At 39.3% G+C, this 72,089-nt stretch overlaps 3 protein-coding genes across 13 annotated transcripts; all 3 read left to right on the forward strand.

Annotated features, from left to right (window-relative positions):
• Positions 1-5,109: 5,109 nt before the first annotated feature.
• MICOS13 (mitochondrial contact site and cristae organizing system subunit 13) lies at positions 5,110-12,418 on the forward strand. Its single transcript, XM_075206562.1, has 4 exons — positions 5,110-5,214; positions 5,535-5,691; positions 11,284-11,335; positions 12,273-12,418. Exons 1-4 carry the CDS (start codon positions 5,186-5,188, stop codon positions 12,368-12,370), a joined length of 336 nt encoding a protein of 111 aa, XP_075062663.1. The 5' UTR covers positions 5,110-5,185; the 3' UTR covers positions 12,371-12,418.
• A 13,521-nt stretch (positions 12,419-25,939) lies between these two features.
• On the forward strand, positions 25,940-54,577 carry LOC142151201 (survival motor neuron protein 1-like). 11 transcript variants are annotated; one of them, XM_075206598.1, is made up of 10 exons: positions 25,942-26,103; positions 29,772-29,843; positions 30,475-30,708; positions 30,891-31,085; positions 32,066-32,296; positions 32,815-32,997; positions 37,503-37,571; positions 37,658-37,807; positions 41,513-41,602; positions 53,545-53,620. In XM_075206598.1, exons 1-9 carry the CDS (start codon positions 26,056-26,058, stop codon positions 41,540-41,542), a joined length of 1,212 nt encoding a protein of 403 aa, XP_075062699.1. In that variant the 5' UTR covers positions 25,942-26,055; the 3' UTR covers positions 41,543-41,602; positions 53,545-53,620. The 11 variants fall into 11 exon arrangements, with proteins under 11 accessions (XP_075062761.1, XP_075062699.1, XP_075062717.1 ...); XM_075206616.1 differs by having other exon boundaries at positions 41,516-41,602; XM_075206573.1 differs by lacking the exon at positions 41,513-41,602 and adding an exon at positions 54,419-54,577 and having other exon boundaries at positions 25,945-26,103; positions 53,545-53,619.
• Positions 54,578-59,073: 4,496 nt separating this feature from the next.
• On the forward strand, positions 59,074-65,773 carry LOC142107326 (cocaine- and amphetamine-regulated transcript protein-like). The gene is made up of 3 exons (XM_075190695.1): positions 59,074-59,249; positions 61,459-61,542; positions 65,509-65,773. The coding sequence occupies exons 1-3, from the start codon at positions 59,118-59,120 to the stop codon at positions 65,614-65,616; spliced, it is 324 nt and encodes a 107-aa protein (XP_075046796.1). The 5' UTR covers positions 59,074-59,117; the 3' UTR covers positions 65,617-65,773.
• The last annotated feature ends 6,316 nt before the right edge of the window (positions 65,774-72,089 follow it).

The following is a 72,089-nucleotide window of genomic DNA, read 5'->3' on the forward strand; positions in this document are numbered from 1 at the left end:
GAAGCACAATTAAGAGCTGCTGTTTGCACAGTTTCAGCAGCAGTGAAGGTGGATTGAGATAGACCAACAGCTTCTGTATTAGGAGAGACATAATCAGACAGTCTCCTGAGAGGGTCCACAAGTAAAGCAGAAAATCTAGCACGCTGAGAACGTAGCAAGATAATGTCCATCTGTAAAGTTTGTAGCAGTGGCAATTCCAAGATTGGTGAAACAGACATGTTGCAAAAACCAAATGAAAAAACAATTGCAAAATAAGGTCCCAGAATAAATATCTTCCACACGACTCCTAAGCTGTTTTTTCTTTTGGGCTGGTTATACTGTCACGGTTCAAATACAAATGCAGCTCAGGAGCCAGGAATGAAGTGGAAACACACAAAGTTTATTGCTGAATATACAGGAACATGCAGGAATAAATACCGGGTAGATGGCTGATGAAGGTAAGTGGTAATATGGAGAGATCCAGGCAGCATGAAACCATAAGTACAGCAGAGGAAAGGAACAACAGGATGGGACAACAATAACCAGCAATGTGTGCTGGGAGAGACAGGTTTAAGAAGGAACACACCCAGGTGCAAGAAATAATTACAGGGCAGGTTAACCCCTGATACAACCAAGTTAGGCACAATAGCAGCACCTCTGGTGATCAGAGGTACTGCTGCAACATATAAAATGGAATACAAATAATAAAGTCCAAAAGTCCAGGAGGCAGGTCGTTACACCCTCCACTGTACCAGTCACAATCTCCTGCACAGTTTTGTACCAGTTAACAGAAGCTGTACTGGACCACGTTCTCTCCCAGTCCTCTCTCTGCAACTTACTTTGCTAAGATACGTACTTTTTTATTACGTTCGTTTTGCGTTTGGTAATTAATCAAATTCAGTATTATTTAGTGATACCACCTGTAAAACAATAAACTCAACTCAAACTGCAAACTATCAAAAGAAATGAGAGATCTTCTTTTAAAGTCACCAGTTAGTTGCTTAGTAATATTGCTTGTGAATAACAAGTTCAGTCCTAGACGCTACACTTGTTACAATGTATCCTGTGTTAAACCATGGGCCGATTATAATGCAACATAAAATTCATTGAATGTTAGGTAATTTCCTTAGAAGTACTGTTTATATATAATGACTTTAATGAGAATATCAGTCCTACACTGCACGGGACATTGCAATGCATATTATGCGGATCAAACTAATTATCAGCAGAATTTATTCTAGTTTTTAATAATAATAATCATCTAGTTATTAGAGGCACAAATTAATCAAAATAAAAGTTGAAATGCAGACCACTCCTCATTATTATATCTCTCAGTATTTGAGACTTTTTAGAGATTATATTTGTATGTTACTATAGGATCCTTAATAATTCATGGAACTGCTGTTTCTGTCCTAATACTTTAAACTATTTTTTAATTGCTAAATGTATACATATCACATATTTGCCAACTCGGGGAGATCCGGGGGAGGTGGGCATGTGAGGGAGGGGCTCGGCAAATTGCGTCGTTTGGCCCTGCTCCTAAACTGTTGTCCCAATTTGTAGCCTATTACAGCACGATGACGCGTGAATTGCGTCCTCAGCCTTGCCGCTGCACCTAATTAATGAAGTGGCCAAGAACCGGGAGGTTGCCCTGCTCTCCCAGGAGTCCAGGAGGACTCCCAGAAATCCGGGAGTCTCCCGGACGCTCATTGTGTTCAAAGGATAGGCAAGCAAAATACAGATATCTAGCTGTTTAACTACATTTCCCAGAATACCTTGCCACTGTAATCAATGTGGAAGTTCTTGGGAAATGTAGTTGAAGAACTGCTGGAAAACTGTAGGTTGTAGTGGTCCTGTCTGCCAAGATGTACACATATAATAGAACAACATATAGTGTTCTGCTTAGGAAAACAAGTCCTCCACTTTTACGCCTTTCCTCCACTCTAATATCCACCACTGACTCCCCCCATCACGACTTCTCTTGCGCTACTCCCCAAGGGCCCTTTCAAAATCTACCTCTTCACTGTAGCCTAACCCACCACCACCTTGACTTTTCCCTCTACACGCTCTACCAGCCACATTCACTCATGTCTAATCCTCTCCCACTATCTCTGGTTTCCCCCTTTCTCTATAGTGTAAACTCTCAAGAGCAGGGCCCACTCTAACTTTCCCACACCTCTTTATTACCGGTCCCACAGTGGGCTACTTTGGCCTGCATTTATTTTCCTTTAAAATAGGCTGAAATTTGTCAGTCCTCCCCTGCCTGCTATGTTCTTATGTTTAAATGGATTTGTTTGAGTGTTATGTTTTTATTTTTATTTATACTCATGCAATTTTATCTTATTTAGTTGCTACCTGTAATTGTGCTTGTACAATTTGTACTTGTAATTGTATATGATTTTTTGTTTTGTTGAATCTGTATCGATGTGCTTTGAATACTAACTGGTGCAACAGAATTTGTGGCGCCTTAAAAATAAACAATGATGATAATGAGAAACTGTCAATATAGCTGCCTCAGACAGAGATTTCTGTCTTCGTGGTAAGAGAGACGCTGGAAGAACCCATAAGATTCGTTTAATAATCATTGGATTATAATAACCGGATTTGCATGCATTTTAAACTGTACTTCATGTTTTATATACACAGGGAGCATGAGAATAGAAGCTACGTCAGGCAGCGAAGCCACTAATTTATAATGCAAGGCATTTATTAGGAGCAATTTATTTACCAGCATGATACTCCCCACAACGGTCCTTTACTTAGACTCAAACTAACCTGCTTGGAAGATGGCAGTTCAGTGCTGATGAATGAAGGTGAATCATCTGTTATTTATTGACTTGATGAGCTGGTGGCTGGATTGGACTGTGTATTGGATTTAGACAGGTTGTGGCTCTCTGGACTAAGGTCTCTTTGGCTGGTATAGCATGGTGAGACTTGTTGTTTCACAAAAGTAAGAAAGTCCTAAATTACAATCTGTAATCTATAGTGCTACACTAGGGTATATAGAAACGTTTCTATGACAGTGGTGTATAATTTAATGCAAGATGTTAATAAAAGGGAAGATTAATGTTTTTATTGTAATATTATGGTACCTCTTATTCTGGAGAAATCAAGGAGGACTATGGATAATGCTGATTGGAATTGAGATCATTATTATTATTATTATTATTAACAACATTTATTTACATAGTGCCAGCATACTTTATAGTGCTTTACATTTGGGAACAAAACACATTAATAAAAGAAGAAATTCATTGTTTAACCTCTTAATCTTTAGCTTCTGAGCTTTCTACAACAACATAATAGGCCACCTTTGATGGTGCATTAGTAAAAAAAAAAAAAATTACTGTATATTTTGCCCTTACATTTATTTTTAGTTCACATTTACACTGAATTTCTGACATTTTTATGGTAAAAAACATTGCTCATTTATTTAGAGCTGCTGAACTTCTTACCAATTATTGCAGGGAATGACTTTGAGATAATGATGTGGTAAATGAGGGTAGGGAGAGACATGCCCCATGGGTGGCACAATACACGGCTCCTCCACAGCATCTTTCCAACAAAGTTGCAGACATTGGTAGACTTGATGCGATATGTAGTAATCATAGTTGCCAATTCCGCTTATAAAAAGCGGAATTGGGCTTCTCTTTTTGTTAAGTTGCGGGTTTATTTTCACTGCCCCGGGTAGCTTGTTTTTGGGCTTGGACACGTTCTCCAAGTCTTCAGGCTGGATAATGTTTTGGTTTTTTTCCGTCTGTTACCATTTTGTGATTGGTGCATTCAATTTTTTTTGTGGGTGGGTTGTGCAGTGAATTCCTCCAAAGAAGAGGCGCTTTGTTGGTGGGTAGGCGGAGTCAGAGGAGGACGTCGAATAAATCACAGGAAGACGGAGCTGCAACAACCTGCTGAATTAAGTGCTGTCTGTACGATCGCTACATTTATAGCAGGTAACAGAGCTATATAACACCCTCCCCTCCCATTCAGTCAGCTGCTCATGTTAGATTACTGCTTTCAGAGCCCTATCTTATACTGTTATATTATGGGGCTGTGTGGTATAGACATACCAGTGTACTTTTAAACATTATACTCAGTTCACGTATGTTGTGGATCTAGCCTTTTTTACTTGCCGGGGCGATGCTGTGGTGTAATTATGGTTAATTAGAAACTGTATTTCTGGATGATTATTGAATCTGCAGCCATGTCAGTTTCCCCCATTTCAAAAGGGTAATTTACTGCTTTATCGGCTTCATTTGCCATATCAGTGTAGAAATGTGTCCTCTTGTGTTTATAAAGGTTTTCTAAATGGAGATTCATTGTAGAAAATGGTGTCATAGAAAAGGACGGGCCCCTGTAAGTTGGGCTTTATAGGATTAGTTTGGGCTTGCTTTTCACTAAGCGGTTGCTTGTTTTTCCTTTCAGAGTTGGCAACCCTGGTAGTAATACCTCCCTACCATCCCGATTTAGTCGGGACTGTCCCGATTTGAGAACTTGCCATCCCGATCGGGACAGCTTTGTCCCCATTGTTGGCCAATATTCTGTTCATACCGCTGCTCTGCATGGTGCTGAACAGGTGACCAATGTGCACAGCAATGAAGGGGTTTGTATGGGAGGGGAGGAGGGAATATGGCACACTGGCAGCCAAGTGCTGCAAGTGCTTTCAAAAGTAACCATGCCTTTATCTTGATGTGCCACTCCATCATGACATGGCCATCCTGATGCTAACTACCCAAATGTTGGGAAGTATGTGTAGTGGCACAATGCCCTATTAAGTACATTTATTTTGGTGTTTACATTTTCTTATTCACTACCTGTATATAGCATGTTTATTTCATTTCATGTATTGTATTTCTAACATACTGTATGTTCACTCCATTTCCTTGACATAATTTTGTGGTTATTTTGTTCCTTGCGTTTGCTATATCCCGTTTACAAAGACTTTACATGAACGAAGTCAGTTTCAATTCACCCATAACATAACATCATGCACGCAGTGAAGTATACTAATGCATATTTTTCATAATTTACCCATGTGTCAAAATGGAACACTGTAATAAAATGTCATCCTGTGTGGTGTCATCATAACGACCGAGAAAATATGAAAATAAACTACAAGTCCCGAGCTGCACTGCAGCTGCCCTCACACATGTGACCGGAAGTAACTGCGCTCTCAGGCTCAGCAAGGGTGCCCTTGTTGAAAAGAAACATGGCGCCTGCTGTGCTGCGATTCTTGAAGTGAGTCATTGGTTTAATATATTATTCCTAACGATGTTAATAAAGTTGTGCATTGTTTGGTAACGATACATGTACCATCTGTCCTGGAAATTCATCACATGCTGTGCTGATAGCAGTCAGTATTATGGGGGATATACACAGATGACAGTGTTATTAGTTGTAGGATAGTTCAGCTTTAGACTGGTAAATACCATTACCCAGTGGACACTTAGAAGTTATTAAACTACGATCTAAAAAGGTGTACTTCAATGACATTAGGAATTTCCTTCAGTACGAAGAACGTTATAGACACCAAGCTGATGACTGTAACTATCTTGCAGGTTTACCACAAAGACACTGGTGGCAGGAGGCGCAGTCTATGTGGCCTATGACTATGGCCTGCTTGGAAGTGGCGCTGAGGGAGAAGAAGCCCTGAAGAAGACTACAGCAGCTGTACCGCCTGCTCTTCATGAATGGGCAGATTATTTTGGCTTGCAGGTATAAGCAAGGTTCAGCACTTGAATATTTCTAGAAATGTCATTTTTGAAAAGCCTGTAACAGTTATTCTTCAAATCATAATCAAATACTGTGTGTAACATTAAAGAGAACCTGGCACCTTTCTATGTTGATAATAGTGTACTATATATGAAATTATTTGCAGTCATATGTAGTCTTTAGAAGAACTCCCACCTTGTAATTTAATGAGCCAAACTCTCAAAGCTATCTCAAAACAATCCTATGCTTCCCATACTGACCCAGGATCGCACAATATCAAAGCACAACAAATACTCCTCATAATAACAATCATAAAAACAGAAAGCATATTCTGAAGTTGTAGGAATTTGGCACATAATCAATATACATGATGAAAAATGTAAAGATCCAAACATTGGCCAGATGAATGTAAGGAGGGCCCTAATGGTCCTATTCAGTGGGAGGAGGTGGTGAGGGCATATTTAGTAGTGAAAGGGGTAGTGGGTAGGAGAAAGGAACTGATAAGTCATTTAAAAAAATATTTAATATAACATTTAAATAGTAAATCCCTACTAATTGAAGCAACAAATATTACTAAACATGTTTTGCCTTAAGCTAGGTACACACTACACAGTTTTCATCCAATAATTGGCTAAATCAGGCGATATACGACTGCTCGTTCAAAAGTCGGGTCAGTGTGTGCAGTGACACGATGGTCGAAAGTCTGTCCAAATGGACGATTGTCACCTCATTTGGTTGGTCGTACCGTTTAATATTTTCGTTCCAATCTCGTTTCCGTTGTGTAGTGTGTATAAACTTCTGACTGATCCACAACAGTGAGTACGAAATTACAGTCCTTGCTCACGACAACATGGCTGTAAAAAGTCGCTAAAGGGACATCCGCTCTTCCCTTTATCGTCCTAAACAAGGCTAGTGTGTATGCAGTCCATGGACCGAGCGATCGGAACATCGATCGCATGTAAAATCGATCGGCATAAAAAGTTGGAAAATTCTGTAGTGTGTACCCAGCTTCAGCTGTACTAGTTCTCTAGTAACAAATTCTCAGGTCAATAAAGGAACATTCAGCTAAACAATTGAAAATTTCAGATATGAACCATTATTTATTTACTATCCTTTATATAGCACCTACATAACACCCAGCTCTTAACAGAGTATTGACTGATTGCTTCAGTCCCTGTCCCATTCTAGCTTGCAGTGTAATTTCTCATTCACACTAGGGTTAATTTTGTCAAAAGCCAGTTAACCTACCAGTATGTTCTTGAGTGTGGGAGTAAACCCATGCAAACATGGGAAGAACATACAAACTCCACATAGCTAGTGCCCCATCGTTGTGAGTCAACAATGCTAATCACTGTGCCACCAAACCATGAAGGTAAAACACATAGTTCACATTGCTTGTTTTTAATTCTCTTCTTTGTAAAATATACATATACCCTATGGTTGTGTAGGGATTCACTCAAAATTGTATATTGGACCAGTGGGCAGCACGGTGGCTCAGTGATCAGCACTTATGCTTCTCAGTGCTGAGGTGATGAGTTTGATTCCTGACCAAGGTCTTATCTATGTGATGTTTGTATGTTCCCTACGTGTTTGCGTGGGGTTGCTCTGGTTTCCTCCCACACTCCAAAAACTTAATAGTAGATTAATTGGCTGTGAATTTACACTGTAAGCTTCAGTGGGGCAAGGATTGATGTTAGTAACAAATATTATACGTACAGCGCTTGGAAAGTTGTTTGGGTAATATAAAAAATGATGATTGCCTGGAGTTGCTACGATATCACAGTATCTATGAACAACATCAAATATTTGACATTGTGTATAGTGTCAACTACCTTAGTGGTACTGAACTTTTTTTTTCTTTTAGCTGTGTCCCACAGTCTCCATGTGCCATTATTATGGGACCCCAAAACAAGTTATTTAATGAGAATAAATTTCTGATAACCTACTTTGTTGATCACCTTCAATCTACCTCACTGCAGGTTATTGTTGTTTAGTACAAATCATTAAGAATTGGATAGACTTTCTCAAACACCCTTCAGTGGTCTTGCTGAGAGGAAGCCAAATGTGCTTAGGAATAGTGCTTCATTTGTAATTAAAATGAATGTGAAATATCGCAAGCATCTGAAACCCCTTTGCATACTTAATTATGAAATTAAATTATTAATAACTTTTTTTCTTTTTGAGCCATTAAAATTGTTGCAATTGTCTTTTTTTCCTTTTACTAATTCCTAGTAATAGCTATAGTGTAGTCATCTATGATTATTGTTTCCAAAAAGAGATATACCATTTGGGTGTTTCCATTTTAAATTAAGAGGGAGTGATATTCTAGTTCATTGTTTACTTTTAAAACACATTTGTTAGGAAAATATGGTGGCTAGAAAATGTGTGCAATTCCCTGCATTCATTTAAGTGGAGCTTTGAATGGCTCTAGAATAGTAATCAATAAATCATCAAAGTGTTGCTAAAGGTCATTTAAAGTGTGCAAAAGCACAGATTTGTTAGCCTGCTACTTTTGCATTAATACACCTGTTTTTATGGGTAAGTAACTGGATTTGCAGACCAGCACTGTTCTGTAGGGGTGTAAAGGCTTGTACAGTCTGATGGGAGGAGTTTGGCAGATCAGAAGTGTTCTCAGGTGGACACACAGCTCTTTTCTGCTGGACTAATGTGCCAAAGAAAAGAGGACCGCATAAATACATAAGTGAATCCCACAACTGTGAATGTACCTTACAGTGCCGTAACTAGACATTTTAGTGCCCTGGGCGAGACAGGGCACCGGCGCCCCCCAAGTGGGAGTGGCATTTGACAAGTGGGTGTGGCTAGCACTTTACTGAAAGAATATAATGCCCTAATGACCATTTAAATTATGCAAAAAATATATAGCGATAGGTATTCTAATATTTTATGCAAATAAAAACAGCAAAACTGTCTCTGTCTGTATGTTAAGGAATTTAGACTGTAAGCCCCAATGGGGCAGGGAGTGATGTAAAAGAGTTCTCTGTACAGCAGTACGGAAGAAATTCATAAGTTTAGTTGTGATCAAGCCGACCAAATACACAAGATATTGATTGTATCACTGTCAAACAACATCATAGTAACATTTTCAGCCAATGCTCTTTATGTACTATAGTAGAAGGGACAGTTACATAAATACTTAGGTTCAAGTGAGGCACTACCCACCCCCAAAGTGGCACCAATGGGAGAAGTGACTTCTGCGTGTTGTTGATTTTATTTCACAATTCAGGAATGACGTTTACTCAGCTTAGGAGGTCACTTAATATTGGAAACCCAGTATGTTTTTGCAAAATGCCTTTTTTCAACAATCCGGTATCTTTTATACTAAACAATTGATCTATAAGTGATCTGAAATGTATCCATATTAAAGTGCTTGTTTATTAATTTCAGAAATCCGAAAAGTTGATGGATTTAATCGGACAAATGTATTTTTGATAATTGTTTAAGCTAGCTTTTTATTTTATATAGAAAGGAGAATCCTTATGACATACATTACTATTTTAATATAGTACGCTAAAAAGAGGCAAGATGGGAATATTAAGTCAAGTAACAGAACAGATCTTATAGGTCAGAGGGTAGTAAAGAAAATAAATGTACACCATTGTGCCTCCTTTAGCACTCACAAGCGCCCACAAGCAAAAAGGAGATTTAATTTTGCAGAACACGAATATTTTTTTATTTTTTATATTTTAGTTTTTTCTAAAATACATTTGACCTACTAACTTGCTGGATAAGTTAATAAATAAGCACTTTGGGTACATTCCAGATCGCTTATAGTTCAATTGTTTAGTAAAACAGTTACTGGATTGTTGCAAAAGGCATTTTGCAAAAAAATGCTGGGTTTTGAATAGTGAGTGACCTCCTAAGCTGAGTAAAAATACATAGTCTGCTCACACACACATAATATAAATACAATTTTACTTCCCTTTCCATTGCCTTTATCTCTTCTCTTCTCTTCTGTACTGTACTGTTCTTCTTTGCTGCGCTGCCCCTATCTGCCCCAGCAGTGCTCCTCGCTGAATATGACGTCGGGCGTGACGTCCGACATTCAGTGGGAGCGAGGAGACTGCCGGGAGCCGCCGGGAGATCAGGTGACCTTTTTTTTTTTTTTTTTTCCTTCCTTTTTTATTAACTCTATTAACACTGCTGCAATTTATTTTTTTTACTATGCCGGCGGGGAGGGGAAGGTAGCGGGTGGCTGCTGCGCCCTCTTGGGCTTGCGCCCGGGGCGACGGCACTGCCCGCACCACCCTAGTTACGGCTCTGGTACCTTAGCTCAACTTCATCCCTATACTTTTAATGGAGCACATTCTTCGACCAATATAATTACAACATCCATACACACAAGGGACAGATATCTCTACTCTCATGGTTATTTTGAAACATGCATGAAAGTAAATTGAGCAATATTTTAGGTGAAATAATGTTAAAGTTTAAATGTAATGCACAAGGTGCCCCTATAGTGATAGAAGGTTGGACTTTGATGCGACTTTATCACCATGTGCACTTTTCAGAGTATTTGCAAACCTTTTATAGTGTTATTTTCAAAGATTGGGAAGTGGGTGTATGCTTTGAATTGCTCTAGGCAAACAGATACCATTGTGCAGAAACACTTGTCATGTTGATAAAGCCTTTGACAAACAAGTATCAGACCTCAAGCACTCTTTGCTCTATTTTTTTGTTTGGCAGGTGTTAGAATAAAGTACTATCAATGCATTTCTTCATAGTGATCCATGCAAGCTATGTTCGCCATCTGGTGAATACAGCACAGACCAATATATCATGGTCAAATGTAAATCTGTATATGTCTGTACGACATAAAGGGACAGCTGCCTATTGTTTTGCAAAACTAATGCATCGGCCAGTTTGGTCATTTTCAATCATATTTGCTCTAAAACTCTGTGACTTTGGGCCCAAATGCTTAAACTACCTGATCAATAATTCAACCGATAAGTGCATTATCCTGAATGGTGCTATTTGAAATGTGGCTGTTCAGCTCCCCACTGAATGACCAGATGTGTCTGGTTTGGCATTCTTAGTGTGCTAAATGGCCAGATCATAGTTTGTGCCTAGCTTAAACTAATAATTCTTTAAAACTACTTTGGTAAATACTTCAAATCCATTGTCTACATTTATTTCAACAGTAAAATGGTAGGATGTAGACTTTTCTGCAAAATATTATGTACACTGTATAGGTTACAGCTATGGTCCTTTATTTACAATATGAAAACATTTTATACCACACTGTATATTAGTGGGATTAACGTACAAACAAACTATGTACAGTGACATAAAATCGTAAAATAGAAGGCAAAATGAACTCTTGACTAATAGAGATTACAATCTAAAATGAAAAACAACTATTCACCAATTTATGCTGTTTTTATATGCAATTTGAACAGTAGTGGCCTTTTGTATAAATAATAGTGTAGCTACACAGGAACACGTAATTGTATAATTTAGGTTCGATTTGTGCTGTACACACAATACTTTTTACCGATGTAACTATTTTTTTGTGCACATAAAAATAAAAGCCTTTTAAAAAGATATATACATATATTTTTTTCTTTTCTATTACAGCTTCCATCTCCACCTAAATTTGACTTTTCCCTCTGTGAGTCTTGGAACTGGGGTAAATATTTCCTTTTTGATTTTAGGGCTACTTCCTGGATGGACATATATTACTCTAATATATACATATTTTGCATGATTTCATCTTCCTACATTAAGTTATTACATGCTTTTTTTTTACAACCCCAACCTTCGCCAAGTGTCCTACTTTTAATTAATTTCATAGCAATAACAATAACATTTTTAAGCTTCCAAAGAAGCCAGTTAATTCATTGAACACTGAATTGTGCATTTGCCATTTACAGTTGTGCATTTTCAGTGTTTTTCATTAAATACTTTACTCACATGTTTTCCAGAGTATGGCAAGTGCTGAGATTACATTCCAAGTTAAGAATGCTGCACGCTTTTTAGAGCTCATCAGAGTTTTAAAGGGTTTCTGCACTTCCAGTTCAAGTCCTATACAGACAGCCTCGCTGAAACTCATAAGACTGCTACAGAAATGGGGAGACTTATCCGCTACCTGTCTTTTTTAGATTGGAAGCTGTTGGTGTTAGACCTTCTCTTAGTTTTACCTGTCTGTGCTCATATTTAACATGTATTCCCCTTTTGTACAGTATTGAGGTGTGTGTTTTTACTGTAAAGGTAAATTATGATATTTCAGTTATAGGTAAATTAAAAAAAAAATAGATTGCCTTGTGTCATTTTTTACAACCTTGCTATTTTATTTAAGTATAGCCAGGATTTCTTCACTGTTAAGTGGTAAAGATAGACTTGCCAAATGGATTTAAAGTAGGTATTTGTCCAGGAGGTGTATATAAGTTTGAATGAAGCAAGTAAACCAGAAGGCTTTGTCTTTTTCCACCTGGCTATGTTACACTTCTCTTTTAACACATGTCTTATTGACCAAACATCATTTTCTAAGCACAATCCATTATTGCAGTGTCCATAAGCTATTCACAAGCAGTCTCTTTCTTTTTAACTCTGTGCTCTTCTTGTAGGTGTACAGAAGTCAGTGTGTGCTCTCTCCTGTGCCCCAACCAAAGCTTGTGAGTACACGGCGGAGAGCTGGAAATACGTGAAAGATTTGGTGAAATGATTGCAGTGTATGTAAATAATAAAAAAATAAAAATACTTTATTTATGCATTTATTTTTCCTTTGTGTATTTTGTATGCTTTCAGTTGTTGAAACTTACACTGTTATTGTCACATTTTACTTTGTTACAGCATGGGACCATGATAGATTTATTTGAAATGTATTCCCATAGTCAACACAAAGTACTCGATAATGTGGCAAAAAAAAATTAATCTAACCATGTGTCCAAATTAATTGAAAAAAGGTGATTGCATTATTTACCCACTTGCTATTTTCGTACTAGATTTATAACCAACTTTCTTCACATACTTTATTAGAGTCCACCTGTGTGTAGCTAAGGTGTGTTAAATGATTACAGCATAAATACACCTGTCTCTGTGACCTCCCACGGGTGGCTTTCTAAGCTCAGACTACAAAATGAAGACCAAAGAACATTCCAAGTAGACACGGGAAAAGGTCATTGAGAAGTACCAATCAGGAAAACGGTAGTAGAATGTTTTCGAGGTATTTAATATACCCTGAAGCACAGTTAAGTCCATCATACAAAAATTAAGAAAATATGGAAGACTGTGAATCTGCCTAGAATAGGCCGTCCACCAAAACTGAGTGCTGAGTAAGGAAAGCAAATGTTAACTCTAAAGGAACTATATTCTTCCATAACTGAGATGGGAGTAAATGTTCGTGGGAAAACAATAGCATGCACGTTTCATAAATTTTGGATGTATGGAAAGGTGACCAGTAGAAAGCCCTTGTTTAAACCAACTTACATCAAAGCCTGGCTACAATTTGCCCGAATACGTGGGAGATATAACCATGTAGAGGTAGATCCTATGCTCTAATGGGATGAAAAATGTAACTTTCAGGCTCGATTTTAAGCACTGTGCTTAACCTAACACTGAACATCCCATTAAAACACCACCCCTACAGTGAAGCATAATGTTGGCAACATCATGTTATGGGGATGCTTAACTGCAGCAGGGATGGGAAAGCTGATAAAATAGAGAGGAGAATGGACATAGCAAAGTACAGAGCAATCTTGGAGGAAAACCAGATACAGTCTACAAGAGCACTTGGACAAAGATTTATCTTCCAAAGCATAGAGAAAATGCCAGAGTGGAGTGGCTTGCCACCAAAAAGGTTAATGTCCTGGAGTTGCATAGTCAAAGTCCAGATCTCTCAATCCAATTGAGTATATGTGGTAGCATTTAAAAATTTCTGCAAGCAGTCATCATCCAACTTGATGGAGCTTCAGCAATTTTGCCAAGAAGAATAGGCTAAAATCCCGGTGACTAGATGTGCAAAAACCGATACACTTAACTCAGATAGACTCGGGGCTATAACTTCTGTCAAAGGTGGTTCTATCAAGTATTAACTCTGGGCAGGGGGTAAATATGAATGCAATTTTTTTGTTCATAATTTAATTTTGAACAAATGGATTATATTATTTTGACACATTATCGAGTACTTTGTGTTAATTAGTGGGTTTTCACTTTGGTATTTAATTTTCTACTGAGACTTTTTACTTCCTGTAGTATCTACATAATGTATAGTCATGGGAATCTCCTTCACTAGGGGGAAGGATAAACAAACAAAAAATAAAAATATATAATACATTACACCGACATACCGCTACTTCTTGTTGGAAGTGGACAATTGCAAGAGAGATCTTTGGCAAGAGTTCTACTAGAAATTGATACAGCGGTGATTCACTTTGAAACAGGGTAACCAGCTACAGGGATCAGTTCTCAGTACCCCCCATGGAGACATAACATTTTAGCAGACATCAGTCTATGCGTCACATTCCTGAATATTCTTGGCTTGAGACAAGGGACATCTATTTCTATCTCTACTCTCTGCATGTTAACAAACCGTGACACGGAACATCCTATCAGGCTGCAGATCCTGCTATTTCATAAGCAGGACCAAAGTTCTCTTTACTTACTACTACCTCTCTATCACATCTGTATGATTAACAGTTTTTAGGGATGAAACTGGTTCTGCATCGCTATCTGATTACCGGCATAGTATTTTTATGAATGAAAACTTAATGATTGTAGTGCAGAGCTGGGATCTCCCAGGTATAATGTTGGAGGAGGGGATCATCAGTTTGAATAATTTATTATCTATCATGAATGAATGGGCTGTGTGAGTGGTTTCACTTATAAATGACTAGAAAGTAAAACAAAAAAAGGTGAATCTGTGCTGCTTTAATCTTATTTGAAATAATTTAGATTCTGCAGATCCCAGGCAGTTATTCCTATGTAGGAAAAAAAACTTGTTACTTCTGATGTACTGACATAAAACAAGAGGAATATAAAGAAAGAGACAGAACTTGCAGCAAGTAGCCTATTTGAAGCAAAGTAGACAAAAATCTATTGCTACATGTATCAAAACGGAGTTTGTGGTGTATGCTAAAAGCTAAATACAGCTCTAAGAATTGGAAGTGAGAAGTGTATGAATAATAGGAACACAATAAATATTTTCCTTAAGAATTTTGCCTATCTATTTTAAGTGTTTAATATTTTCCTTCAGCTAAGGTTTTAAGGATTTTAAAGTGTTTTATATAGAAAATGGGTACTTTATTGGATTATACATGCCAGTGGGCACTTTACAAAGTTCCCTTTTGATCCCTTACATTTCTATATTGTGTATATTTTGTCAATAGAAATGACCAAATTTCCCCAAAAAAACAAAATGGAATAATATGTATTACTATTATTTACTCATTAGTGTTGTAAGGGTTCTTTTTTTCTGGTCAGATCAGTATTCATACATGTCCGCTTTCCAAGGATAACAGATAACCAGGGCTTTTAAAAAGCTTCAGAAAGACAGTGGCAATCTCCATCTTGTCTGTTGTGGGTAAGAGGGAAAACAGGAGCAGTTGGTGAGGGGATGAGAGAAGCAGGGGGTGAAGCACAGAGGAGACAGAGACACCGGTTGAATATAGGGGAATTTGGGGATAGTGGACAATGTAAACTTATAAGGGAAGGGAGAAGAACACATGGAAGATATAAAGGGAGAAGTGAAGAACTGATCAGCCACAACATTAAAACCACTGAAAAGTGAAGTGAATAACAGTGATTATATCATTACATTGGCACCTGTCAAGGGGTGGGATACAATAGGCAGCAAGGGAACAGTCCGTTCTTAAAGTTAATGTGGTGGAAGCAGGAAAAATGGGCAAGCGTACGAATCTGAGCAACTTTTACAAGGACCAAATTGTAATGGCTAGATGACTGGCTCAGATCATCTCCAAAATGGCAGGTCTTGTGGGGGTGTTCCTGGTATGCAGTGGACAATACGTACCAAAACTGGTCCAAGGAAGGTGATTGGCTAGCCCGTCTGGTCCAATCCCACAGAAGATTTTCTGTAGAACAAATTGCTTAAAAAGTTAATGCTGGCTATGATAGAAAGGTGTCAGAACACACAGTGCATTGCAGCTTGCTGCGTTGTCAAAGACCGGTCTGAGTGCCCAAGCTGACCACTGTCCACCACCCGAAGCGCATATAATGGACACATGCGGGCCACAACTGGACCATGGAGTAGTGCTAGAAGATGGCCTGGCCTGATGAATTACCTTTACTTTTAAATCATGTGGACGGCCGGGTGCGTGTGTGTTGTTTACCTAAAGGAAGAGATGGCACCAGGATGCACTGTGGGAAGAAGGCAAGTCGGCAGAGGCATTGTGATGATCTGGGCAATGTTCTGCTGGGAAACCTTAATGTCACGGGCACTAGGAGTCTTTGCCCAGGATATCACCAGATGATGGACTTACCAGAGTAATATAGCTGGTACTATGGTTCTCTGGTAGCAGGGTGACAACGGAACAGGAGAATCAGCAGATGGTGAGAGAATGCTCAAGGAAAGTCTATGATTAGCAGCAACTGGTAATGAGTAGATGTATGTACACGAGGAACCAGATGGACAAGTAAACGTGAGGAAAGTCAGTGGTCTGCGTATAGCAAGTTGTACCACTGCTATAGTGAGGAGGAATGTCCAGGAGTAGCGAGGAGGTAGTGAGAGTCAGCGGTCTGCGTATAGCAAGTTGTACCGCTGTCTATAGTGAAGGAATGGAGTCCAGGTGAAAGTAGGTAACGGGGAAGAGAGGATACTTGAAACTGGTGTCACAGGGAACAGGAGTCTGGTCTGCGTCAGCAAGTTGTACCACTGCTATATATATGTGAGGAGGGGCACGAGGAGATGAATGTAAAGCAGAGTATACACGGGGCACACAGTACTTGATCCCACGATGATATCCACAATACAACAATAACTGACAAGCGCTGCTTGAAGCATACAAAGTCACAATAGCTATCCAGGCAATAGGAAACAAAGTCAATGGTAATAATAGCTTCAGTGGATAGGAGGTTCCGGAGAAGAACACAACTCAGTCCAGATGGATATGCAATAAAAAAGCAAAGTCAATGGAAAGTATGCATACCGCGGTTCAGGAGAGCAGGCTGTCAGAGAGACGTGCAGGGATACCTGAACGGCTGGAGGCCAGCAGGAGGAGAGACCACTGGAGGGTGGAAGCAGTAATCAGGTTGGTGCAGCGCACGGCAGGTAATCCAGAATCAACGAAGCAATACTCAGGAAGCAGTAGTAAGTGAAACTGGAAACATGATGAACACGGGAGAGTTGAGGCTGTCTGGTATCCAGTAGTAGTGGTGGAGGCAGCGGAGAGAAGGCACGCTGAACACGGGAGAGTAGAGGCGGTCTGGAACCCTGTAGTAGTAACGGAGGCAGCGGAGAGCTGACACAATAAACACAGGAGAGTTGAGACGATCTGGAACACTGTAGTAGTAACGGAGGCGGCGGAGAGCAGACACGCTAAACACAGGAGGGTTGAGACGAACTGGAGTCCGGTGGTAGTAGCAGATAGGAATCAGCTGAGTGCAGGCACGATGAACACAGGGGAGTTGAAACAAACTGGAGTCCGGTCCTAGTAGCAGATAGGAATCAGCTGAGTGCAGGCACGATGAACACGGGAGTTGAAGTGGTCTGGAAACCACAATAGCAGTAAACAGGAATCAGCAGAAGCTGAATACACGAACACAGGAACACCTTCAGAGGCTCATGAGGAATGAGACTCCAAGATCAGGCAACCAGGTAATGATCACAGGTGGTTTAAATAGGGAGGGTTGCCTGATCATCCAATCAATTAAAAGCAACAGGTACTGAAGGTTTGATAAGGGCTGCACATGCGCAGACCCTCAGGATGGCGGACGGCCACGGTTCCTAAACACACGGGAAATGGCACTTACAGTCCGGTGAGTGACACTTAAGTTCTGGCATTCATGTGGATGTTACTTTGACACATACCACCTACCTAAATATTGTTGCAGACCAAGTACACCTCTTCACGGCAATGGTATTCCTTGTTCGCAGTGGCCGCTTTCAGCAGGATAATGCGCCCTGACACAAATTGTTCAGGAATGGTTTGAGGAACATGACAGAGTTCAAGGTGTTGACTCGGCCTCCAAATTTCCAAAATCTCAATGCAACCGAGCAACTGTAGGAAAAACAAGTCCATAGAGGCCCCACCTCGCAACTTACAGGACTTAAAGAATCTTGGTGCCAGATAGCACAGAACACCTTCAGAGGTCTTGTGGGAGTCCATGTTTTGACAGGTCAGAGCTGCTTTGGTTTTACGAGGGGGACTTACACAATATTGGGCAGGTGGTTTTAAGTTGTGGCTGATCACGAGAGAGATGTGGATGGAAACGGTAGAAGCAATTAGACATGAGAGCTGTGAGTCCAAAAGGAATACAACACTATGTAAATCCCTAAAGCTTATAGTCCCTGGTGTTAGGATCCCCTCCAGCCAGCACAACAACACCCGGAATCTACTCCGCAAGTCTGGTGTTCACTGGAGCCCCTAGTGGTGGGGACAGAGGGTCGTGTGATGTGCACCAGCTGTGGAGAACCCAGGAGCAGAGGGTTATGGCAGACAGCGTATCCAGAGAACAGGCCGAGGTCAGGGGTCACTTGCTAGATAGAATCGTCAGAAAACACGCCAGGGGTCGGGGTCACGAGCAAATCAGCAGGATAAGAGGTACAAGCCAGAAGGTCAAGGGTACAGGCAGGGGTCATACATGGCAAACGGAGGTCCAAAGGTTTAACACCAACTGCACTGCAACACAGAAGTCTGGAAGCTATAACCAACAGGGAGGCTAAGCCCTCCCTGCCTTAAATACCAAACATGACCAATCAGAGCCTAGCTCTGAAACTGCCCGCAGCCTATGCCTAATAAATTAAGTAGTAAATAATTAGCCCACAATCTTGTTACTAATCCTGCGCACGCGCCCGGCTGCCTCATAGTGCCGGGACGCGGCGCTGAACAGAATAGCGTCCGACCGTTGCCTTAGCAACGGTCGAGCTGACCCCGGATGTGGCGTCCCGGTCATCATAGCGACGGCCGGGACGGAGGTAGGAGAGTCGCAGCGGCTGGGCACCGCCGCGGCTCGTAACACCTGACCATTCATTTAGACCTGAAGTGTCCAAGTTCAGTCCTCAAGGGCTACCAGTAGTTCATGGTTTCAGGATCTCTGTCTGCAGAAACAGGTAAGATAATTACTGATCCTTCCAAATAGAGTAACTCATGTGTGCATGATTAAAGAAATCCTGAAAAAAATTAACTATTGGAAGCCCTTGAGGAAAACCAGCAATTCCCACTTTGATCACTGTATCTATCTATATATATCTATATATATATATATATATATATATATATATATATATAAATATATATATATGAACAGAGAAAGGAAATAGATAAGGGAAACATACAGGGTAACATGGACGATATAAGGGAGACATGAGGGAGAGGTAATTGGACACAGGAGAGGTGGGGGACACATCATTTAATATGTTTTGTATCATACGATATTGTGTTAAAATGCATCTAAAATTAGTTTTAATCTATTAAAACCCCTATACTTCAGGGGACCTAGGTGGCCCCTGCTCCCATGGAATTCAAAGTCCCATACTAGCACTTCTATACATACAGTATATACACACACACCGATTAAAAACCCTATTGAGCCCAAAAATCAATAGAACATTTGATTATGTAGTTTAAAATCTAAAATAAAGTAATACAAGTATGTTGTGGTATCCTCTGTATCTGTGGTTTGAGGCTTGAGCATTTTCTTGTGGTCAATGTTCTTTTAAGTGTTCACTGCATACAGTAAGCTTTTTCTATCTCCTTTCCTCAAGGACAATATGTGGGATAATTACTTACTTAATTGGATTCACCTGTGTAAAGTAAATAAAGTAACAGCTTAAAGAAAACATTGCATTAAGGAATGTTATTTAACCATATCACTGCTAAGTCATAAGAATAGCCTAAGCAAACCAGAAAGAAATTATTTATATAATCTTGTAATCCTACTTATAATCAAGTACCATATACTTATTTTGGTTGTGGGTGACGGGAGCATTTTGGCCAGTCACTTGACATGCTAAGTATTTGTTGTCCTTCTTTACTCCTGTAAAACTGAGAGTTGCCCTCTGAATTTATTCAGCACCTTCCATCTGTATTTTGTCTATCTACATCCTACAAACACAAGCTAGATAGAAATTGGCAATGTGTTCTTCATCGGCACTCTGAACAGCAACAAAGCAATGTAAAAAACCTTGCCCGGGATGTATTGAAGTGCGGTTTCATCACATTTCCATTTTTCATGTGGTTTGATGTGCTGTTTTTAAGCCATGCAATTTAACAAAGGCAAAATTTCATGCTAAATTGCATGAATTAAAAATGCAAAAGCTCAAACTGCACTTGCAGTTTTAGAAGGTGGCAACATACAAAGTTGTAATGTATCAAACTGCTATTTACAATACCTCCTGGAAAACAGCAAGAAAAAAAATATAATACCTTAGATAGAGATTGGTAAAGTTGTACAACTTGAATGGGGGTTAAGCATGATGCCTATAAAAAAAATGGACAAAAAGGCTGGTCGTATGGATCTGTCAAAATCGCAATGATTGTTTAAATGTGTGGCTTACTAAGTGGCGTATTTATTGAGCTCCTATTATGGCGAAAAGTAAAAATTTGCTATGTGCATGCTCAGAAACGGATCTTAGCCAATGAACACAATTGCATGCAATTCATGTCCAAATGCCACTGACACTTATGACTGCCTACTACTTGAGAGGCAGAACACTTATGCATGACTATATCAATGGTAATGTGGAAGTGCACATCTGTTTATAGATGAGGTTACAATCCTGCATGTTTTGATGACACAACTAAAAACTGCACAATAAAACAACGTTTGAAGTTCATGAGGTTTGGCTTGAATACCAGCGAGATTTTAGATGTTTTCAAATCGCTACACATCAGATGTGATTATCTGCTAGCCACTGGTTAATAAATACCGTGGTTTGTGTTTTCAAACCTCATTCAATTTATGTGTTTAAACACCGCATTCAAAACTGTGCTTTGTAAATCTCACCGCCCTTTGACTCCATTAGCCACCTGGAAATATACCTATATAGCTGGAATAGTTGATCTTGTTGAACACTTAAAAGGATGACCTTATTAATAATATATCATTGGTCATTATGGAGAACTTGTATGCTTTTAAATTTTGCCACCTAAAGTCTATACATCGTAAATGAGAGTTTATGAGAATTGAAGCTTTATTCAGTTAAAGTGATTTAAAAAACAAAAAGCCATCCCAGGGAATGGAATTCATTTTATACATCTGAGAACTGTGATACTTTTACAACCTCAAGTTGTTAAGCATATTTCATCCTTAGGTTAGAAACCCTTGTCCCTGATGGGCTTAAAAGACAAATCGACATTCAGTGGAGTTTATGTTAAATATGCCCCCACCACACGCTCATACACATACAACGGATAGGGGGCTTCCTTTCTGGTCCCCTGTTCCCTGTAGTGGAGAGCCTCAGAAGCTCTCAACATTGAATGTCAGGGACTGTGATATTGAAGTGCTGCAGTTTCTTGGTGTCTCCATGTTCACTCTTGAACCAGGAGGGAATGAGAATTGTCTCCAGATGAATTACTTCAACATCAGAGTCCAGAATGAAAGCATGAAGGCCTCATCATAAAATGTGTACGAGAAAACCAGTCTTGCTTTTAACCTAGGTCAAAATAAAGCCAGTGGTACAGTGGTAAAGTTCGATATAGCAAATAGGTACCGCCTGTAGGGTGTGTTGGAAAATAGCTTAAAACAGCTAGAATGCATATTCTGGACCGCCAGGGAGTGTAAAGAAGTTGGTGGGATCATAAGTGGTGTCTGAAGGCTCTGGATAAGTGGTTCCGTCTAAGTAAAAATACTCAATGGCATACCAATGCTCATGGAAGATGAATGACTGGAAAAATTGTGGCAATTTGTCTAGTAAAGTATGTAGTGGAGGCTTTTAGGCCACCTAGTAATCTAGTAATCTGGGGTTGGTCAATATCTCTTGTTTATTTCTGGTTTTCTTTGAGCCCAGATAAATTTTGGAGTGTAAAATAGGTAAAATGTGTGTCATAAATGTTCTTTTAATCTTGGCACAGCTTCTAAATCATCAAATTACCTAGTCTGTAGCCAGACCACAGCTTGCCATAAAAGGTTTGTAGTTGTGGCCAAACCAAGATTATTACTTGAGAGAAATGATAGATAGTAGGTTATTGTTTAAACAATGCTTAAGATTTGAAACTTTAGATTTTACAGCCTGAGATTTGTTGGATAATAATCACCATCTCCGAAAATTGTTAGCTTTTCCTGGGTCTGCCCGGCTTCTACTCTGCATATATCTGGGTCCTACTTACAAACCCACAAGTGAAGACTCAAATTAAATGGTGAAGAATGGTGGGGTAAGGGGACACGCACCTTTTCTACAGGAAAAACTGGGCACTTGAGAATTGAGCATAATTATTCTCCGATTCATAATTACTCTACAAATCTCCCTGCTGAAAAATGGTAGGACGATTGAAAAGATTGAGGGGTATATTTATTAAACTACGAGTAGAAATAGTGGAGATGCTGCTTGTAGCAACCAATCAGATTCTAGTTACCCCCCCCCCCCCCCACACCCCTGGAGTCTAGACTTCAGTGCAGACCATTCACCCCATGACTTTAAAGTGCTTGACAGAAGGAGATTTATTACAGAAACACACAGGGGACAGCGCAGGACAGCAGAAAGTGTGAGTGCTGGTGCTGCTGGCATGTTCCTTCAGCCAGGGATCCTGTCGCATGTATGAGAGACACACAGATCTGAGGGTAAATCGTGCTAGTGTGTACACAGTAATCGGCATGCTGATCGAGGCTTTTTTTTTTCTGTCATGGAGAAAGTTGGTAAAACTATTGTATTGTTGGAAGTTTCTTGTAGTGTGTACCTAGCCTAAGTTGTAACCTTAAATCTGGCACAGATAAAAGGGAAAATCTGCAGATAACGCCAAACCGCTAAATACATTGAACAAGAAAAGGTAATGCTAGAGGTAGTGAAGCAAAGTGGTGCTGATGCATCCTTATCTAACTTATTAAGAATGCAATTGGTGGCAAACATTTATCAGTTGTGTTCAAAGCAATCTGTGTTTGCACATTCTAGCAATATAGCTTCACAAAATGAATTGACATTAGAGAACCCATTTTCAGAAACTGCTTGTGAAGAAGTATTAGGGTTTCATGATGAAGAGGACATAGTCATGCAACTAGATGCAGCTGCCATTCAGCGGGCACATAAAATGTGTTAAAAAAATTGTCTATGCCACTAATCATATCTTAAGCTGGGTACACACTACAGGGTTTTTGTCCAATAATCAGCTCAACCAGCCGACACATGACCGCTCATTCTAAAGTTGGGTCATTGTGTGTAGTGGCACGATGGTCGAAAGTCTGCCCAAATGGACGATTGTTGCCTCATTTGGTTGGTCGTACCGTTCAATATTTTCATTTCAGTCTCCTTTCCGTTGTGTAGTGTGTATAAATTTCCGACCGATCTGACCGATGTTGCTTCAGTGTGTACGAAATTAAAATCATTGCTCACGACAATATGGCTGTAAAAAGTCGCTAACGAGATGGCTGCTCTTCCCTTTATCGTCCTAAACAAGGCTAGTGTGTATGTAATCCATGGGCCGAGCGATCGGACCGTCGATCGGATGTAAAATCGATCGGCATAAAAAGTTGGTGAAAAATTCTGTAGTGTGTACCTAGCTTTAGAAGCATAACAACCTCCATCCCACCCAACCCAAAATATATTGTGGAGTAAGCTAAGAAAGCAAAAATACAATACCAGTCGGTGCCATGGCTGCAGGTTCTCCATCATTTACAACTAAGCAAAGAAAGTTTTCAGGCGCCAATTTAAGCTGAAAATGGAAAATTTGGAATTTTTTTCAGTGTGTCCAACCAGAATGTTGGGACTATTAGAAGGTAAAGTACAACAGGACAAATCCTAGTGTACTTTCCAGAAAAGTGCAGAAATTATAGCTTTACAAACGAATATACTTTTTACAGCACAAACATTATGCAGTATTTTTCATAGAATGTTTAATCATTCACATTAGTTCCTGATTTAGTGCAGCTTACAGTCTAAATTCTCTAGACACATTCTAGGGTTATTTTCATGAGAAGCCAACTAATCTACCAATATGTTTTGGACTGTGGGAGGAAACCCATGCAAGCAGGGGGAGAACATGCAAACTCCACAAAGACAGTGTCCTTGTAAGAACAGAACTAATGACCCCCCCAGTGCTATGAAAGAACAATGTTGTCCACTGTGCCAAGTTTGTTTAATCTACAGCATTTCAGGAATTGATGGCTTGTGAATAATCAAGATGGCAAGTTCCTAGTTGCTATTATTTTTTATACATAGCTCTACTGGTATTAGGTTTTAATCTATTTAGATTTTTATATTACGTATGAATATTTGTATGTATGTGTCATGTGCAAGCTAATGTTTAGGCATAAATCTGCAAATATATGTTTGTGTATTACTTCCTAGAAATAGTGTGACCTGGTGCTCTTAGAAGCTGTTAGATCAATGGGTTTTGTGGATGTTAAACCACCCAGGGGGGCTGGTAGATAAGGATAGCACCTTATACCATTTATGGCAGGATGGCCAATGTGAATGCCTTTGAGGAGATCTCTTGCAAGACAATGAAATCTCACACATGTTTGGGAGGCCCCAGACAGGCCGACTGCAGAGACTGGGTTGTATGTTAATGACAGATTCAAGCTGAATAAGGGCACAGGAAAAGATCATATCATTTTCTCCAATATCATACATACCAGAGGCATGTGTGGTATGCAGATGAAGGGAAACTTAGGACCTGTTGTGTGAAGGTAAAATCATGTTCGTAAACCATACTGTTGAAAAGTTAGGACGGTGTAAAGAAAACTTGACTTAGAGGTATTCAAACAGCAAAGTCATAAGACCCTAATTTGCATTCTCCCCTCCTGTTGGTTCTGACCTCACAGGGAAGGGGGCTGGGGGGCCCTGTAGCTTGACTTTAAAACTGTATTGAAAATGTAACCCTGGGTTCTTCTTCTGAGGGAGTTTAATTGAAGAGGTTCCATTTTTTCCTGCTCCTCCCGGCACCACAAACTTGATTCTAAGTGAGGTATCAATTCTGTGTTTTATCCTTTTTATTTTATAAGAAACAATTGCACTCTATTTGTATGTCATTTTATTATCTTTTTATCTTAAGCATTGTGGATGTATTTTCCATATTAAATTACACTTAATAAGTTCTAGTCTCTGTGTTCTTATGAATTCACGCGACAGTTTGGTCCAGACGCTACCTAATTGAAACTGTGCAAACCTTGTGGTTTAAGTAAACTCTGATTAAAGTAAATTGTGTTGGATTAATGCTAGGGAGAACCGAAGGCTTCCTAAATAAGAGTGTCAGCTCTTATCCGAAACAACCTTGGTGGTGGTAATTAGTATCGCAAAGCTAGTGTGTGGCATAGATAGGGAAGGATTTAATCATTTTAGACAGACCAGGTGGTTGTCTTTGTGGTTGACCCTGTGTCACATATGCGTCACGCAGACTCAGGTGAGTGCTGTTCGTGACAGTATGTTTTTAAAAAAATTACAAAATTTTCCAAGTTGCAAGCAAACATGCTGACTGGACACAACTTTTACCTGTATCCAATTAGCATCTGATCTGGGGGCATATCTTAAAACATAAAGTCATATGTGTGGTAGTATTTTAAAAAAAATGCTGTGATTTAAACAAGGAATACTTTCATTGACTAATGATTCACCCAATGTTATGACCTATTGGCCCTCAAATAATATAACTCCATCTCCATGATTAGCTGTTCTTAAAAGTCGCAAGGTATGAAATAAAATAGTACCTAGGTGGGAAGAACTAATCCTAGGTTCTATAAAAAATGAATCATCTCACAGTATATTTTAAATTTCTAAAATACTTGCTCCACAAACTAAAACCAGATGTACACCAGTCATACTGTATTAATAATTCAGTCTATTGTAACGCTACTTTATTAGCACAAGGTGGCGCTGCGACGTCTGACAGCTCATCTGGCTTTTGTCTGGTTCGGGGCTTCTACGGAGCAGTGCATTATGGAAGTTGATGTTCGCTGGTGATGCAGTGAGCTAGAGCTAACGAAAACAAGACTACGTTTCCCAGGAAGTCTTGCATACGATACACTGTTTGCAGCGCAATGATGGGGTGCCGGTGGCTGGGATGGGTTTAAGGCACTGACCGGAGGATGGCAGCTTGTGACAGGGAGATAGTGTATCACAAGGACAGCTCCCAGGTGACAAATAGCGAAGTGTACATGTTTGGTATGTGAAAAGGATGTGTATGTATGTGCAGGTAAAATTACGTGTGCTTGCTTTACTGACACTAGACATGATTATTAGCTCTATGTATGTGTATATGTATCTAGTTAGTGTACATTTATATGTCCGCTGGTTTTTACTGCACACCAGTTGACGGGAAGACATTGCACAATTCAATGCAAAAATGGACACGTCTGTATATATGTGGGACGTGGTACATGTTGATGTACTCATACAATATAGGCATTAAATGTTGCAAAATATATAAACGAAAATATTTTGCAGAAACGCGTTACAGAATTACCTAATCTATTTCATGTGTATTCTGTATGTTATCTCACTGGTTACTCCATAGAAACAGATTGTAGAAATTGGCTTCTGTTCTGGAATAAAGGAAACCCATTTTTATCTGCCTAGCAACAACATGGAGGAGATTGAGAGTAAACTAATTCATTGGTTACGAACTCATTTTTATGAAGGGTGGAAAGAATGCAATTTGGGCCAACTTATAGGTCATTAATGTTTAATGTCATCCTCCCTTCCCCACTTTGGGATATTTAAATGATTTTAAATGTATACCACTTTTTAAACAAAATGCTGCATGTTGCTTGGCAATATAAATAACTGGGCGCAGAAATATAATATTCCTCGTTACTATGTAAATGCAACTTACCAATTCAATTACATTTGAAAAATGTTTAATGGAGAAACCTGAAATGTAAATTATAACAATGTACAGTATTTCACATCCACATCATATAGGTTACCGAAAATAATAGTTAATGGTGCTTGTTGCCTAAAACACCCCTATCTAGAGAAATAATTCAATTGCAGAAGCTTTAGTTCCTTTCCTAGTCTATTCTAATTTCAGGTATATTAATTAACCCAAAAAAGTGTATGTAATGTAACCAGATGTGGTCATAGGAACACCTTCACCAATTAAGACCTACATAACAAGGAGATGGGTGGATGTTTTTTTTTTAGCAATCTTTTGTTTATAAACGTAAAGCTTTTTTTCTGATTGAAGAGCAAATGTAATTGCATTGTACATTGGTTTGCGGATAACTCTTTACTATACTGGTGTGTATATTGCAATCACAAATGTTTGCAGCTACAAATACAGGAGAGAAGTACCTGTCATGCAAGTGAAATATGTGCACTACACATTCACTGTGAAAAAATTTCACATGTTTAAATCACTAAATAAATTAAAAGTGTCAAGTGCTATAATTTTGTATAAAATTAGATATTATTATGTGAAAGACCATGTATTGGGATTCAGCACCGTATATGTTGTATTTGGTAATATCTCACTTTATATACAATTCTAGTACTTGTTCTGAGGTTTAGATCACTAAATTAAATGTGACACCTTTGACACTTACACAGTGCTTGTCCTGAAAGTTATTTCACTTGCAGTACAAATGGTCACTAGACTCTAGTGACTAGAGGCAGCCACTTTGCATTCATAATGGTTGATTACAGAACATATAGCTTGCACATAGATAATAAAAGATTGCTTAAAAAAAAACCCTGATGTTCTGATCTGGTTTATGAAGTTTCACCTATTAACCCATTTACCTTTTGATTATGAATGTTACAAAATGCTGTCCATATAGAATTGACATGTTTTTTACATTAAGTAGATATAGGTATAAATATCCGCTGTAATCATAATGTGAATTAGGTGATATGCTTTAGTTTGGACAATATATTGCTTTTAACCTCAATAACATAAAACGAGGCATTGCAAAGAAAATTTAAACTAAAATCCATTTATTGTATAGCATTTTTTTATTAGTTTGCTAAACACTTATTAAACTTGTTGTACTCAGTGACTTGATAAGGGGTGGTATAATTGTACCTATGTGTCAGAAAAGGAAAGGGGGGATATAAATTATATTTTGGAGTACATGTGAGGGCTTTTTTTTAGCGAAAATGGGAGGTCTGAGTGACACGTTGTGTACTTTTGGAGCAAGTGAGGGGCATTTTGAACGAGTTATGTAGGGATGTTGAGGGGCTGTTTTTTTCATTTCTGAAATGAGGGGTAATGTGCGACACTTGACCTATATTGAGTTGCCCATCACTGGTTTAGAACATGATAATGTGCATCTGTTTCATTGCTATGGGTAATAGTTTTTACCTGCGCACCAGTTTTCACAAATATGCCCAGATATATGTGAAATGTACCTATCATATATGGGGACAGACAGAGCAGGTGAGTGCAATAGGAAGTTTATGCATTCAACAGCCACCTGACAATAAAAATGCCCCATTCCACCGTAGCTTTGGTATGTAGCATGACATGAGTTATGTGAATAGATGCATGTGTATTCGGCAGAAGTGAGAGGTACATGTTTGATGATTGTGTGTTAACAGGAGGTGGTATGTGTCCTGATGGTTGTGAATTAGGATGGAAAGGAGAGATATGTGTCCAAATGACTGGGAATTAGGAAGGGGAAGAGGTACATGTCTGATGACTGTATTTTAGGAAGGAGGAGAGAGAGAGGTGTCCTGATAACTGTGAATTAGTTAGGAGGGGAGAGGTAAGTGTCCTGATGCATGTGAATTGGGAGGGGAGATGTAGGTGTCCTGCTGATTGTAAATTCAGAAGGAGGTGGAGGATACATGTCCTGATGACTATGAAGTAGGAAGGAGAGGAGAGGTAGGTGTTCCAATAGCTGAATTAGGATGGAAGATAGAGGTTAATGTCATAATGACTGTGAATTATATAGGAAGGGACAAGTATGTGACTCAATAACTGTGATTTATAAAGGAGGGAAGAGATATGTGTCTTGATGACTTAGGAAGGATGGGAGAGATACGTGTCCTGATGTCTGTGAATTAGGAAGGAAAGGAGAGGTAGGTGTCCCAATGACTGAATTAGGAAGGAGAGGAGAAGTAGGTGTCCCAATCACTGTTAATTAGGAAGACAGGTATAGGTACATGTCCTAATGACTGTGAATTATAAAGGAGATAAGAGGTGTGTGTCCTGTTGATTTATAATTAGGAAGCATGGAAAAGGTAGATATCCTTATGATTGTGAATTAGGAGGTGAGAGGTATGTTTCCTGAATGACTGTGAATTAGGAAGGAGGGAATAGAGAGGTGTTTGAATTAGTTACTAGGGGAAAGGTAGGAGTCTCAATGACTGAATTAGGAAGGAAGGTAGAACTATGTGTTCTAATGACTGTGAATTATAAAGGAGGGAAGAGGTGTGTGTTCTGATGATTTGGAATTAGGAAGGATGGGAGAGGTAGACGCCTTTATGATTGTGAATTAGGAGGGGATAGGTATGCTTCTTGATGACTGTGAATTAGGAAGGAGGGGAGAGATAGACGTGCTGATGTCTGTGAACAAGGAGGGAGGGAATAGGTAGATGTCCTAATGTCTGTGAATTAGGAATGAAGAGAGATAGTTGTCCTGATGACTGTGAATTTGGCAAGAGGGAAGTAGTATTTGTCCTGATGACTGTGAATTAGGAGGACAAAGGAATGTGTCCTGATGATTTTGAATTAGGAAGTAAGGTAGAGGTATGTGTTCTGTTGACTGATTTGGGAAGGAGGTGAGTGGTACATTTCCTGATGACTGTGAATTAGGATGAGAGAAATGTGTCTTGAAATATCTTCTCTCGGGTCTTGCAGAGTGAAGATATTGATGAGTGGGACGATGCCGCTCTTATTAAATCCTATGAAAAGGCTGTCCAGTCTTTCCAGGTATCTACCACATAGCTGTATTGACCCTTTTGATTTAAGGGAATGCATATTTTTAATGTATAGTCCCAAGTGATAAATAATTGTTATACATTATTCCACTTTGTGGTTAAATCAATCACATATAAATGCTGTTTAAACATATACATTTCTGAAACTAGATTTCCAGCTGACCTTTGTCAAGTGAAATTGTGAACAAGCAAGACAGCATTTTCACAACACCATTTCAATTATATACAGTTCTGATTACTTTACTACAACAGTCCTGTTAAGGTAACCAGGTACAAGCTGGAACACAGTAACTCCTAAAATTCAGTGTATTCTATTGTAAAGTGTGGAAGGTCCTGTGTGCAGATCCTTCTCTGTTGCTCACGGCTGCTTTCCTTTACTAGAGTCATTATGTTTCTAGATTTCATAGATGCACTAACTTTAGCAGCAGAAACAGTTTAATGCTGAAGAGTAGTAAAGTGTTGAACAACATTCAGAAGTGTTGTAACATATTTAGGACAAAACACAAACATTAAAGCAAATCATTTGCAAGTCGTTGTATTACTAATTTGTGCTTTTTAATTGAAAAACAAAAAATGGATGAAGATTCAATGAAACATTAACCAGTTTAATCCCTGCCCTTTAGGATATGCTTAGATGCAGTGATAAGAACCGGAGATCAGAAGGAGCCACTGCACCTGGTGATTCCCAAAAAGATTGTCAGCGGGAGGCCCCCCGAGAGTCGGAATGGGAAAGAGATGGCCATAGGGATTACCCAAAGGATGAGGGAGAGAAGTGGAGCAAGAAGAAGAAGGCACAGCCTCCTCCACCTCTCGCCCATCCTTCCGCTCAGCCCACCACTCGCTCCCTTGCTTCAAAAGTGAGTAACACAACCGAAAATCTGCTTTGTTTCTAATGTTTCTAATGCAGTAAATATACTTTATTTCAGTTTGTTTTCTGGCAGAGAACTCTATTTTGTATGGATTGTTTGCTAACAACATTAAGTACACGTGTTCACAATCTTATTTTATATTTTATCGTTATCTCTTTTTTGTTTCTCAGTGGAAGGTGGGAGACCCTTGTAGTGCCGTTTGGTCAGAAGATGGGTGTGTCTACCCCGCTACAGTAAAATCCATTGATAGAGAAACTGGCACATGTGTGGTGCAATATGATGGCTATGGAAACACTGAGAGGCATCAGCTGGATGAAATAGTGTCTGTAGGAAGCAGTGGAGATAGCACCCCACCTGCCGGAAAGGTGACTAAATTATTCCTGTTGGACTAGTGTCATCAACCACCTAACACTTATTGCCTCTCGCTCTTACTCAAAAATGATTTCCTCTCCCACATACCAGCTCCACACTGATGACAATTTCTGTCCCCTCCATATCTATTGTCAAAATAGTTAAGTCTTCATTAACCTTTGACTTTTCTGGTAAACCTTCGAAATTGCCTTGTTGATGAACCTTTCTGTCTCCCTCTATTGCCAGACTGATAAAATGTTCTGTCCTTTCCTTACACATATGTCCACTACAAAGCTCATTACTCCTTCAGAACCATACTCACTGCTACTTTGGTATATCCTTTCTTCGTCTACACTGGCTTATTGATAACCAACTCTTCCCACTGATGATGCCATCTGTCTTCTGACCTCTAGTGCCACACTGGTGGCCTTTTCAATCCTTCCCCACCACTTCCACATTGATTTACACTAATTATGTCCTCACCACTTTAACTGTATGACCTATAACACCTTTACTTCTATTGCTATATTATTATTACCTTGTGTCATGCCTTTCCACTACCATATTGATAACATAATGTCACCACCTCCACTACCACACTGGAGACTCTAGCCCTGCTCTCCATTTCCCTCCAGTTTTTTCAATGACACCTTTCAATTCCTTTCTCCGGTGCCAGTGCTTCTATTCTTACCTCGTTCACACCCCACTACACACTTGTCCGCACCACATCCTTTGCCAGACTGATCGCTCTATTTTATCCCTTTCTACCAGTGTCAGACTCATGACACCTTCACTTCCAGACTGCCTACCACAGAATCTTATACTTTTCAAAGCTATACTATCTAGTGGGTGAAAACTTTTCTCCCCTCCAGGTCACTTTCTCCAGATTGCAGCTCAGCTACTTCTTTGAGTTTTATTTCTTTTTTTTTTAATATCTCTCTTAATTTTATAATATCTACAAGTCCACCATCTCTCATTCTTCTTTCCCATTTAGTGGAAGGTTGGTGACCGTTGTTCAGTGCAGTGGTCTGAGGATGGACAGCTATACTTGGCCGTTATTCGCTCTGTGGATGAGGTGTTGGGCACCTGTGTGGTGGTGTATGAGGGATATAAGAATGAGGAGGAGCAGAACTTGGCTGATCTGATGCCTCCATCCAGTGTCCACGCACGCACTCGCAGCAAGAAGCAGGCGAGTCCTGCACCTCTAGGACTGGACAGCTCAGGGGTACACAGCCTGATATGTGTGGGGCTGAATGTGGTTGGTGCCTGGATCCTTTAGGGTTGGCAGAGAGGTTGAGGATGGAAGAAATTGTTATTTTTCTGCAAGTGCTGGGGGATGGTAGGCCTGACATTTCTAGACTAGAGTACAGGAAGGTGAAGCGTTGTGCTTGGTTTAGTGAGAGACAGAACAAAGACTTCAGGGATAATATGATCATGGCTGACATGAGAAAGGAATTATTGGGGTCTAGTTTTGACGGGAAAAAACAATCACTTTTAACCCTTTTCTTTCCACCAAAATAATCCTAGTTCTGTACTTCCAGCAAGATAATATTGTATTGTGGCTGCATGACCTGGAATTGCCCAGTCACTTGTGGCTCCAAAATTGCCTTTCTGGTGATAAAGGGGTTAAGATTGTTACAAAGGGTGACTAAACTTGCCATCTGTAGAATTGGCATAAGGGAAGACTCAGCATGGTACATCAGAGGCTGGCTGCCTTTTACATTTAACAGCTTTGATTGGCAGGATGAGGAAGACACAGATTGGCTGTACACAAGGAGGAGTTCTACCTCTTCGCCCGACCTATCTCGCCATTGGAGAAAACAGGGGAAGAAATCTGATTGGATGTACACTTTTCCACCTCCACCACCGCCTCCACCTCCCCCTCCACCACCTCCACCTTCATTACCTCCTCCTCCTCCACCCAAGGTGAGTATCTTACACTATCCTACACCTGGTTAGTGCATTACATGTTAGACAAGGCAATGTTTGTTTGTTTGTTTTTGTGAACAGTCTCCTCTATTTTCTGGCAAGATAGGATAGCATGGACTCATGTCTCTGTTCAAGTATAGTCAAAAAAGTAATGATTGAGATAAATTTTGAAATATATTTCAAGGACAGCACCACAGGAGATAATCCCTCCCTTTAACTCTAGTCAGGAACAAGGTAAAAATCCCATTCCCTTTCTCACAACCTCAGTGTATCCCAGTCCCACAGGGATAAAGTTAAGCAAGTTGAGCCAGAGGGCTGAAAATCAGGACCTCTTTGTCTACTATGCTTGTGAGAGAAACCTTGTGCCAGCTCTTGTATTGTGGGGCAGTCAGATACCAGTACAACAGGTAACCATTGTGAGTCTTGGTCACATGCTTCTCTAGGGGTGTAAGAATGGGTTTGGCTAGCTCACTCATGCTTGAGGAAATGACTGCCAAAATCATGAAATTTCTATGTTTGATATTAATGCAACCTTTCATGTTTTTCCACACTTAGGGTGGACATGAATGATGTATTCCCAAGTTTCCTACAGGCTGTAGGAAAATCATGTGGAAAGTAAATCCTGACGCAGCAGAATAGACTTGGCAGGAGGCAGGGCTCTTGAAGGTGCTAAATCTGAAGTGTATTAAAGAGAAGATGACTAGAGATCACGGAGATCATTTTTTTTCAGTTACAATATGGACATTTTAGAGAATACTGCTCCACATCCTTAGTCTATTGAGCCTGCTAGTCCTTCCTTAGTGAGTAGGCATTAGTCAGTGTGTATATATAGAGTCATGGCCAAAAGTTTTGAGAATGACACAAGTATTGGTTTTCACAAAGTTTGCTGCTCCTTTTTGTCAGATGTTGCTATGGTATACTGAAGTAAAATTACAAATATTTCATAAGTGTCAAAGGCGTTTATTAACAATTACATTAAGTTTATGCAAATAGTCAATATTTGCAGTGTTGACCCTTCTTTTTGAAGACCTCTGCAATTCGCCCTGACATGCTGTCTACCAACTTCTGGGCCACATACTAACTGATGGCCGCCCATTGTTGCCTAATTAATGCTTGGAGTTTGTCAGAATTTGTGGGTTTGTTTGCCCACCCGCCTCTTGAGGATTGACCACAAGTTCTCAATGGGATTAAGGTCTGGGGAATTTCTTTGCCATGGACCCAAAATTTTAATGTTTTGATCCCTGAGCCATTTAGTTATCACGTTTGTCTTATGGCAAGGTGCTCCATCATACTGGAAAAGGCATTGTTCGTCACCAAACTGTTCTTGGATGGTTGGGAGAAGTTGCTCTTGGAGAATGTTTTGGTACCATTCTTTATTCATGGCTCTATTCTTAAGCAAAATTGGGAATGAGTCAACTCCCTTGGCTGAGAAGCAACCCCACACATGAATGGTCTCAGGATGCTTTACTGTTGGCATGACACAGGACTGATGGTAGTGTTCACCTTTCCTTCTCAGGGCAAGCGATTTTCCAGATGCCCCAAACAATCTGAAAGGGGTTCATCAGAGAAAATGACTTTACCCCAGTTCTCAGCAGTGAATTCCCTGTACCTTTTGCAGAATATCAGTCTGTCCCTGATGTTTTTCCTGGAGAGAAGTGGCTTCTTTTCTGGCCTTCTTGACACCTGGCCATCCTCCAAAAGTCTTCACCTCCATGTGCGTGCAGATGCACTCACACCCGCCTGCTGCCATTCCTGAGCAAGCTCTGCACTGGTGGTGCCAAGATCCCGCAGCTGAATCAACTTTAGAAGATGGTCCTTGCGCTTGCTAGATATTCTTGGGCGCCCTGAAGCCTTCCTCACAACTATTGAACCTCTCTCCGTGAAGTTCTTGATAATCCAATAAATGGCTAATTTAGATGCAATGTTACTAGCAGCAATATCCGTGCCTGTGAAGCCCTTTTAGTGCAAAGCAATGATGACTGCACATGTTTCCTTGCAGGTAACCAGAAGAAGAACAATGATTTCAAGCACCACCCTTCTTTTAAAGCTTCCAGTCTCTTATTCTAACTCAATCAGCATTACAGAGTGATCTCCAGTCTTGTCCTCGTCAACACTCTCACCTGTGTTAACAAGAGAATCACAGACCTGATGTCAGCTGGTCCTTTTGTGGCAGGGCTGAAATGCAGTGACAATGTTGTTTTTGGTATTTAGTTCATTGTCATTGCAAAGAGGGACTTTGAAATTAATTGCAATTCATCTAATCACTCTTCATGACATTCTGGCATCATAAAAACTGAGGCAGCAGAGTTTGTAAAAAATAATATTTGTGTCATTCTCAAAACTTGGCCATGACTGTAATAGAAATAATGTGACGCCTGCTATAAAATAATGTAAGTGTATTAGAATGCAGCAAGGAGTTCTATGTTCATATAAACGCACAAGGGCACAGGCACAGTTCCCAAGTTACTTAATATTTTACATAAAGGGGGTAAAATATTATTAATTAAACGTCAATCCAAGAAATGAGGGGTAGTTATCAAGTTATCAGAAATTCTGCTTCAGAGGTTTCTACTTCCAAATCTAGAACTAAGGAGCTGTCAAACTCTGAATCTCTGAATACTTTCTGGAGAGGAAAGTATGGAAGGGGAGGAAGTAGGATATTGGGGTAGAGGGGAGAGAGAAGATTCCTGCATGAAAGAAATGAAAGATACATATTATTAAAGGCAATTTATGGACCATGAGGATTGGTAAAGAGGCCTTTGTCAGTGCAAACCAGATGTTTAGTATTTTGTAGGTGAGAAAAGAACTGGTTTTTTTTTTCTATTATACTGCAACATTAAGACCCAAATGAGAGCCAACATCCTGAAAAAAGGATGGAAGAGGACTAGAATAATTGAAGAACAGACAGAATTCTAAATAAGGGATAAAGGGATCCCCTAGTCGGCTCGGAAGCCTGTAATTTGAACTACAAATGCTAAATTTTTACACTGACAATCCCATTTAGAATACCTCCAGTCTAGAGGGATGTGGTAGAAGGGCCATATGTCCATGTCTTCAAATTATTAGGTGCTACTTACACTTAAATAAAATAAAGATCAGAAAGAAGATTGGCAGACAATATCACCACAGTATTTAAACTAATTGGATGGACCCCAAATTCGGGAGACTAGTAGCAAGAATCTTTTGTCTGGACAGAAGTGAATATGCTGTCCATATTCGTGGTTGAAGGTCAGCCTTTTTTTTTTTTAATATGTCTTTGTTTTAAATGGTCAATCAGGAACATAACAGTAAAGCCGTCACAAAATTGTGTCCAGGTGGAATGTAGGACACAGACTTATCAGTTTTTAGTTTTTTTTACAAGCATTTTTGAAAAAGTAGACTGTAGGAATAGAGAGAAATGTGTGTTTATTTGGGTGGCGAGGGCAGTATGCAGGTAGGTCAGAGAGGTAAAAGAGGAGGTTTGTGGGGAGAGAGAGCGTTCACCACACAAGTTATAATGGGAGAGCTAAGGGCCGAGAGGGGAGTGTACTTTTCACGAACAGCCATATAGTGCCCAGACTTGGTTAAGGACATCTCCCCTGTCGTGAAGGTAATAAGTGACCGCTTTCATGGCTGCAACATGCCAAATCTGTTTTTTGAGGGTGGAGAGAGACAATGAGGCAGGCATTGTTTTTCCAGTTGAGAGCTATAAGGAACTTGGCAGCCGTCAATATGTGCATAGTCAGTTTCTTAGAGAATTTGTCAAGGTTTGGAAGAGGGTAACACAGTAGGAATACCCAGGGGTCCTTGAAGGTCAGCCTTTTTTATCATCTAAAGCAAATATTGGACACACATCAATTCATTTACCATATGTGACCATACAAAATATTCGACTTAATCCTCCAGTGGGGGCAGATACATTGATAATGGGATTTTCAGCTGGCCTAAACAACCCCCCACCTTTCTCTCATTGACAGGATAGTCAAAGAAGATCCTGAATTATGAACACAACCCTTCATGAAGGGGTAATTAGCACTGATTGTGCCACCACATTTACAGTTGTAAAATATCAGTAAATTGCAAAATCACTTTGGAACCTAATTCCCTATTAGTAAATAATCTTTATAAAGTATAAACCGTTAACATCCTGCACTCTGGCCCATCACCTTGTTGCACTTATCAAGATGCTATTTCAGAGATTCACAGACTTCAGGAGTTGGCTGCCAGCAAGCAGTGAGCGAGACAATGGCTACCACTGATATGGGCACTTCCCCCTGTACAACTGTACTCTGAATGCTCCCAGTGTTAAAGGGTTTGGAGAGTAGGAGATGTAAGCATCTGCTATTTGTCATGCTTCAGATCTGACAAAGGTTGATATAGATCAGTTAAAGTGTAGGTGCAGAAAATGTTTTGTCCACGATGGTGGCTTAGATTTCCCAATAATGTGGTGCTATCCTGGAGGATTCTTGGAATAAGAGTTACTGATGAGACTTAACGCTCTGTTTTTTTATTTGTTATTTTAGGGCTGCTTTTGGCCACCGCCACCACCGCCTGTGAGGGCTCATCTTCCAACCTGGCACAACTGGCCTCCGGTAGGTGTCTTTTACCTTATACACCCAATATCTGCCCAGTGCTCTTACTGACCCACTTGAAAACTGACTTGCTTTCCTTCTCCCAGTCAGCCCCCCTTCCTCCACCACCTCCACCACCGCCTTTCTTCAGCACAGAGTGGGAGGATTATGATGAAGAGGAACAGGAAGATGAAGATGTATTAGCTTGTATGCTGATGGCTTGGTACATGACTGGATATCACACTGGATTTTACAAGGTAACCACCTTTGCCTGCTAATAACATGGCAGCCCATTTGCGCAGAGAATTGAGATGGCTGGTAGCTTACAAAGGAACAGCTGAATTTTGTAGGACACAAGTTCATCTTAATTTCAGAATTATCATCCATAAACCATGGCCTTAATGAAAGCACTGTGTCAGACATTTGAATGTGCTACCGTATTAAATTTCTCATTATGTACGGTGGGACTAAATAAACATACTCCATTGCTCCTAGTCTGCCTGTCCATAAAGTGTACCACATAGACAAGTAGAATCTGGGATGACCTTAAAGGAGACAACAATTCTTCAATATCCACCCACTTCTTGAGTCCCAGTGGCGAGAGCCAAGAAATGAGATGAGTCATTTGTGTAGCTTGGTAATATTTGTCAAAACAAGGGGAGGCCCAGACCACCATTATATCTAGATTTAGCTAAACAAAGTTTACTACGTCTGGGTCTCTTACCCTGCCATACAAACCCACCGCATATAGATTGAACAGAGTTCAAGAAAGAATCAGGGACTTTGACCGGAAGGGTCTGGAATAGATATGAGCTCCGACTGCTTTTTATGGGCAGAAGCCAGCGACTGACCACTTATATAACCCAATGATGAATGTACCCTTCACGCTAAGATTTTTTTTTTTTTTTTTATTTAAACTTATTTCAGACCCCACGGAAAGACTATTTGTCAAGGGCCAAGGTTTGACATAAAAAAGCAAACTAGCAGGCAGGAGCTAATGACTTTTTTTTTTTTTAATATCTTGAATAAGGAAATATAAGTATATTCATGTAAGTACTATACTCTGTTCCTAGACAGCATTGTTAATTGCTCACACCATTTTCACACTTGTTCCCTGTGCAATTTATACTAGTGCACATTGTAGTTCTTTGTATCACTTAATACACAAAACCCTAGATATAGCACAGATATAGATAGATATATATAGATATATATATATATATATATATATATATATATATATATATATATATATACTGATCGACCAAAACATTAAAACTACTGACAAGTAAGTTAATAATATTGCTTATCTTGTTACAGTGGCACCCGTCAAGGGGTGGGATACATTAGGCAGCAAATGAACAGTCAGTTCTTGAAGTTGATGTGTTGAAAACAGGAAAAATGGGCAAGCGAGGAAGAGTGACTTTGACAAGGGCCAAATTGTGATGGCTAGATGACTGGGTCAAAGCATCCATAATGGCAGCATCTTGTGGGGTCTTCCCGGTATGCAGTGGTTAGTACTAAAAGTGATCCAAAGAAGACAACTGGTGAACCGGTGACAGGATCATGGCTCATTGATGTGCGTAGGTAGCATAGGCTATCTAGTCTGTATAATCTCGCAGAAGAGCTACTATAGCACAAATGGCTGAAAAAGATAATGCTGACTATGATAGAAAGGATAACTCCACCCTGTGAAGTGTCAGGTGGCTTATAATGCATTTGCAAATATGTGTAATTGAGAATTCTACATTCTTATGTACAAGTAGAAAGCAGCCCTTTTACTAGTTCATAGCAGTGTGCTGGTGGATTTTTCTCTATTTTTTTTTTTCTGGATAACCCCACCCTTTCAAGCATCTGCTGTGAACCTATAAATTGATTGAGCAACTTCCATTTCTGTATTATGATAGAAAGGTGTCAGAACACACAGTGCATCACAGCTTGCTGCGTATGGGGCTGAGTAGCTGCAGACCGTGCCCATGCACGTCCAACGGCAAAAGCATCTACAATGGGCATGTGATTGCCAGAACTGACAGACTACCAAGCAATGATAGAAGGTAGCCTTATCTGATGAATCACGTTTTCATGTGGACGGCCGGGTGCGAGTGCGTCATTTACCTGGGGAAGAGATGGCACCAGGATGCACTACGAGAAGAAGACAAGCCGGAGGCATTATGATACTCTGGGCAGTGTTCTGCTGGGAAACCTTGGGCATTCATATGGATGTTACTTTGACATGTACCACCTGCCTAAACATTGTTGCAGACCAAATACACCCCTTCATGGCAATGGTATTCCCTAATGGCAGTGGCCTCTTTCAGCAGCATAATGCGCCCTGCCACATTGCAAAAAATGTTCAGGAATGGTTTGAGGAACATGACAAAGTGTTCAAGGTGTTGACTTGGCCTCCAAATTCCCCAGATCTCAATTTGATTGAGCATCTGTGGTGTGTGCTGTAAAAACAAGTCCAAACCATGGAGGCCCCACCTCGCAACTTACAGGACTTAAACAATCTAATGTCTTGGTGCCAGATACCACAGGACACACACATATACACTATATGGACAAAAGTATTTGGCCACACCTGTTAATTATTAAATTGAGGTGTATAAAATCAAGCACCTAGCCATGCAGTCTCCATTTGCAAACATTTGTGATACAAAATTGGTCGTTCTGAAGAGCTCAGTGACTTAAAGCGTGGTACTGTGATAGGATACTACCTTTGCAATAAGATGGATTGTGAATGTTCATCCCTGCTGGATATTCCATGTCAACTGTAAGTGATATTATTAGAAAGTGGAAGCGTTTATGAACAACAGCAACTCAGCCACGAATCAGAAGACCATGTAAAATCACAGAGTGAGGTCAACGACTGCTAAGGTGCATGGTGTGTAAAAATTGCCCACGCTCTGCTGATTCCATAGCTGAAGAGTCCCGAACTTCCACTGGCATTAATGTAAGCACAAAATCTGTGCGGTGGGAGCTTAATGGAATGGGTTTCCATGGCCGAGCAGCTGCATGCAAGCCTCACATAACCAAGACCAATGGTAAGCATCGGATGGAGTGGTGTAAAGCACACTAACACTGGACTGTGCAGCAGTGGAAACGTGTTCTGTGGAGTGACGAATCACGCTTCGTTTGGCAGCCAAATGGGTGAGTCTGGGTTTGGCGGGTGCAGTAAGAATGTTACCTGCCAGACTGCATTATGCCAACTGTGAAGTTTGGTGGAGGAGGGATAATGGTATGGAGCTGTTTTTCAGGGTTTGGGTTAGGCCCCTTATCTACAGTGAAGGGCAATGAATGCTTCAGCATACCAAGTCATTTTGGACAATGCTATGCTTCCAACTTTGTGGCAACAGTTTGAAGAAAGCCCTTTTCTATTCCAACATGACTGTGCACAAAGAAAGGACTACAAAGTCATGGTTTGATGAGTTCAGTGTGGAAGAACTTGACTGGCCCACACAGAACCCTGACCTCAACCCCATCGAACACCCTTGGGTTGAATTGGAACGGAGATCACGAGCCAGGCCTTCTCGTCCAACATCAGTGCCTGACCTCATAAATGCTCTACAGAATAAATGGGCACAAATTCCCACAGAAACACTCCAACATCTTGTGGAAAGACTTCAAAGAAGAGTGGAAGCTGTTATTGCTGCAAAAGGGGGACCACTGCATTTTAAAGTATATGTATTTGAATACAATGTCATTTCAGTACATGTAGGTGTAATGGTCAAGCGTCCGTATACTTTTGTCCATATAGTGTATATATATATCTTACTCAGAATGCACCTTTACCATTATATAAATGACACATACATATCTTACACACATAATACAGTTCAACACGGATGATAAAATAGCACCGATTATAGCTTCACCACTGTTCCTTTAACTGATTATGTGTTTGGTTTATGTACTGTATGTATGTACTTTTTCTGTTTGCTCTTTTATTCTTTGTTACTCAGCAGGAGGCAATCATGAAATCAAAGATATGATTGAGGACTAACTACGTGCACACTTTCTTTTTCAAAACATAGAAGCAGCAATGTTTGAGAGTAAGATTGGGATGCTTAAGGGCATAAATGCTTGAATACTGTTCTGTGATATAACTGCAGGGCCTCCTCAGGAGACTTCAGCTAAAGACAGTTTCCAGTTTAGTAAGAGAAAAACAATCAATCATGCCAATGCAGACACTAGGGATGCTAGGGTTTTATTTTCATAATTATGGCAGGAATCTAATCAATATGGAAGCTTTTGCTTTGAGTAAACCCTATGTCCCTGCTTTATCCTGCAGCACTCTGCAATTGCAGCAAAGCTGAGTATATTTTACAGGACATAGATAGACAAATGGTAAAAACCAACACACACTCTATCTAGAGTTCTGCAATTCAATATAAATCAATGTGTCTGCAGTTGCTGAGTATTTCATTCTTGATTTCCCTTGTTATGGCAGTGACTAGCAGTGGATTAGCATCGGTGTTTGAGCAGCAAATATTTTCTCTTGGAGACATGTCATCTTTAACTACCTGTATTTTAATCTTAGTATAGCATGTGAGCAAATGTGTTCTATTCAGATTAGATCTTTTCCATAAAAATAATATTTATGGGACCCCTATAAGCGCGTAATCTCATAAAGTGAATACTTATATTTTGGTATATTGATGTCTTTCAGATGACAATGCATCTCTGATGAAGTAAATCGCTCAATATGGTCACAACCACATAAAAGAGAGAAAAAATATGAAATAGTGTAACACTGTAAGGAGTATAACAATCTGCACAGTAATAGTAAATAATGAATTGTACTGCAAATAGTTCATTCAGTGTCCATGGAGAAAATATGATTATCCAGAATCTTGTCCCCCAATGTCAGAGTACTCACAAGACAATAGCAGAGTGTAAGCCTTTGCATCAAATCTTTTAAACTTCATCCATCTGCTCCAATGTTTCACAATGTCAGATTGTAGTCTGCAGTATTCAATATATGAAGAATAAAATAAAGGTATCTAGCATAATACTGTTTATTGTATAAAATCAATTAAAAACATATATGAACGCACTCACATTTAAAAATAAGTGGTGGGCAGCAGATAAATAATGACATATACACTCCTACCAGAGATGATATAGGTGTTCAGCAGTATACAAAGATATAATCACAAGGGCCCTGGGATCAGGCCAAGTAACTGGAACCTCCTCACATCCAAGATGGATCGGCCATCAATACATATAAAAATCCAATATTTGCATAAAATTTCAATAATACAAATAATAAAAAGCAGGAAGTCCTTCTTTCCGATGGTGGAACGCATTATGGAACGCATCTTGATTTCCGGTTCCCTTATGTGGCGTCGCTTCCGGTTCAAGTTCCGTTTTTATGTAACAAACAGTGATCAGAATATTTCAATGAAGTGTCACGTTACTTCTCTTCTCGGTTGCTAGGTTACGGTTAGTAAACACAGTTGACGCCATCACATTGAAATCGAGGATTTCCATTAGTATAAAAAACCGATCCAAGGATCTATATCAGATGTAAATAGGTTCAATTAAAACTCACTGTAAACAGTATACATCTTTACTTATCAATTAAAATTAAGGCACATTGTAAATAAAATAAATAAATACTTCCAATGTAGATATGGGATTATAACTTCCATATCATCACAAAAAATCCAAATCTGTCTCACATCCTCTATAAAAACCATCAAGCAACATTTAAATAATCACAGCATATCATATATCATAGAGAGGGGGCTCTCATCCTATTACATATTTATCTCTCCTTTAAAACTACCTTAAGAGAATATAGCAAAACATTTAATTTCAAAATGTTTATTGAGTCCTCTAGGGCTCAAAGTATCCAATTTAAAAATCCAAGACATCTCAGTTCTAGCCAATTTGTTTTCTATATTTCTTAACTTCCAGATGCTATTCACAACATCAATTCCCATGCAGTATGAAATCCCTGAAACAGAACTATTATGCTTTTCTTTAAAATGTAAGGGAACTGCATGTGAAACCAATCCTTTTTTAATGTTTCTAAGATGTTCCCCCAAACGAATCTTAAGGGGTCTGGTTGTTCTTCCAACATATGTTAATCCACACGTGCAGCCCAATATATAAATTACATTTTTTGAGTTACATGTAATGAAGTGGTTTATCGTATACTCATGGTCATGAATAGAGAACATTTCAATTTTACTCTGATCACTTTTAACTAGAGATGGGCGGGTCCGGTTCTCCGAGAACCGAACCCACCCGAACTTTGGGTATCCGAGTACCGAGCTGAGCAGCTCGGTACTCTCCCGCCAATTCCGAATCCAAATCGAGGCCGAACGTCATTGTGACGTCGTCGGATCTCGGGACTCGGTTCTCGCGATACTTCAACTTTATAAATACACGCCTCCACAGCAATCCATCGCCATTTGACAGAGGGAGAGAGCAGGGTGTAGTCATAGGCTAATTAGAGCAGGGACAGAGAAAGAATACAATATTGTTCTTGCAATTGCTCTAACCAAAATCGCTAGTGCAGAGAGGAGGATAGAGGTTTATTATTTTTTCTTCATATTTGGCACTCCCCAGCGCTTTTGGGTTGTCCCCCATAATTGTGCATTAATATTTCTGGCTGTCAAAAGTCATATCTGTCAGCAGTATCTACTCAATAAATGTTAGCACTCCTCAGTGTTTTTGGGGTGTCCTCTCTAATTGTGCATTAATATTTCTGGCTGTCAAAAGTCATATCTGTCAGCAGTATCTACTCAATAATTTTAAGCACTCCTCAGTGTTTTTGGGGTGTCCTCTCTAATTGTGCATTAATATTTCTGGCTGTCAAAAGTCATATCTGTCAGCAGTATCTACTCAATAATTTTAAGCACTCCTCAGTGTTTTTGGGGTGTCCTCTCTAATTGTGCATTAATATTTCTGGCTGTCAAAAGTCATATCTGTCAGCAGTATCTACTCAATAAATTTTAGCACTCCTCTGTGTTTTTGGGGTGTCCTCCCTAATTGTGCATTAATATTTCTGGCTGTCAAAAGTCATATCTGTCAGCAGTATCTACTCAATAATTTTAAGCACTCCTCAGTGTTTTTGGGGTGTCCTCTCTAATTGTGCATTAATATTTCTGGCTGTCAAAAGTCATATCTGTCAGCAGTATCTACTCAATAAATTTTAGCACTCCTCTGTGTTTTTGGGGTGTCCTCCCTAATTGTGCATTAATATTTCTGGCTGTCAAAAGTCATATCTGTCAGCAGTATCTACTCAATAAATGTTAGCACTCCTCAGTGTTTTTGGGGTGTCCTCTCTAATTGTGCATTAATATTTCTGGCTGTCAAAAGTCATATCTGTCAGCAGTATCTACTCAATAATTTTAAGCACTCCTCAGTGTTTTTGGGGTGTCCTCTCTAATTGTGCATTAATATTTCTGGCTGTCAAAAGTCATATCTGTCAGCAGTATCTACTCAATAATTTTAAGCACTCCTCAGTGTTTTTGGGGTGTCCTCTCTAATTGTGCATTAATATTTCTGGCTGTCAAAAGTCATATCTGTCAGCAGTATCTACTCAATAAATTTTAGCACTCCTCTGTGTTTTTGGGGTGTCCTCCCTAATTGTGCATTAATATTTCTGGCTGTCAAAAGTCATATCTGTCAGCAGTATCTACTCAATAAATGTTAGCACTCCTCAGTGTTTTTGGGGTGTCCTCTCTAATTGTGCATTAATATTTCTGGCTGTCAAAAGTCATATCTGTCAGCAGTATCTACTCAATAATTTTAAGCACTCCTCAGTGTTTTTGGGGTGTCCTCTCTAATTGTGCATTAATATTTCTGGCTGTCAAAAGTCATATCTGTCAGCAGTATCTACTCAATAAATTTTAGCACTCCTCTGTGTTTTTGGGGTGTCCTCCCTAATTGTGCATTAATATTTCTGGCTGTCAAAAGTCATATCTGTCAGCAGTATCTACGCAATGGATTCAAAGCAGTCCACATATGATCTAAATGAGCAACCAGGTTCTGTCACCAGTCCTGATGTTAGTGTTCCCAGTACGTCATCTGGCCAAGGCGATGTCAAACAACAGAGTGTTTTCAAATTAGTGCAAAAAACAAAAACCAAAAAAAAATTTACTGTATTGAAGCGAAAACGAAGTGTAACTGAGCAAAAGTTAAGTGACGATAAAAAAAAAATTGCAAGCATGCCATTCTACACACGCAGTGGCAAAGAGAGAATGAGGCCTTCACCTTTGGCTATTAGTGGCAGATCCCAAAAAGTTACCCAGCCTACAATTGGTGCACAACTACTGTTACGCGTCAAAGCTGAGCTGCAAGATACCAGTGAGGCATTACAGGAGAATATTTGCTCTGATTCACAAATGACAACAATCCCTGTGGAGAGTCCATCCAACAGTGGGATGTCTAATCGTGAGCATTCTGCTGATGTGTGCCTTAATAGCCCGAGTGTAGCCGGTGATACCCAAATTGAGGATGCCACTTTGGAATTAGAAGAGGATGAGGGGGAGATTTGTGTAGGCGACGAGGGCGCTAATGAGGATGTTGATGAGGATGAGGTTGTTTGTGTAAGTCCTGCACCAGTGGCAGCAGTTCTGGCACGTGACAAGAAAAAGGCCATTGTCATGCCTGGGCATAAAACAAAAAAATCCACTTCTTATGTGTGGAATTATTTCTACCCAAATCCAGACAACAATTGTATAGCCATTTGTAGTGTATGTGAAGCCACAGTCAGTCGAGGGAGGGACCTTAACCATCTTGGAACCTCGTCTATGTTACGCCATTTAACGAGAGTTCATGGCAAAGTGTTGGGAAAAGCTGAAAGTTCTTCCCAAAAGAATACAAGCACTCCCTCATCAGCTAAGACCCTCCGCTCACCGACATACCGACGGCCACAAAATACACCCACCACACCATCCTCATCAATATCCTCAGTAGCGCTCGGAGTTAGCCCGGCATCCCACTTAAGGCTGGATGACTCCGGCACTATTATTGATTCCTCTGAAGAAAGCGTTAGTCCTGCTGCTGCTGTTGCTGCTGCTGGGGGTGAATCGTCATCCCAGAGGCAGGTGAATAAAATGAGCAGTCCTACATTTCAGCAATTAACTGTGAAACAATCCTTTGCGAGGGGAAGCAAATATGACAGCAGTCACCCAGTCGCCAAGCGAATCACAGACGCCATGGCTGCAATGTTAGTGTTAGATCTGCGTCCAATCTCCACCATAAACGCAGCTGGTTTTTCACAGTTAATTGAGGTTTTGTGTCCGCGTTACAGAATTCCATCGCGACACCATTTCTCCCGTAAAGCTATTCCACAACTATACCAAAAAGTGTGTAAAAATGTAGAGATTGCGCTGAAAAATGCCATTCTGCCCACTGTTCACTTAACCACAGATATGTGGACAAGTGGAAGTGGCCAAACCAAAGACTATATGACTGTGACAGCCCACTGGGTTGGTCATTCACCTTCACCAGCAGGAACAGCAGCAGCATGTACACCACTACGTAACATTTGTCACAGGCAGGCCACTCTTTGTATCACCGGCTTCACTAACAGGCATACGGCTGACAATTTGTTACGCAAACTGAGAGATGTGATTGATGCATGGCTTATACCACTCGGACTCTCCCCAGGGTATGTCATTTCAGATAACGCCAACAATATAGTGCGAGCATTACAGCTGGGTGATTTCCAACATATTCCCTGTTTTGCTCACACCATCAACTTGGTGGTGCAGAGCTTCCTACGAAACAACCGTGAGGTGCAGGAGATGCTTTCGGTGGCCCGTAAAATTTCAGGCCATTTCAGGCATTCAGCCACAGCATGTAGGAGATTACAGCAGCTCCAAGAGCAGTTTAACTTGCCCTGCCACCAACTTAAGCAAGAGGTGGTAACTCGGTGGAATTCCACCCTGTACATGCTTCAGAGGATGGAGGAACAGCGCAAAGCCATCCAAGCATATTGCACAAGTCATGACATTGGGAAAGGAGGGGGGATGTATTTCACTCTTGCACAGTGGGGAATCCTTTCAGTGCTGTGCAAGGTGCTGAAACCATTTGAAGTTGTGACATGTGAGGTCAGTGCAGACTCTGCTAGTTTGAGCCAAGTCATTCCTTTAATTAGACTATTGGAAAAGCAGCTTGAGAAAATGAAGGAGGAGCTGAAAGCAAGCAATTCAGCAAAGTATGTTGGCCTTGTCGATCAAGTACTTAATTCGCTTCACAATGATCCTCGAGTTATTAAGATCTTGAACTCGGATCAGTACGTTTTGGCCACTGTGCTTGATCCAAGGTTTAAAACCTACATTGAGTCTTTACTTGTAAATGAGCGAGATGTGAACTTTTGCAAGGAGCTATTGCTCAGCAAGTTGGCCGCTGAACTGGGCCTCGGCTTGACGACGTGTCCTCCTTCACTTTCTCAAGCTGTTGCTCGTAAAAAATTAAATTTCCAAAAAAGAAGCAGGGAAGACACAGGGGGCAGACGAGAACAATTTAACATCTGGGCTGGTTTGAAGGATTTTTCAAAACAAAGTGTCACTTTGCCCATAAGTCCATCCAATATGAGTATAAACATGCAAAGGATGGTGGAGGATTACTTTCAAGAGGTAGTTGATATGGAAATGTCAGACAGTCCCTTTCCTTACTGGGAAGAAAAGCAAGCTATTTGGAAACCCATGTACAAACTTGCTTTGCAATACCTAAGCTGCCCACCCTCCAGTGTGTACTCTGAACGAGTGTTCAGCACAGCAGGGAACTTAGTCAGTGATCGCCGTAGAAGGTTACTTCCCAAAAATGTGGAGAAAATGATGTTTATAAAAATGAACTACATCTTCCACGAGGAAGGCCTTCACCATCCAAGACATGCAAGCACTGACTGTTCTCTAATGGCGGATTCAAGCGGCGATGAATTGATAGTCTGTGATGATGACGATAACACTGATGAGGGTGAGGATGAAGCTGAAGATGATGCCGATAACATCTTTTTAAAACTTTCTATGTAAGTGTAGGGTGCAATCTACCCCCAAAGAGGAAAGGGACTTGTGGCATTTCCATATCACATACCATCTTGAAAGGCTGCTGTTAGGGCAATTTATCCTTAAGGGTAGGGTGTCATAGACAGAGTGACCCTAAACTGGCTTTGTCCATTTTTCATAATATTGTACAGTCTATAATGGCTGAATTTTTTAGTATTTTATACAAGTGGAGGGGGGCCTAGAGAGACAGAAACCAAACTGGCTTTCTCCATGTCAATTAATATTGTACAGTCTATAATGGCTGAATTTTTTAGTATTTTATACAAGTGGAGGGGGGCCTAGAGAGACAGAAACCAAACTGTCTTTCTCCATGTCAATTAATATTGTACAGTCTATAATGGCTGAATTTTTTAGTATTTTATACAAGTGGAGGGGGGCCTAGAGAGACAGAAACCAAACTGGCTTTCTCCATGTCAATTAATATTGTACAGTCTATAATGGCTGAATTTTTTAGTATTTTATACAAGTGGAGGGGGGCCTAGAGAGACAGAAACCAAACTGTCTTTCTCCATGTCAATTAATATTGTACAGTCTATAATGGCTGAATTTTTTAGTATTTTATACAAGTGGAGGGGGGCCTAGAGAGACAGAAACCAAACTGTCTTTCTCCATGTCAATTAATATTGTACAGTCTATAATGGCTGAATTTTTTAGTATTTTATACAAGTGGAGGGGGGCCTAGAGAGACAGAAACCAAACTGGCTTTCTCCATGTCAATTAATATTGTACAGTCTATAATGGCTGAATTTTTTAGTATTTTATACAAGTGGAGGGGGGCCTAGAGAGACAGAAACCAAACTGTCTTTCTCCATGTCAATTAATATTGTACAGTCTATAATGGCTGAATTTTTTAGTATTTTATACAAGTGGAGGGGGGCCTAGAGAGACAGAAACCAAACTGGCTTTCTCCATGTCAATTAATATTGTACAGTCTATAATGGCTGAATTTTTTAGTATTTTATACAAGTGGAGGGGGGCCTAGAGAGACAGAAACCAAACTGGCTTTCTCCATGTCAATTAATATTGTACAGTCTATAATGGCTGAATTTTTTAGTATTTTATACAAGTGGAGGGGGGCCTAGAGAGACAGAAACCAAACTGTCTTTCTCCATGTCAATTAATATTGTACAGTCTATAATGGCTGAATTTTTTAGTATTTTATACAAGTGGAGGGGGGCCTAGAGAGACAGAAACCAAACTGGCTTTCTCCATGTCAATTAATATTGTACAGTCTATAATGGCTGAATTTTTTAGTATTTTATACAAGTGGAGGGGGGCCTAGAGAGACAGAAACCAAACTGGCTTTCTCCATGTCAATTAATATTGTACAGTCTATAATGGCTGAATTTTTTAGTATTTTATACAAGTGGAGGGGGGCCTAGAGAGACAGAAACCAAACTGGCTTTCTCCATGTCAATTAATATTGTACAGTCTATAATGGCTGAATTTTTTAGTATTTTATACAAGTGGAGGGGGGCCTAGAGAGACAGAAACCAAACTGGCTTTCTCCATGTCAATTAATATTGTACAGTCTATAATGGCTGAATTTTTTGGTATTTTATACAAGTGGAGGGGGGCCTTGAGAGACAGAAACCAAACTGGCTTTTTCCATTTCTTTACATATTTAACTATAAGTGTAGGGTGTAATATACATTCAAAGACGATGGCTGCATTGCCAATATGCATAGATGGAGAGGAAGACAATCTGTTTTGTGTGTAGAATAGGCCTACCAACGAAGAATTAAACTGTTTTTTGGGATGATTTATTACCTCAACAATTAGATTACTTGTCTCTAAAACAGTTGGAGCACTAAATTGGGTTAATTTAGGCCCAAAAACATGGATTTTCCCAAAAAATAGCAAAACAAAACCAAACAAAACCAAAACCAAAACCAAAACACGCAATGGAGGTTTTGCAAAACCAAAACCAAAACCAAAACACGACGGTAATCCAGATCCAAAACCGAATCCAAAACCAAAACACGGGGGTCAGTGACCATCTCTACTTTTAACTGATCTACAGACCTGGCAAGACCCACATCTATAAAAACCTTTATTTCTAATACTACCAATAGTACCCACATAAGGAACCGGAAATCAGGATGCGTTCCACCATCGGAAAGAAGGATTTCCTGCTTTTTATTATTTGTATTATGGCTGAATTGGATGTGTTCAAATCACTGGATTATTTTTAGGCAGAATATTACAGAGAGGAATTTATCCCACTATGTATACCTTCAGCTTATTGGTTAGGGGCAGTATTTAAGGAAGTGATACTAAGGCTCTCTATGCACATTGAAAAAAAACTCTTTGAGTCGAAGCATGTTGGAGCAAGAGAGCTAAATACCTAATTTCTGTATGAGATTACACCCTTCCACTTTACCATCTTGGATTTGAGGAGGTTCCAGTTACTTGGACTGATCCCAGGGCCCTTGTGATTATATATTTGTATACTGCTGAACACCTATATCATCTCTGGTAGGAGTGTATATGTCATTATTTATTTATCTGCTGCTCACCACTTATTGTTTAATGTGAGTGTGTTCACGTATATTTTTAATTGATTTTATACAATAAACTGTATTATGCTAGATACCTTTCTTTTATTCTTTATATATTGAATACTGGAGACCACAATCTGACATTGTGAAACATTGGAGCAGATGAATGAAGTTTAAAAGATATGAAGGCTTATACTCTGCTATTGTCTTGTGACTACTCTGACATTGGGGGACAAGATTCTGGATAATCATTTTTTCTCCTTGGACACTAAATGAACTATTTGTACTATTTATTTTTACTGTGCAGATTGTTATACTCCTTACAGTATTACACTATTTTATATTGTTTTCTGTTGTGACCATATTGAGCGATTTACTTCATCAGAGACGCATTGACATCTAGAGGACATCAATATACCAAAATATAAGTATTCTCTTTATGAGATTACATTTGCGCTTATATGGATTCCATAAATATTATTTTTGTGGTATATAAGTGTTGATAAACTGGTGTATGTTAACATTTGGAATCCATTGGGCTGCATTTGGAAGTGAAGCACCGGTGAAGATCAAACTCCTTGAATATGCTTAGGTTTGGATGCATTGGCTGGACTTTTCTGCAAATCTGTATACTTCTAGTAGAGAACTAAATTTGTGATTATATACAATGGTTTGCTTTTATATAATGATGTCCCAACATTCTCCCCATTATATGTTTTCATGAAAATTCTTTGAATAATATGTTTGAAAAAATATCCGGGTAGAATATATTTATTTATTTTGAATGGATGTGACGTGATGGAGGTCGGGGCCATGGAGCTCTGCAGCAAACACAAGTGTGGGAAGAACTGCAGAAGAGTCGGGGGGCTAGGTGTTCAAATTTGGACCTGGAGTTTGAACAAGATACCATCTGATGGTGACACACATCCTGAAAGCTAACAACACTGTCTTAAGCAGCAGCTAATAATAATAATAATTAGTGGCTCTGGTGTAGTTTGTGTCAGATTAAACATAAACAAGCCAATTGTATTTGTCACCATAACATGTAAATGACAGGATTTAGAGTTTGAATAGTTCACAGCAATATTTTATTAAAAAGTTTCCTGGTACTTATTTTCTCTGGTACTGTTATTAATACAGAGACAGTCAGTCATATGCAAAAAATGCGGACCCACAATGCTTCTTTGTGTGCCTTCCCCTCCACCTAGTACATTTGAAGATGCACGCCTACTTTACAGTCATTGTACTTCTGAGCAGTTCCAATCTGCCAGTAGTTTGTGGAGATGCATGAAAATGTGTATGGTAGAAAGAGTGAAACGTCACTTTGAGTCCAATCTACTAACACTTTGTAATTATGAGACCTGCTTAGTTTTACTCCTAACTTCAGTTTCCTTCATGGCTTAAATTAATCATGTGTGATGGTACATTGTGACTATATTTATTATGTGTCACTTTTTTGTTTTTGAAACCTTTTTACTACATTAGTCGAAAGGCATCTAAAAAGAAGCTGTCTCACAGGAGAGCAAGCGAGGGTGCACAATGCATCCTGTAACAAGTATAGGGCTGAGACCTGATCCAAGATACCGGAAAAATCTTCAGAAGGGTGTGCACCCTCCTATAAAGTAGGGAACACATTAAAATCTCTCTCTTTCCCTTTGATGCAAAGATGCCCTCATGCACTTAACCCAAGGAACACCCATGATGTCACCAAGTCCTTCCATCGACCAGTGCAAACATTTCCCCCGAAATCACTGCTATTCCATATTCTTTCCAGTAAAACAGGGTGCAGTAGGCACGTAACATCCCAAAAGCTGGAATTTAGCACTTCTGTAGTTCATAAATGACCTTTAGCTGTAAGTCTGTCGCATAAATTGTTAAAGGCCGCACACAGGTATTAGTGATTCATCCTCATTAGTTGTATGTTTATGGATGCAAGCACAGAAAAGATGATTACTTTACAACTATGGGTTTTTTTTGTGATTGCATTAATAATACATGGGATGAATCAATATTACATGTGAGCAGCCTTTGACCATGCTTTCATGGATACTTTTGAGATTTTTTGGGGGACAAACCTGTTCTTGGCTAGCACCAGGCAAACAGAGAATTACTCGTGCATGTCCTCCGTTTCTGAGATATATATTAAGCCTTCATACATATTTTTAATGGGCTTTTTCCAATGAGAAAGTTACAATCAAGTTAAAGACTGTTTGGCTATTATCAATTTAAAGCATATATAGTCTTGATGTCTATCTTTATATTATCTAAAGATCATTTCTTTATTTATTTTTTATCTTAACTGTCCAGGGAATATGACCACTTAATATGCAAGCATTTTCCCTATAATACTGCATTTGATAGTACAATAATCTCCCAGCTAATTCCAGCAAATGTAGCTTTCATATTCATATTAAATGTAATGTGGCTCTTACTAGTATTACTAATTTACTACTTCTTTTCAAGGGCCTAAAGCAGGGTCGTGCAGAAGCTTTGAGACCCAACCTTAAAAAAGGGCCCAGGAGAAAATAGCATGACCAGGTGAGCAGCCTCTCCCCTGTCAGATGAGAAACAGGTAAACACCACTCTCTTCCTGCATCAGCATGGCAGGGGTCTGACATCACAACTATGTGTTCTTGATGTTTAGATGCTCAGGTTGTGTATTGTTGGCCTACCTCCTCCCACTTTGTATATATGGACACACAGATGGTGGCTTATTCAAACATTATAATTAGATTTGATTGACTACAGGTTGTACTAGCTCTGCCCACTTCATCTCTTGCTTATCTATGTGTCCCATTGTTTTGGAACAATGATAATAAGTGCACTTAAACAAATCAAATGCATGCAGGCATAGAACAATGGGTCATATAGATATAGCATAGAAAAACTAAATTAGCGAAGTTGGCAGTATTGGGGAAAGCATTTTAAAAATGGATCAAATAAGCAATACCTAAATATATTTTTTTGATAGAAATTAGTTATTGGTAAAGAACAGTCAAATATCTTTTCTTTTTCTTTTCTGTAGCAGCACCTTATTTCATTTTGTGGAACCTAGCGCAATCTTGACATGTCCCATTTGAATAGAAAGCAGAATATAGTTGGATCAGCTTCTATTTCTGTGATTAGGTGAAAAGTGGATTATTATTGATATTCTTGTGAATTTGCCTTGGCTTGCTCCATGAACTCAAGCTGGTATTGAGCAAGTGTGGATAAAGCCTACACACATAAGCGTTTTATGTTCTCTTTATAAAGAGATGGGCTAGTAGAATTTCATGATGGTATGTAAGTAATTAAATGCTTGACTTTTTTTTTCTTAATCCTTGTTTTTTCCTTCCAGGATAAAAGGATTATCTCTCCCATGGAGAAGGCAGGACACTGCTATGTTCCTCATTGCCCCTTGGATAGCCTCCTCCACCTCCCTGTCAATGCTCACACGTGCTGAGACACCCAAATACAAGATCTAAAATACTATAATAAAATAAAAATGTTGTTTCCAGTTCTTGTCATATTTTTTTTACCTTGTACACAATAACATTTATAGATTATCTCTCTCCTGCTAACTAAATTTCTTGTCCATGTTTGGTCTTTAAACAGCTACACCGTAAAAACAAAAGGGTACTAAATGGTGTATAAGTAAAATCTTAGCCTTGGTCATGTTTGACAAGCTGAATGGAATGGTGAAAACAAAATATTAGCTATTACAGTGTTAGTCAGCCACTGCGCCAGGGTCAGAAGTAGTAGGTGGGAGGAGATGGGACAAACACTGACGCATTATCTGTGACCCTGCGTCTTTCCTCTGACAGGGCCAGTTACTGTAAACATTACCCCTTCAATTTTCAATTTTGTTTCTTCTGCTTAAACAAGAGACTTATTAATAAGAAATCGGAGCAGGTGCAATTCTCAAACAGATCTGCTTTTCCAGTGGCTGATTAGGTTGGTAGATGTTATACTGATATTCTGATCATAAGTAAGCCAGCATACATGTAATTTGATATGTTATTTCAGTGTGAGCAATGTGCATACAAATATGAAATGTTAAATCTGTATACACATATTGGAGACATGTTGGGTGTTCAGAGATATTCATCATGTTTATTTTAACATTTTATGGTAAAGAGAAATTGGGTAAAAGGACGAAATAGTGAGTTTATAACCACCTTAATGTAATTGCTTTGCCAATTTATACATTTGGCTTGCTCTGCCTTAGCCGGTTTCTATTTGAAATCAGCATATAATTGACTTGTGTATTCTTCAGGTCTGTACAACCACTGGCTCTTTGTGGACCCACACCATACCAGACAACTTCTACGTATTGTAATACACCTATTTGTAGTTGTAGTTTATCCTTGACAATGTTGCATATAGTGCCCTTTTATGTAAATTTTTGGACAGCACTTGTATAGTTCTTTTTTATACACCCACAATTTTACCTGCACATTTGTATAACTAACTGATGAGATGCTTTACCTAGTTATATAATCATTAAAGATTAGTACATTTTTGTTTAATTGTGCAGTCAGTGATTGACATTTGAAGTGATATAAAATTGGAATATTGTACCTTGTTTTTCCACAAAACAAAATGTTAAATATACCACTACTCCCTGTTTAAAACCACCAATTTTAATAAAAATAATAAAGCCCCAATAAAAACAATACACACACTCTGGGTGTCCTTAGAAGGGGTGGGGGGGGCACTCGTTTTTTTCAGCGGACCCCACTCCCTAGGGAATCCAGCTCAGCGCTGAACAGCCTGGGGTTGGTTGTCATGATAGCAGGGGGACCCCTGTCATTTGTCCCCCTGCTATAGTGCCACCCACCCCAGGCTGGTTTGCCTAGTGCTGGTTGTATGAAGATCGGGGGGACCCCACGCAAAATTTTTCCCCCATTTTCACGTAACCAGCAGCAAGCTGGCAGCACTAGGGTTAATAGTGGCCGGGTGAGGGGACCCCATGCGTTTTTTTAAAAAAAAAACTTATCTATTTGTAAACATTTAACAGCTGCCGGACCTCCGGCTGTATAGACAGAACAATGTAACAGTGATGTGCTTCGTAATCACGCAGGAAACACAGGAGAGTTAGCTAAAGACGGGAGTGTTTGACATTGCAGCAAATCGCCAGAGATGACCTGCGATTTTTAAGATCAGAGTAAAAATCACAGTTTAATACATCTGGCAACTTTTGGACTAAAATCCCGGGTTATCACCCCCGATTTTCAAATGCTGAAAATATTGTACCTTGATACATTTAGCCCCTGCTTTAGTTTGAATATGGTTTGAACTATGCTTAAGTTCCATACTCGTTTTTAAGTGCAAGTTACATACAGGTTGTGACTGAAGATGAATCTCCATAAAAGAAATACTCCATAAATGTGTAAATCCGGCTTCAGATGCTCAATTATTTGTTTGAATCCAAAAAAGAAGATAAACATACACATATGGTGAAGTTCTGCAGTGTATCAAAAAACAACTACATACAAGATCCAAATGCACTCACGAGGTATCTATGATAAATATACTTTTTAGGAAATATGGATTAATCAACTTTTGGTCTGATGAAGATGCCCTCTGCAGGCAAGTCAGAGTATTGCTCCTTATGTTTCTCCAAATGGAATACATGCAGCAAATGAATACAAACATCACATAGTAATTCCAGTTTTTTCCTGTATCAGGTATGACATTAGTGGAGTTGTTTACATTTAACGTGCAGCATATGCATTGTATGTCCCAGAATTATATTTCTAGGACTTACAATGGATATATGCATTGTATATATGGAGTTCCCTCGCTCCATCAGAACATCCCCCAATCTGTCCAGTTTCAAACAGGCTTTAAAAACCCACCTTTTCTTAAAAGCCTTCCAGTTTCCCTTTTAAGTACCTACCTTGTCGTCTATCTCTCTCTTTGAGCTTCCTGAGTTATTGTGGTTAATGTTAATTGTACCGTGCTGTCTCACCTTGTACTGTGATATTGTTTGGCCCTGTACAGCGCTACGGACACCTTGTGGTGCTCTATAAATAAAAATTAATAATAATAACAATAGTTATCCTCCATACCTAATAAATTAGAGAATCTCAGCCCGAGGTGGTCTCATTGAATGCTGTACAGCGGTGACCACTTCTGTCCTCAGAGAGGCATGGCTACAATAATAGCACCATTTTAAACAGAGATTATTAGCAGGCTAAAGGCAAAACAATTGGGGCTGAGGGTAGCGGTAATCGTAGGGCATTATAATTAAAAATACTAAAGTTGATAAATAGATAATTCAGGAAATACAAAGCTCTGTATGTATTACTCACTGTGCATACTTCAATAAAGGTCAGACTTCCTCAATAATAAAATACAGACATAAATAAGTTTTACAATCTCTATGGAGGACTGTAGACTGTGCCGTTGAGACTTTTGAGCAGTTCCTCGCCGATTTCTTATAGGTACACAATCCATTTCTCTGCTCTGTCTCTATCCACCAATGACTACAATTCAGCCTAAACATTTTTACCAATAATATACATGGTTAACAGTGCTTTTGTTCATTTCGCTCAACCCTTCATGTCATTCCAGCTCTCTCTGCCATTTATCCTTGTAGTACAGCACACAAAGGTAATACATTTTAAGGATATAAGAAGTGACAAAAGCTGCTGTGATCATAGAAGCACAAACTGCAATATTATTTGTTTTATAAAAAGTAGTGATCCATTTCAAAACGTCTATTATCCTTCTAACCAACGGTAGAGAGTTTATATTTCCGAGTACACACACTTTGTTGAGTGTTTAGAGGCATGTGCAACAAGTAAAGCATGGCATTACAAAGCTAGTACAAAGTATATATAGAATATATATAGTAAGATAATTATAAAGAGTGTACATAACAGACATAATGGTACTGCCATATTTTCTAAAAACAACATTCAATAATGCAAAACAAAAAGATAAACAACTGTTAAGAGTACAAATTGTAAAAAATAAAAGTACCTGCAGAACTTTACATCAGTATATGGGCTATATAAAATCAAAACGTCTCACCAAATCTACCAGCACCTACTCTAAGTATAGATAGAATTACAGCACTGGAACAAACCTCCCAATGTCATGGAGCTTACCAGAATATTGCCATGGGTGTTTATGAGATACTTTATATTTTTGGAGCATGGGAGGAAACCAACACAGACCTGGGCAAAACATACAAAAGCCCATATAGATAGGGCCATAGTTGGAATTGAACTGATAACCCCAGCCTAAGAGGCAGCATTGCTAACCACCCTGCTTCCCCACTGTTGCCTAGCAAGCAAAGTATTTCAATTACACAAGGGTAATGGGGGAGAGGAAGTGAGTCCATCAGCCCCAGTATACAGGAGCTGTTTGTGGGCAAGACCAAATGCTCTTTGGATTTAACATATGTTAATATCATTTGTGCATTTTTTTTTAGCAGTAATAGATTTTAAAAATACAATTTAATAATGTATATATGAAAGAAGGAAACAAGTAATGTGAAAATTAATGCTAGAAAATGCTCTTTTAGAAATAAAAATATTTACCTATAGACCTTATCTGCCACACAGCATACTTCTAAAATATCTGCTACTTACAAATAAATATTTGATGTTTTCAGTCATTGCTATGTTGTCTTTGAAAACGTTCTGTATTTTTTTTACACCACATTAGTTGTGTTTTATTATTCTTTTAAATATACAGAAACAGAAGGGTTAAGTATTCTTGGCATCAAGTAATAGATTTTAATTATATGCTGCTTACAAAACCTTCCACCTCTTAAGACTCTCAGGGGAACGACTGAGGTGCTCTTTAATAAATAAAATGTAATTATGTTTCAGATGTTCACTGTAAAAGTCAATGGGTTAATAAGAAAATGTGACAGCAAACAAAATACATGAAATCCAAGGAAGCGTATCCGCAAACAATAAACATTAACAAATCCAAGGAGGGGTGTAAGAAGGCTGACGGTTATTTACTGATGTTAGGTATAAAAGTGCAAATCAGGACCACAGACAGCTCAGTAAACAGGCAATCTCTGTATCAGCACCATGGTGAGCTGCCGATTACTTCTCGTCTGTGTTTCCTTATCTCTTTTAATGCTCCTTGCGTGCAGCCAAGAGACAGTTGGGGTCAGGTCCGCGGAGATCTCTGACAACAACAGCCAGGAAGAGAAGGAACTGGTAAGGACTTTCATCTCACTTCTCTAGCTAGAGAGTGCACACAAAGATACAAAAAACTAATATTAATTTAATGTATAAGTTGTGTGTAGTGTCATTTTATCCTATTTCTTCTTTTTCCTTTGTTTCATTATACTTTAACAGTTCATTTTTGTATTTTTTATTTGTGCTTGTGTATGTATTTGTTCACTCAGTGTACTATACTAAATCATATGTTGATCCACAGTAAGAAGAATAATACAAGACTACACACAATTTTTGTATTATACAGTATATGAATGTGACATTTTACAAAAACATTTCTAATAAGAGCATTTTTGGTTGATGTCAGATAACTAATAATATAGTTGCTACTTAACAAGTCTTGGATAAATAAGTTTTTTTTCTAGGCAAACATAAGTTACATACATATAAGCATTGCTGGAGCTATTTATATATTGAGAAAACACGCACTAGTTTACATCTTATTAACCTATAACGTTATGTTTCTTTCAAATATGTCACAAGACAATGTAGATGATGCTGTTTTTTTGTTGTTTTTATCTTAAAAAAAGTATAATAGTCTTTACAATTCTGGGGAATAGATTGAGTTGTGTCTCGGTAAGGTACAGGGCACTTATATAACAGTATACTTTTTGTTTCTAAGTGATGTTTGATAATTTAAGGAGACCCGTTAAAAATAAATGCCTAGTGGGTTATTTCTTACATTTTATATCTCCAAAATATTATCTGTGCGCCTTTCAGCTTCCTGAATAGAATCCGTAAAGGATTGTTTTTTTTCACCAAATGTGTAACTCCCTATTCTAAATCTATCCCTTTGTCTGCTAATAATATGACAGGTAAGCTGATAAATATGTGAAGACAAATAGGAGAGAGATATTGGAGGATGGAAAGGGTATTTCTGTATAATATTTCTCCTATTTATTTGGTTTATGATGTAAGCAGAAGAGGCATCTGCTGCATGTAGGGAGACTTGAGGCTGCCACTTCATTGTTAAACATGCAGGAGTGAATGCGCCACACCTTCCAAAAATGGAAAAAATGGATGTGTTACCGCTAGAAACCAATCACATACAAGCTATCATTTATCTAGTACATTCTAGAGCAGAGATAGGCCAATGGATTCACTTCAGGAGCCTCATGGGATGGACCTGTTACCCTTAATCTCAGTAATAAGTTTAATCAATACATTTAATCAAAGAAAGAAGCACATATCTATAATAAATAGCAAATTCTTGTGTATGCAACCCTTATTCAAACAACGTTTGCACCTAATAATAAATCTGACAACATGAAAAATTAAATATTATGAATACTTAGGCAAATAAGTGTGTACAATAAAAGTTCAGTACTAAAATGCTACTTGATCAGTCCAATGTAGATTATTTATCTTTTGTTTTGAGGAAAAAATTGTCCTTTAGATGAAATATTTTCACAATATTTCAGACAAATAATTTGTAACAGCTCCCCCTTTTTGTAGTGTACCTCCACACTAGGGGCCGGACTCAGACATGTAAAATGAATGTAATGTGCGTTTTTTTTGTTTGTTTGTTTGTTTGTTTTTTAAAAACGCACGTAATTTGGTGTTACGCACATCTGTATTCCGCTACAAGCGGATCTGAGGAAATGCCTTGTTGAGTACATACGGGTGTTGGCACACTCTGCATACAAGGCACTTACCGTATTGAGACAGACACAATACACTGCAGTTTACTTAGACATATGTTCTATATAAAGTCCCAGCAGGGCATTTCATTTTTATTAAAATTGACTCCTTCAATTTGACCATTGGTTTAAATTGATTTAAATGCCCAGGTGAAAAACAATAGTGATTAAAACGATATTTTCTTAGGGATATAAATCTGTTTAGCAAATAAGTTACAAAGCAGCCTGCATCAATACATAGAGACATTCATAAACAAACCATCAATTTAATTACATTAAAAACAGGCATCCCTCTTTGTAGCTTGTATCTGAGAAATGCTCTTGTTGCCCCTCACATTCGGCAAATGACACATGCCCATCTATTTCTTTTTTTATATCAAAGTTGACTACATAGGTTTATATAACACATATCCAGAAATGCTAAATGAATTAAGTGTTGTGTTTTCAAAATCTATTGCTGATTTTTATATAAGTGATTTATATATTGCACTAGAATTTCTTAAATGTTAAAAAAAAATCCATCCAATTGTTCTTTGTTTATTTTGCAGATAGAAGCTTTACAGGAAGTCCTGGAGAAACTCAAAAGCAAAAGGATCCTTCCTCTGGACAAGAAGCTAGGATGGGTGCCTTCGGTAAGGTAAAGCTTGGTGTAGGACACAGGCTCCACTGGGCCTCAGAATGTTCTGGGGTTCACACTAACCCACACCCAGGATGTTTATTATTTATTTAGAATTTATTATAGTTTTTATGTATAGTATGTTACATAGCGTTTTCCACTGAGAATATTGTCTATGCCATAGCTTACTATATATCAATGTTAAACACTAGAGAGCTTGTGGCAATTGTGAAGTCTGTAAATAAAATGTTGGAAAAAAAATAATTTTCTTTAACGTGGAATTCATGAATAATAATTTTAAAATGTAGTTTTACAAAGTGAGCATGCAGAGATGTAGCTAGGAGTTGTAATACTTGTAATAACCCCCACTAACCATGTAACACCCACTTTTATCATGGCATCATGGAAAAAAACAGATACTGAGAATTATACCTTCTTTTTACAGTCACATTTTACATTCTACATTGTAGAGACCCCATTAATTATTTTTATAATTATGCTTATCCCAATTGCCCTCTCTCTTCAAGCTATGTTATATGTGGCCTGTGTCCTGTCACTGCTGCCCACCCTGTGTTTTCTTTTGTTTCTCTTCATAATACCCCCAGCCATCACCAAACACAGAATCCTACCATAAAAAAGTCACTAGACAACTTGACCATGTAATTGGTCCATGACATATCAGGAAATTAAATGGAAATTATAAATCAAGGTAGTTTCCAGTCAATGCATCCTGAAAAGGAAAATATATGGACTACACATTTGCCCAGACAATATTTATTTATCCATCAGTTAAAAAATGATTTCTGTATGCAAACAACTCATGCTCTTGCATTCTAACAAAGCTCCAGTGGAAAGTCAGGTTAAGCTAACATCTCAAAGCTAATCATACAAACATTCCTCTTGTTGGGTTTAGTTTAGTTTAGTTTAGTTTGAGGTATAGTGAAGATCTGGTACTCATGCATTCATTCATAACCTATCAAGGTAAGTAATAATTAAAAAACAATAAAATGCATACATAATATATATTATATATTTATTTACACACACCAATCAGCCTCAACATTAAAACCAACTGATTAGTATTGTGTAGGCCTCCCTTGAGCCGCCCAAAACAGCTCTGACCCATCGAGGCATGGACTCCACAAGACACCAAGAACTGCCACAAGGTGGGATGGGCTTAGCTGCCGAGAGCTTTCAGGTCGCGGTCCACTGGCCATCCTCTAGATGAAGCACTGGAGATGGTTGGTAGAGGGCAGCAAGTCTGGTAAGTAGTTGATATACAAGAAGTAGCGGTGTCAGACAGACCGGGTACTGGTACTCGTGCTGGCAGCGAAGTACAGAACAGGAGACGGATGCAAGGTCAGGACAAGCCGGGTTCGGTGCACCTGCTGGCAGTGAAATATTGTAAATGTAAGAGATGGATGCAAGCTGGGTTTGGTAAATGTGCTGGCAGTGGTAATCAGAAGGCAATAGCGAGGTCAAAGGAGCAGAAGTTCGGTACACAGGGAGTCAGTTGGGAGTAAGAACACAGGGGACAGAGTCACAGGGAATGAGGTAAAGTCAGAAGGCACAAGGGAGTCAGACAGATATCATACGAGTTGCTCTGACACTGCAGGAGAGTCAGAGCGAGGTTTCGATAGGAAGCCCTTGTTTAAATTTTCCACCCCGAAGTGCAGTCACATGACTGCCAATACCTAGAAGCGCCACGCCTACAGTGACAGGAGACAGCGCTGGAACCGGGACGGGTAAGTGAACGTAACACTTTCACACCAAGCAACTGACTAAATTGTTTCATTAACTTTGACTTGAAAGGAGTGCCCTGGTCATTTAAAATTTCTTCCGGAATCCCCAACCTCATATAAAGTAGTAATAGCTCCTTGGCTATATTACTTGATTTTATATTATGCAACGGAATGGCTCCCAGATAGTACAAGGTATAATCCAGAATTACTAAAACAAACTGGTGCTCCTGAGCCGATTTTTCCAACGAACCCGTCAGGTCAATTCCTAGCTGTTTAAAGGGGACTTGAACGACCGGAATAAGAGTCAATTGGGCCAAGTAATCAGGCTTTTGAGAAGTTTTCTGACACACTGGGCAGGATCGGCAATACCGTTTTACTGACATACATATTCCTTGCCATTAAAACCATAGTAACACCCTATCCCGAGTCTTATCTTTTCGCAAATGACACCTGCAAAGTTATGTGTGTGCCCCTCTTTCAAAACTAAAGGCATGTGTACCTGCACTATTAATGGTTGATGAATATTTTTCTCCTGAACAACCCCAGCTCTATACAATAAATCCTCTTTAACAAAAAAAATGGGGTACACCTTCTGCCAGTCTGGCAGCTTTCACTACACCATTAACTTCAACAACAGTTTTAAATGCGTTCTCGAAAGTAGCTGATCCCAACCAAAGTCTTATATTGAAATGAGCCTTGAAATTGGGAACCAGTCCTCAGCTTCCTCTGGTGGCACCAAAGTTTCGACGACAGTGTCACTGGCAAATTATTGCATTAACTGCTCCTTTTGTCTCCTTGGGGAGACTTGGGACAAGTAGTGTTCATGGACCTGTATTCAGAATACACAAACTACAGTTCTGTTGTCTCTTTTTCCGGGTCCAGTGAGAGTTGGACAGGTTCCTTTACGGTTGGGCTTTCAACCGATGTATCAGTTGCCAACGAGTCCAACTGGCCCGATCAGCACGAACCTCCTGGAACAGGGGAAAGTCTCACACCAGGATAAGAGGGAGAGAGGTATAGTAGTTGTGGGGCTATGGCTTCCACTACCTTAACAGTTTGGTGGTAAGCATAGCACTTTCACCATAACTAATCTCACCGTCACCTCTTTTGGAATTACAGAACTAGAGACCAATGTCAGCTCGCTTCCAGTGTCTACCAGGTCCAAAACTGCATGTTGGATTTCCAGAACAGTCACCCGAAACAGCAACAGACTCCCCGTGGAGGGGGACCTGGAGCAGCAACTAGGAAAGGAGAGGTCCATCCGAGCAAATGAAAAATCCCTTAGTTCACAAATTAGCAGTGCACATCAATGGCCAGAAAGGTGGAAAATGTTTATGGAGCACAGTGCAAAAATATTAATCTCACATAAAAATCCAACATCTTACCCCTGTAATTCCAGCCCTTTAAATGAAGTAAATGTTTTCATTTTTATCCAAAACTACTGATCAGTTTATTTTCGTTTATGGCTTAAATTAATCATGGAATTGTAGGGACTATCTTTGTTACAGGTGACAATGTTTGTATGTCATGTGATTTGTTCTAGTAATTGCCATTTATTATTCTGATTATCTGTACCTATGTTTCTTATCTGTATGTCATTTTGTTATGTGTGTCACAATTCCCTATGTACGGTGGTGCATGGCCCTTGTGACCATTATAAATAAAAGATAATAAAATGTTTTTTTTCATTACATTGCTTGGGGTACATCTAGAAATGTGCTTATTTGTCAAACTGTAATCTTGAGGAGTAAAATGAGTTCCATTAAAAGCATAGGACATTATTGGCACCAGTTCTACATTGGTACAAAATTCAAGTAACTCTAGGAAGTTTAAATGCCCTAAATAAGCGCTCTCTTCACCCTTTTATCTCATTGCAATAATCTTACTCTACAAAATGTATTGTTATTTTTGCACTGAACTGCAAAATGAGATGTACTGGTGCGTTTACTCAGTTGTAATGACTTAATTCAGCCTTATTCCTTCTCTCTGTCTGGGCAAGCTTATGCTCTTCTGCAAAGACTGTCACCTTGCTCTTACATATCTATATACCCCGACAGAAATTTTAAAACATTTCGTAGTGAAAAATACCAATATAATCAGATATGGCACATTGCAGAGTACATTGGAGGAGAGCTTCTTTAATGTTAAGTTTGGTCATGTTTAGGCCACACCTCTATATTTTAGGATTGTTGGGTGTTTTGTGCTTGTTTTTGTGCTGACTTTCTTTTTATTCTCTGTAGTGTGATGCCGGTGAGCAATGTGCAGTAAGAAAAGGTGCACGTATTGGGAAGCTCTGTAACTGTCCAAGAGGGACTTCTTGTAACTTCTACATCCTCAAATGTTTGTAAGCAGAAGAGACACCAGAGATGGAATGTGAGACATGTGAGAGAACCGGAGAAAATAGTTGAATCAAGCAGCAGAGATGTCTTGACCTGCCAAATGTTCCCTTTTTCAACCCATCTTTTTCATGTATTCGAATAAAGAAGAGAGATTATAGATAGCTTATTCAATGTCAGTGGGTTTCAATTCATACTTTAAACCCCAAAGGGATAAACAGTAAAGACATAAACACTAAGGGCTAGATTTACTAAGCTGCGGGTTTGAAAAAGTGGGGATGTTGCCTATAGCAACCAATCAGATTCTAGCTGTCATATTGTAGAAGGCACTAAATAAATGACAGCTAGAATCTGATTGGTTGCTATAGGCAACATCCCCACTTTTTCAAACATGCAGCTTAGTAAATCTAGCCCTAAGTTTTTTCTGCCCTGCTGTGAGTTCCTACATACTGTATACTGTACCACTCAACCCTTCTGTACGAGTCTTTGTGCTGTGCACTGGTTTCCTACTGGCCTTGGGAAGCTAGCTATGAAAGTATGTCTTGTTTTTGATCTTACACCTTTTTAAAATAAATATAAGTACTGTATAATATTTCAAGGTGAATTATTTTTTAAAACTCTGTCAGTATTGTGTCCTAGTGTTAGGACAATACCCATTGAGATGATGAGACCCTTAGAACCACATTATGAGGTCACCTTCACCTATGACAGTCGCCTTTCTTGTTGAGCGGGAAATGCTGAGAATCAGCAGAAGAATGGCGATGTCTGACTGAAAGACGCCGAGCCTTAATGCTATGTTAGTCATAACACTTAGTAAAGGATCCATTCCCAACTCCTCTGCGTAATACACACATTCAGTTAAAAATATCTATAGATAGATAGTAATACACATTAATTCTACTCTCTTTTTTTGGATTCATGGGAAGACGTTATCGTTCTGGCAAAAGTGCAGGGCAGCAGGCTACAAGAAGTTTCTAATTTAACGGATTTCTTAAGCTTTTTTATTTCTATGCATTTCTACTTCTGAAAGCTGGACAGTGGGTATTGGCAAGGCCACTAAAAGGAATCTTGGGCTGCTGCTTCTTGGGAGCAAAAACCAGTTCTGTGCATGCAGCCTATAGGGGTTTGACTGCACAGAGCAAAAGGAAGGCATTGGTCTGCACAGTGACTTCCCATCTTACACCACTTGGCATCTCATCGCAGTTTGTGGGCAAAGATTAGTGCAAGAGTGAAAATGTGAGTTTTTAATTACTCATAGTATGCATGTATTTCAAATAAACAAGGGGGGTGTGGTGTAGGTTGGAGGTGTCAGCGCAATAGGATGGGAAACCACAGATCACAGAGAATAGCATTCCACTATGTGTCTCTATTCTTTGCATATTTGTGGTACAGTTATTTGTCCTAAAATGGGGGTTACTTTTTTATTAAAATAGGAGGGATCATTCACAATATGCAAGTTCAGTGCATTGTACAAGATGATCTTGTATATTACTAATGTCATTTTGTGTGGCTTTGTATGTCTAGTTGGTGTATATGTGCACAAAAACGATGGTTATGTATAAATGCACACATTTAATCTTAACAAGTTAGCACACCATCAGGTTTCCACGTATGTCAGTAGTAAATCTGTACACAGAAACCAATCAAAGAGATAAATTGATGAGACTGAACTTAGTCTCGCTATCCCGATTATCAGGAATTTTTTCCTGGTTCTGGGACAGTTGGGACATATGTGCCCCTGAGTGATGCAGCTTTCATGTGTACCAGCAGCAGGTGCAGACATCATTGGAAGGGTCTTATAAGGATAGGGGGCAGAGGGCAACCCTTCTTGCACACTGGTCATGCACTGGGAAATATGACACGCCCTCAATGTGACGTGACATACCCTATGAGATGTTGTGCTGTTGACTCTAAATTCAGTTGTGTTGGGAGGATGGTACTGTTGTGCACTACAATGTGCCTTAAAGTGGATTAGTATAGAAGATTACTAAATGGTTTAACTGTAACTTTACAAATCTGAATAGCTGTGAACCACTATGTGAGAAAGAGAAGATAAATTGATACTTGTGCCATTGTGCAGCACTGACTTGTCATGTCACAGAAGGTAGCCTCCCACCACTCTCCTGCGGACAAATGAAATCTGAGCTGCAGCTTCTTGCAGCTTATACTGACACTGAAAAATAACAGTCATGGACCACTTCAGCCGGTCAGACAACACCTGGACACCAAGGAAAGAGAAGCTACAGCTTGGATGCCTAGTAAAGGCATCTGAAGACAGAGACTAAGGGGAAATATACGTTTTTGGGGAACAAGAAGAAAATAGAAGAGGGGTCTAGTCAGAGGATAGAAATGGAGGTATCATAAGGGAAAGAACGAGCAGAGAGGATTAGCTTTGGTTGAGGAAAATTATACAACAGTGACTGAAGAAAGTGACAGCTGAAAGAAGAAGATTTATAAAAGACAAGACATCATTGACAAGACAAGACAGTGGATAAGGAGAGGTCCAAGGGGGATATTATTTAAGCAGAAGCAAAATAAAAGGGTTAAAATTTAAAGAGATACTAGACTGTAACAGAGGGGAGATAGTTGTTGAAGTTGAATAATTGGATAAATTTGTTTCAGTTATTAAATAACGATTGTAATGGTTTTACATGCGATTGGTACACTACGGTGTAAAACGGTTAATTATGCAATCGCAATTGCAAGCACAGCAAATACACTTACATTCACACGTACATGTGTAAATAGTTCACTTTTAATAAAGTTCCAACTTACATCATTTTATTAGTAAGATTTAAAGTTTATTTATACAAAGATAAAATTACATTAAAGATATTTATGGTTCAGGTCCTAAGAAATGTATGGTGTTTGGTCTTATATTATTCCTCATTTCACCAGAAGAAATTCGGTATCAGCGGCTAAGCGATCGCGCACCATGATTGCTAGTTATGATTACTATAAGATTGATACTCTATAATATTGTATGCAGCACATGTTAATAGGTTAGTTTGAACTGGATTTAGGCGTTCCTGTGGCAAGACACTTACACAGCTGTTTGGGTGAATTGCTCCCACCTTTGGACAGAGGACTGCTTTGAACTGACCTATGACCAGCATTCTACTGGAACATCATAAACCCTGGATCAATGAAGAAAGACATTAGGTTATCTCTGTGCACATTGTGACATCATCGCTGTTTTTTTGTTAACCAAAGTATATATATATACACTAGCCCCTGGTACTGGAACATGTCTCATTGACTACAAACTTCAAGATTGAAGCTGTACCTGGATCCAGGGGCGCTTTCATAATGTATTTGGTTATACTTTCTTGTATTTTGTTATACCTTCTTATACTTCATCATAGTTTGCTGTAATTCTGCTATATTTTGCTATTAAATCTTTTTGTGCATTGGAACCACATTAATCGCAAGTTTTGATTGTGGTGAGATGTAAGGCAGGGAGTACCTCTTTTGCAAACAAATCTTGCTGGTGGCAGATAATAGGAAGTTTGAGGTATAACTAAAGGGGATGTAATAATTTTTTTATAAATCAAATATTTTTATTCAAGTTTTCAGACAATACAATTAAAATATAACAAAAGTAGCTTAACACACAGTTCCAGTTCTTTTGAGTATATAAGCCTGCAAAAAATAAATGCGTATAAAACAATAAGCATATAAGCAACGCACAGTTTAAGTGAATGCCCAATGTAACGTTTGGCCCCTGGCCCTAGTATCCAATCATCCAGCAGATACATATACACAAAAAGACTAGGTCTATATGGGGCAAAAGTGTGAAGGAGAAGGGACAATCCGGAGTAGATCAAAATCTGCCACCAGGGATCTCACAGCATATCTAGACTTCACCCAGCAAGACCAGACTTTATAACAGTTAGGCATAGTGTTTCTAGATTGGTAGGTGAATCGCTCATGTTCCACAGCCTCATTCACCAAAACCACCAAGACAGCAAAAATAGGCCTATCGCTGGCCATCCACTTTTGGGCTATAATGACCTTAGCCAATGCACTCCTGCCAAGTAGCAAATCCAGTCCGATTCCGAACACACAGGTTTTAGGAAATAACAAAGGAATCCTGATGCCTGTATCTTTTATCCCCTCCACCACTTCTGACCAAAAGTCCCCAACCACAGGATAATCCCAGAGAAGCCAGAAGTCAGCAGGGGGACCCCCACACTTCGGGCACTCAGAGTTAGCTCTGACACCCATCTGGTGCAACCAGTAATAGACTGTGCAGTATGTATAACTGCACTTGCCTAAACCTGGTACAGGAGGTCGCCTCTCTGACACTGTCAAGAATGGTACTCCAGTTATCATCATTCAAAGGGCCTAAATCCACCTCCCACACATTTAAATTTAAGTGTCCACAGGAGTGGATGGGAGGCAGCAGGACACAACGGAAGCCCCCCAGAGATGGGAAATATGCTGGACTTGAACCAATTTATCCGCAGGCCAGAGAAACCACCAAACTTATCCACCAGACACAACAGTGCAGCCAGGGATGTGTCGAAATCTCTAAGGAACAGGAACATGTCATCTGTGTACAATGCAATTTTGTCAACCCCATCCCCAACCCTGAGGCTACAGATAGCAGGATGGGTTTGGATTAAACAATCCAGTGGCTCAATAGCTATGGCAAACAAGGCCGGGGAGAGGGGACAACCCTGTTGTGTGCCCCTGCCCAAGCCAAAGGAGGAGGTAACATTACCATTAACACTAATTCTGGTGTTGGTGACAAATAAAGCACCGGACCCAGGATAGAAAATTAGGGCCAATCCCAAATCTATATATAACCATTCCACAGAATCAAATGCCTTAGTGGCATCCAAGGACACCACCACTGCCCCATCTCCATGGCCCCCCGGCATCTGCAAGTGTGTAAAAATAGTTTGATAGCTGTAGATTTTCCAGGCACAAAGCCCATCTGGTCTAGGTGAATCAGCTGGGAGATAACTGTGTTTAGACACATATCAAGGACTTTAGCAAGGATTTTTACATCAGTTGTAAAAAGGGAGATTGACCGATAAGAATCTGGTAACAACATGTCCTTACCAGTCTTTGGGATAAGAACTATCAATGCCTCTGACATGGATGGTGGTAAGGCAGCCGTCTCCAAGAATTTGTTGTATTGAGCATGTAGTGTAGGAATAAATAAACTACCAAATTTTTTGTACAGATCCATAGGCAGCCCATCCACACCTGGTGCTTTACTGCAAGAAAAGGATGCTATTGCTGCCTCAAGCTCCTCCACCGTAATAGGATCCTCTAGACACTCCACGCCATCCATAGATAGTGTAGGAAGATGCACCTTGGCCAGGTAATCGTACAATTGAGTTGCAGAGTAATCCGCTTTGGGGGTGTACAAATCAGAATAGACAGCTCGAAATACAACGGCTATCCGTTCTGTCTGATAATGTATATCACCCAGCCCAGTCAGTTATAGCAGAGATTGTATTATTTTGTAGCTCAGTCCTGGCCAGATAAGCCATAAGATTACCGATTTTATCCTCATGCACATATATAGCGTGTCTGAAAAGAGCAGCCAGCGGGAGGACTTGTTCAACATATGATCAATCCATCTCTTCTGTGCATGGAGCCAGACCAGTTGGTCTTAAGATGTACATGTGGAAATGTAAACCTGCTCTAAATCACTGTATGGATGTAATCATTTTTAGAGAGACCAGGTGGTTTTTGTTATGATTAACCCATTGTCACACACCACACACATGGTGCACAGTTCTATTATATATATATATATATATATATATATATATATATATATAAGTTTTTCAAGTGAGGGTACAAAAAAAAAAGAGGGGAGGGAGAAGGTATTAACTTGAGGGGAGGGAAAGAGGGGTACATAGTGGGTAAGTAACACAATACTAAGCTCTATTATATTTTAAATACTTCCAGTCAATAAAAGTTAATTTACAAAATAAGTACAGAAAATGATATCCAACATGCAGAATAAGATAAGTCGTACTGTGCATATATTATATCCAGAAAGCTCACACTTATTTTCATACTTTCTGTGAGGTGTGTGAGCACTAGATATGTGCTAACATTCCTCAGTACTATTGGATGTAAGAGCAGTATGAAACAATTTTAGTTTGATTTATAGGTATTGTTAACCTGTGGTTTACATTATATTTGTCATTTAGTAAGATAGGTAAAGTTATTTGTGGTTTATACATTTTCTGTTTACTTCTAGAAATTAAAATGATTTTACAATGAAAAACTGATACACCTGTGTGACCCACAGATTGCTCTAAAAAGATTAAAATAAAATACTAGTTTTGGAGCATCTGTCTGAATTATATGAAAAAACACATTAACAGGAGTGCGGAAAATGAGACTGAGGTCCTAGATACATGGGATCAGTGTAGATACACATGATGAGCTTGTGTCATTAAGGAAAGTAAGGCAAAAAAAGGAGTAAATGTTCTCCGGGACAAACCATGTTACAA

Source organism: Mixophyes fleayi, chromosome 1 (assembly GCF_038048845.1).
Source record: "Mixophyes fleayi isolate aMixFle1 chromosome 1, aMixFle1.hap1, whole genome shotgun sequence".
In the NCBI taxonomy this organism is placed as follows: Eukaryota; Metazoa; Chordata; class Amphibia; order Anura; family Limnodynastidae; genus Mixophyes; species Mixophyes fleayi.

Excerpts from the sequence above, each read along its gene's own strand:
- LOC142107326 (XM_075190695.1), top strand. The coding sequence starts at position 59,118 with ATGGTGAGCTGCCGATTACTTCTCGTCTGTGTTTCCTTATCTCTTTTA. Across the intron at positions 59,250-61,458 it reads GCCAGGAAGAGAAGGAACTG|ATAGAAGCTTTACAGGAAGT; the intron begins GTAAGGACTTTC and ends TTTATTTTGCAG. Across the intron at positions 61,543-65,508 it reads AGCTAGGATGGGTGCCTTCG|TGTGATGCCGGTGAGCAATG; the intron begins GTAAGGTAAAGC and ends TATTCTCTGTAG.
- LOC142151201 (XM_075206578.1), top strand. The coding sequence starts at position 26,056 with ATGGCAGCTTGTGACAGGGAGATAGTGTATCACAAGGACAGCTCCCAG. Across the intron at positions 32,297-32,814 it reads TAGGACTGGACAGCTCAGGG|GATGAGGAAGACACAGATTG; the intron begins GTACACAGCCTG and ends TTTGATTGGCAG. Across the intron at positions 37,572-37,657 it reads CCTGGCACAACTGGCCTCCG|TCAGCCCCCCTTCCTCCACC; the intron begins GTAGGTGTCTTT and ends TCCTTCTCCCAG.
- MICOS13 (XM_075206562.1), top strand. The coding sequence starts at position 5,186 with ATGGCGCCTGCTGTGCTGCGATTCTTGAA. Across the intron at positions 5,215-5,534 it reads GCTGTGCTGCGATTCTTGAA|GTTTACCACAAAGACACTGG; the intron begins GTGAGTCATTGG and ends ACTATCTTGCAG. Across the intron at positions 11,336-12,272 it reads CTGTGAGTCTTGGAACTGGG|GTGTACAGAAGTCAGTGTGT; the intron begins GTAAATATTTCC and ends CTCTTCTTGTAG.